Below are 70,638 nucleotides of genomic sequence, written 5' to 3'. Positions count from 1 at the left end.
TAACCTCTGCTTATGAAAAGAACATCGCTATAACGTTGAAAGCTGTGCTCTGCAGTTTCGACGTAAATAACTTCAGTCATGCACACGACGCATCTACAAGTAAGTTCTTTCCCTCCAAGTGTCTGACCCACATAGTACATCTTATCTTAGTTATCATGCAATGTAAGATAGAACCTGTTCATAGCTTCTAACCTATGTCTCATGCAAATGCACTGCATGTGCATGCGATATGTACGTTAATGTCAGTGGTCATCACATGAAGTCTCGCACAATGTGGTCAGGAAGTTTGCTAAGTCACAAAAATATGTACGATACCATGTGAGGCAACCAACTACTCTAAAAGACAAATTTTTTGAAGAGGGGGAGAACAATGAATATACGGAAAAAATTGAACCCATGACCAATACAAACCTTGCACTCTGATACGATGTTAACCAACCAACTACTCTAAAAGACTGATCTTTTGGAGAGGAGGGAGAACTATGAACATAAGAGGGTCACGGGGCTTAACTGGGGTATGACACACCGAGGGGGGAGGCTAATACACACTCAACAGATATTCATTTTTAAGATATTTTTTTCATTCCCCTCTCTTGATGTTTTCCTCTGTTAATCACAAATATTTTTTCTGACACTGAAGTTGACACGGCAAATTTTGAGCAATGGGGCACGAGCTGGTGGTGGCAGTTTAAGGTGCTACTGAGGAGAGGACTGAAGGAGCGCAGATACGAAACCTTCAATAGGCTAAGAATCTTCCAAGTCATAAGCGTCGCTGTTCTTGCTGGTTTCCTATGGTGGAAGACCCCAGAATCCCATATCCAAGACCGTGTAAGTATATCTTCACTTTTGAAAGACTCGATTTAGAAAACAAGCATTATAATTTAATGGAATATTTTGATGAAGTTCTTTCATATATTGCTTTGCAGATCGCTCTGATCTTCTTCTTCTCCGTGTTTTGGGGTTTCTTCCCACTTTACAACGCCGTCTTCACATTTCCCCAAGAACGACGTATGCTCATCAAGGAACGCTCTTCTGGCATGTACCGTCTCTCCTCATACTTCCTAGCGAGGACCGCTGGAGACCTCCCAATGGAGCTTGTACTCCCCACCATGTTCATTCTCATCATATACTGGATGGGTGGACTCAAACCCGATCCCACCACCTTCATACTCTCTCTTCTTGTCGTCCTCTACAGTGTTCTTGTATCTCAAAGCCTAGGTCTTGCTTTTGGTGCGATCCTCATGGATGTCAAACAAGCTACCACATTGGCTTCTGTCACCACCCTTGTTTTTCTGATTGCCGGGGGCTACTACGTACAAAAAATACCTTCTTTCATAGTCTGGTTAAAGTACTTGAGCTACAGCTTCTATTGTTACAAGCTTCTTCTCGGGGTCCAATACACGGAGAACGACCACTACGAGTGTTCCCCGGGTGTTTTGTGTCGGGTGGTCGATTTTCCTGCCATTAAGTCTGTGGGTTTGAACCATTTGTGGGTCGATGTGAGCATCATGGCATTGATGTTGGTCGGTTATCGGCTAATTGCTTACCTGGCCTTGCACCAGATGCGTGTGAGGTAGTCGTGCATCCTCACCAAATCGGACTCTTTGGGTCTAGAAGAGATGGTTGAAGACCAATTTGCCTCCAATTGGGAATAAAATTAGCTAGAGAATAAGGTTATCTGACATTTGATTGATCAAATTAAATGTACAACATTGAGAAAGACAATGAAAGAACATTTACATTTCTATTGCTTGAAAAATAAAAAACAAATTCTAGATTTCTGTGGGGGGCCTATAATGAAACCAAATATTGCTGTAAAATTTTGGTTCTTTTCTTATTCTTCAGCTTCCGAAAGGCACACGTCTCTATCTGTCGGATTCTCTCTCTGCTCACACCCATTAACTCTCCAATCTCTTGTAGTGTCCTCATCCTTCCATCTTTCAACCCAAACCTCCATCGAATCACTTGGTTTTCCCTTGAATTGAGACTGTCCAATACCCTCTCGAGATCTTGCTGCATGAATTGCTTATTCAGCAGATCTTCAGTTGTTTCTGCGCCTGGATATGTGATTACTTCCTGGGAAAAAAAAATGGCTAAGATAGAGAGCATTTGAGAAGTAATAAATGTTACAAAAATGGGACCAAAAATAACAGACCAAAGGTTTTAGATTCTGATTGATCCCAATCTTTTGGTCAAGAGATCTTGGAGGTCTTGGGGTAAGTAGTACAGCCGTGAGCCTCTTCATTGACAGTCCTGTCGCCTCAGCTATTTCTTCGTTATTAGGATGTCTTCCATTCTCACAGTATAGTTGCTTCCTAGCTTCCCTTACTCGATAAGTCGCCTCAACCATGTGACTCTGTTTATTATCCAAGGATTTGAAAATGGCCAATAAGAGGGGGCAGAAATTAATAAAAGTAGGAACATAAGTCTATAACAGCATTAATAGTTTAATTCATTTAGTAGACTTGAGTTTGTGTGATTTCCTTACTAAGGGTCTGTATGATGGCAGAAGAAATTTGACCAGAAAATGGTTTTCCTAGGAAAATGTAATTTTTCGAGGAAAATCATTTTATCGGGGTAAAAAATTTTCCCATTAAGATGGAAAAATATTCACTGACCCAACAACTAGAGCATTTTTTTTTTAACTCTGTTTTTCACACAGATGCCAAAAAAAAAAAACCTCATATTTTTAACACTTATGTGTATCAAACACCGACAATCATTTTCTAGGGAAATGAGTGATTTTTTTTTTTCTTCTAAAAATTGATTTTCTGCAGATTTCAATTGATTGCTAATTAATTAGTCCCGGATAAAGGTGTTGAGATCAATTAAGGGTATCATCAATATTGTATTTGAACCAATCCAAATGTTATCAAATCAATTTGAATCAATCCATTGACGACCCTAGCATATAAGATTCTCAATGAATCGGGTTAACTTGGAGTGAGGAGTCAAATTCCAATATGAACCTCATTCCTTATATTATCTAAAGTGTCTTACAAGTTGACCCATTTCAACATTAAATTGAATTCTCCACATTTTTAAGTACTTTTGCATAAGATTTATAAAGGATTTCTATTTTATAAGAAATATCCCAATGGAGAGATCATTCTCACAAAACCAGATTTTGACTCATCTTAATGTGCGACTGATGTGTAAATCAATTTGCATGTCAACCTATCCAAACCCATTTACATTATATGTTGAGAGCAAGGTTCAGGGTGCCTACATAGCTACATTGATAAGGCATGTGTAGAGTTGATGCCACGGCCTAGGTTTTTGAACTTGTTGAACCCACCACATTCACATTGACCACTAACTCTTGCTTGCTTAGCCCCCAAAAAAAAAAAAAAAACTGCAGAGTTGGTCCCAGATCAATTGGATTCGACTCCAACCCTGAACATTAACAGTCCTTAAATAAAATTTTAAAATCTCTAAACTATAAAAGACACAATATATTAAGAGATGACAACTCATGCCTTTTATTTCAATTCAAACTCATTAATAATTTCTCAAGAATTTTTCATCTCAGCAATCACACTCTTAAAGTCAAGTTGATTAAAAAAAAAAAGAATATTTATAATTTGTAACATGAAGAAGAATACAACTGGTTTAGAATCAATTTTGCTTCAGTTTTTTCTTCTAGGCTTTGGTAATATCAATTAAAGAAACCCAATTCCACAAACTAAGCTCTATGATTCCGAAAGAAAAAATTATCCATGGTAGTCAGAAAAAAAAATGCATGTATTATAAACAACATCAGGCAAACTGATATGTGACCCACGCAGAAAAATGAAACTCAACATTCGTTCTGTTTTGTAAAATAAAAGAAAGACCAAGGAAGTTGTATACAATTTAAAAGAAAGTACCACACACATATTTTTGCGTACGTGCACCTATGTATGTGAAAGGGAAGGAGCTTTATTATATTGACATTAATGCAGCATAATGGATTGAAATATTGAAGGAAAACTGACCGGTAAGCGAATTGTTCTGGATTGCTCTGAAAGAGATTTTTGAACTGCCTGTTTAATCCACCAATGTGCATAGGTTGAGAACCTGAACCCCTTTGAAGCATCAAACTTCTCTGCACCTTTTACAAGGCCTCGACATCCTTCCTAAAAATGAACAAGATTCCGTATCATAAAAGGGTAAAAATCAATTGTATTCCTGAATGGTTAGAACCATAGAAACTAGGGGTGCAACTTGGTTCAGTTTGGGGCCAAATTGGAACCGAATCGACATAGGTTGGATCTACTAAATAAGAACCAGAACCAGAACCAAACTGAACTTAGGTAGGTTTGGTCGGTTTTTGCATGGGTTGCCAATATTCTATAAACCTGCTTGGAAATAATATATTTTTAATTGAAAAAAAAAACCAAATATATAATAAACATAAAATTTCATATAATAAATCATTAATATATCAAAAAAATGTCATTAATCTATGTCCTAACTCCTAAAATAATTCATAATATAGATTACACGAGAGTTCGGTTCTCAGTTTGGTTCAGTTCTATACAAGCCTTGAACCAAGACTGAACCAAATTGATTGGTTCTCCATTTTCCTATCCCTGAACCAAACTGTAACTTGTTCCAAACCAAACCAGTCTAAAGCTATCGGTTTGGTTCAGTTCTCGGTTTGAACCAGACCAAGTTGCACCCCAAATTGAAACCACAATCACACAGCAGCAACATTATAAGGGAAACAAACCTGAACAAGATCCTGGAGATTCATCCCAGCCCCTTGATAATTTTTTGCAATTGAAATAACAAGGCGTATATTGCTTTTGACCATTTTTTCTTTGCAAAGCACGCCATAGTTTATACGTTTCCTCAAAGTTTTCTGATCAACTCCAGCTGCTTCTGCCCATTGAACAAAAGTGGGTTGAACCCCACAACGTTCAGCTAGCTCCCGATGGAGATTTTCCAGCTTCAACAGCTTCTGCATGATGTCCACCACATTAGAGAAGACATAAATTCACACATGAAGTATGTGGTGAAAAACTCCAATTACACTCCAAGTAATAGAAAGAACATTATCTCATCACAATGAGTGTCAACCAACCAATTACCACTCCAAAAGACCGATCTGTTGGAGAGGGGAGAACTATGAATATAAGAGGGTCACGGGGGGCTTAACTGGTATCTGACACACCCGAGAGTGGAGAAAAATATACACTCAACACTCCCTCTCAGCCATAAGGGTGGAAATAATCGAACCCGTGGCCTATACTGACCTATACTCTGGTACCATGTTAACCAACCAACTAATCCAAAAGACCGATCTGTTGGAGAGGGGGAGAACTATGAATATAAGAGGGTAACGGGGCTTAAGTGGGGTATGACACACCCAAGAGTGGAGGAAAATATATACTCAACAATATGCACTTCACAATCAGTAATCTATTCAGGTTACACTTTATTTGAAAAGACTATCAAAATCAGGAATGAGCCTATCTGAGGAAGCACAGGAGTAGCCCCAATAGGTACTTAAATAAAAGAGATTGAGTTTATTTGGTTGCATGCAATGAAGACCATCGAAGAAAATGGTGAGAAGGAACACATTCGTTTAGGTCGAAGTCTCTAAAGGAGGAAGGGAAGGCCAAAAATTTCATGGCCTGAGGTATAGAGGAAGACATCAAATGCCAATACATTAAGGAGGGATGTGGACATGAATTAAATGGAAAGGAAAAACAGGTTTTTTGAGGTCATGAGTTCAGTTCCATCTTACCCACCAAAAGAAAAAGATGATGATGAACATGAAAACTATTGATTCTTGTCTTTATAACCAAAACAAGATGCCGGACTTTCCCCTTTTTTTCTTTTTTTAAAGTTCGGATGAAATCAAAGTTAAAAGTTGCACAAACCAGTACTAGTCACATTCAACGTGACAGTATGCACACAAAACCAAGGTAAACCCATGGTAATACCTCTTTATCAAAGAAAAATAGGCAGTACTTTGACTAGAAGAACAATTCACCAACATCATACAAGTTCATGCGTATAATTGGGCAGCTAAGGAATTGTTGATATGGTTAGACAAATAGAATTTATGCAGGCAAAGAGACACCAATTTCCCCTAAACCAAGCTAATGGTGGTTTGGTCCTTCTTGTCTTGTAAGAGATAAGAGGATAGATCACACTAGAAAAAAAGTGAGACAGGAGAAATGTAGATGGAGTGATAGCACTATAGAGGTGATATATGCGAGTGAGCTTGAGCTTAGGTCCATCCCCTTTAACATGCTTGGAACCCTTTTTTTTGCTAGGTAACATGCTTGGAACCCTTATTTATAGGCATATTCAATGTATAGGGATAGAAATTCCCTTCAAAGAAACTTTGTTGTGGGGTCAAGAAGTGATGCAGTTACAGGAGATGGCGGATACCTATCTCGAAGCATGGGAGAGAAAATGGGCCAAAACCCAACTTCGTTAGAATGGCTCGGAAAGACCCTAGTTCAATGGGAAACGGCCCAATGGTCAATACCAATCGCACGATTGCCTACGTTGGATTTTGGCCAAATTCCATCGTTTAGGCCCTCAAATAACTATATTTGCTATTTTAGGAAAGCTTTTTTTTTCATTATAACTTTCTTTAGGAAAGTCCGTTTTTAATTTGTAGTTTCCAAATTCGTGGTTAACACGAAATTTTCCATTTTTTGTAATTCTTCTTACTTCCATTAATTAGCAATCCTTGCTTTATAAAAGGATTAGCTTTCTATGTAATATGGGATTTTTGAGAATTAATAAAATTTCATATTTTATCTTTGTGTTGAGTTTTTTTTTTTTGAGCTTTTCTTATTTTAACACCCTGCATCAGGAAGTGCATGTTGTGAACGGACAGAAATGCCCCACTTTGAACCAAGGTATGAGACCGTTGCTCTGTAATTTAACAGAACGGTTAATTTGTTATATGTGATGTCTATCAGGTTCACCATTCACAGCCTTGGTTCTTTCCTTGCTGTAAGACCATTCTGCAAGGAAGATCTGAAGAGGGCTTCTCTTCTCTCCATAATGGATGGTTATAGTCAACATAAGAAAGAAGCAATTTTGGAGAGCTTTGCTTTTTTGTAATTTTGTTCAAGTCATGAATATGTGAAATTGCACCTGTATTCCTTCTGAAAACTCTAGCTCTTCAGTAGCAGTGAGAAGCCTAGAAGTGCTCGTAGTCCCCCTCAAGTAACGTAAGGGATCAGAATAGTCTACTTCATGTAAAGCAACACGCTTTTTCCGTCTAGAAGTTCTAGGGTTTCCAAAGACAACATTGGCAGCAGACTTCTTAGCTGCCCTTGCTCTTCTGGCTCTTCTTTCCGTTTGACGCCCAGACCTCACATCTATGCTCGTGTAAAGCTGCATCTCTTGAAGTTTAAGTTCATCATCTGTGGGAATCAAGTTCTCAGAATCTTTTTGTGAAAACTGTATGGAATGTTCTTCATCTTGTTTGGTTTTGGTTCCCACAGGATGATGGTGTATTGTGCGCACTTGCTCCATTAAGGTCAGATCTTGGGCAGCCTCAAATGCTGCTTTTGCTAGAGCAACAGCCTCAGCAGCAGCAGCAGCAGTAGATATTACAGCCTCTTCACTTGGCAGAAGTGCTTCGGTTGCCAACGTTGCTTCAAAATTTGGCTGCACATAGAAATCAAATAAAACAAGGACTGCATGGTTCATAATATGCCCAAAACATAATCAGGTGAGAAAATGTATGATTTAGTAATGTTATAGTTCCATATGGGCAGTTCAATAGGCATGTTGGTCGTAAACCACACCAACCCAATGATCATATTCATCCAAATAAATTCATTTGCAAACAATTGCCCATAGCTGAGGCTGCTGGGCTTCAATATGAAGAAACTGCTTAGATTGATGGAATCATATGATTGGTGTAATTTTGAGCCAGGCTTCCATCCAAGGTGGCCGTGTTAACCAACCAACTACTCCAAAAGACAGATCTGTTGGAGAGGGGGAGAACTATGAATATAAGAGGGTCACATGGCTTAACTGGGTTATGACACACCCGAGAGTGGAGGAAAATATACTCTCAACACTCCCCCTAACCCATAAGGTTGGAAAGAATCGAACCCATGACCTGTACAAACATAGTGCTCTGATACCATGTTAACCAACCAACTACTCCAAAAGACCGGTCTATTGGAGAGAAGGGGAGAACTATAAATATAAGGGGGTCACAGGGCTTAACTGGGGTATGACACCCAAGAGCGAAGGAAAATATATACTCAACAGGCGGTCCAATTAGGCCGCCTGTATTGACAATAATTTTATTTGTTTGATGAACAAAAGAAACCATGCTATTTCCTAAAGATATAAGATTTTAACCAACACAAGGATTAACTACGGATTTCAGTGTGCAACTTGGATGACAGCATACCAGAAATTAGACTCTCAAATTGCCTGAAACTTGGTAGTAACTGTATAGTTAGCATGTATATGTTGAGTGTATATTTTCCTCCACTCTTGGGGTATGTCATACCCCAATTAAGCCCCCATGACCCTCTTATATTCCTAGTTTTCCCCCTCCAGATCTTTGGAGTAGTTGGTAGGTTAACATGGTATCAGAGCACTAGGTTCTTATTGATCACGGGTTCGATTCTTTCCACCCTTATGGATGAGGGGGAGTGTAAAGTGTATATTTTCCTCCATTTTCGGGTGTTTCATTACCCCAATTAAGTCATGTGACCCTCTTATATTCATAGTTATCCCCCTCTCAAAGTCATCAGTATTTTGGAGTAGTTGGTTGGTTAACAGTATGTTGATGTGACCCGTACCAGTTTCTTACACAATGGAGTTGTATTTGTACACAAACACCAACAAGAGTCAGCTGAGTCATCTTGGGTTCAAATGTAATTTAGAAAACTATGCATTGGTATTTATCATGCACACACACACAAAAACTATAAACTGTACTTCATAATGGAATGTAAGAACCATTGATAAGGATGACTTTAGCAAGATAAAATCATAAGATCCGTCGTTGTGCAAGTACATTCTGACTTCTTTCTAAACACAAGGGGACGTCGACATCCTACATAAATTAGTTCTAACCTTTGTCGGTGAACCTATAGGTCCTATATAACTCAACGGTCTGTCAGCTGTGACTGAATTTGTATGGGCTTCCAAAGAAGGTAAACCCAGCTTCTCCACATCAACCACAGTAGTTGTAGTTTCCATTGTCGTTGTCATTGTTGTTGGCATTGTAAGAATACATCGTGCCCGTGAACAAACAGGCTCTCTAACTTTCACTGCACATTTCAACCAATCAAATTGCTAAAACTAATGCCAATGTGATGTATTAAAATTTATTAATTAAAGGTTACCCCAAAATTAGGTGAGGTATACACAAAATTTTCTACCTCTTAAATTTCACCAATAACAGCCCTATTCTGAATTAATAAGGAACAAATGCAAAACAAATAAAAATAAAATAAAGAAAAAAAATCAAAGATACGAGACAAGCATGAACTATGCCAATGAGATACACCAAACAATTGCCCAAAAGAAAATATAAAAATGGGAATCCATAAAAATAAATTAAGGCAAAAAAAAAAAAACCTAGCAGTTTACAAGAAATTCTAAACTGTAACAATGTTTGGGTAGAGTAAACTAAAGCTAAACTAATAGTAAATTTGAATTGTGGTGGCAAGAGAGAATAGCAGTGTGAATTAGTATGAGCGAAGAAGAGTAACTGACATGAGTTGGTGTGGGTTCTGTAATGTGTGGAGAGGGTGTCTGGTGAGCACTTGAATTGTGGCAGCAGACACACCATCCTTTTCTCTCTCACTCTCTATTTCTATTTCTTCATGGACGGTTACACAGAGAGAGAGAGGTTTTTTTGTGAAACGTGAATTGTGATAATTATTAAAAAAAATAATAATAATAAGATAAGGTCATGACTCATGACTTATGAGGAAGAGGAAGAGAGGTGCTATTGGCACCCCAAATTTTACGTATTACATTCATATTAGAAATAAATAAAATGGATTTGTCCCAAAAAAGTGTGTAACTCAATGTCAAAATTCTGATTCTGATACACTGTTCATTTTAATTCTCAAAACATGTTTTTTCAATGACTTCATCACTTTTCTAATCAACGAATTTGACTAGCGAGATCGTTATTATCACAAAATTCGTAGTATTTATCAACGAATTTGTTGATAACAAATGTGAACATTTTCGATGATTTTTTTTATATTGTGAATACAAATGAAGAATTTAGATGTATTTTTTTTAGTTATTATTTCGATAATTTATTAAAATAAAATGAAAAATAAACTTGTGATTCTAATTTTTTTTAATGATTATGTCGTAACTTTTGAATCAAGTGTCTATTTCGTAATTATGATAATTCCATCTTGGATTTTTCAAGAGGATTTACACAATATCAAATTTAAAAAAAAAATTAAGAAATGAAAAGAAAAAAATATGGATCACATTTATAGTGTCAAGTTCAACATTTTTATTATCGAACTCACCACTTAGTGTTTTAGTTCAACATTTTTATTATTGAACTCACTACTTTTTGTTGTCGAGTTTGACTTCTTTTTTTTATAATGAAAATGTTGTCAAATTGGACAATAATTAAAAGCGACGGGTTCATCAATAATGTAACTTATATCATCGACTTCGATAATATTAATATTTTGAGTATAACGATAATTATTTTTGAATATTTTTAAGTCATGTTTAATTACTATCAAGTTCGACAATATTTTATGAAAATATTGTCAAACTCAACAATACAATGTTCGACAATTAAAGTATTGAGCTAGACAATAAAAAGTGGTGAACTCGACATTACAAGTGTGGTCTAAATTTTTCATTTTTCGACTTCTATACTTGGTAAATCTCCTTGAAATACTCAAAATGCATATGTCATAGGTGTGAATTAAAAGTTGTGACATAATTATAAAAATGGTAGAATCTCAAGGTTGTTTTTCATTTAATTTAATAAATCTTCATTTTACATCTAAGTATTCAAAATTAAGAGAATATCATTCTCCATTCGTCATTCACGATAAAAAAAATTTTATTGGAAAATGATTGCAATCGTTGTTGAAAAACCTAATTATGTGAATTATTTTTAATCATTTTGCAAATAAAATATGTTAAAATCAAATTTATCTTTATGGTTTGCATAAATTTTATTTTTTCAAAATTCCTAGTATGTTTGGTAAGTCATGACTGAACACATTTTTTTCACATGAGATCCTTATGGAAAGAACTGTTTAGTATGTACCTACCGTATGATGACATATATTTTCAATATGTTTCTACCAAATTTATCTTTCTTAGGTCGATAATTACATATCCAACAGTTCCTTGCATGGGATCCCATGTAAAAAACGTTGGATATGTTATTATCAAATCTTATTGAAAATATTCATCATGTATCTATCAAAAAATATTGCTACATGCACCCCACAAGAACAATGGGTTAAAGCAGCGATTGGGTGTACCAAGTAAAAAAAACAAAAGGTGGGTGTCAATAGCGTTCCCCAAAGGCAGCTTGAGGTACGCATAAACTGGATTTTTCTTGTATATCGCTTACAACAACTGTTCTCTGCTGTTTCAGAGATCCGATTAATCTGAACCGTCAAACAGGTAGGCTAATGTACTTGACGTTGGACTATTAATAGCGTTCATCACTATTTTTTTTTTAATATATTGATTTAAAAACAAGGAAGGTGGTGTTTGTTTGCGCTATTTTTCAGTGCTTATTGCTGAAAAAAATTAAATTCAGCACTTTTGTCAAAATAGCACGTTTGTTTACTCGTGCTTATTGCTGAAAATAAGTGAAAAAAATTCAGCACTATTTTGATGCTGAAAAAAAGTGCTGAAGCGGTAAGCTCTTCGTTTTTTTCAACACGGACAAGTATGCCCTTTGTTTTTTTTAACATGGACAAGTATGCCCTTATTCTTAAAAGGATATTACCTCTTATATCCCATGGATAAGTATATAAATACCCCACAAATTAATAAACCCACACCATAACTAAATTATTTTGTCTTATATGGGTTAAAAGTTTTAGAATGAGTTGATTTTTGGTGAGGATGATCTCTACAATGAGGAGATCATCTTCACAAAAAATCAACACATCTTGAAACTTCTAACTCTATCAAAATAAGTTCAAGAACCGTAAATTGTCCCTTTAAAAAAAAAAAACTATTTTTAACGAGTTAGAAGTTTTAAAATAGATTGATTTTTGGTGAGGATGATCTTTAGACCATATAGACCATCCTCACCAAAAATTTGCTCATTCCAAAAACTTTAACCCATATAAAACAAAACAAAAAATGGCTATAATGTGGGTTGTCCTTATTAATTCATAGGGTGCTTTTATAATTACACATCTTTCATTTCCATCGAAAATTATTCATCCAAAATTAAGTTCTTTTAAAGTTGATTTCAAATTTTAGTGACTTGTATGACATTATTATTTTTAATTTGAAATTTGTGGGTTTTTATAAATAGAAATTATTATTTATAAATTGAAGATTATTTGAGTATTATTTATTATTTAAAAATAAATTATATTTTAATTTTATAAGAAATAATATATTTTATTGTGTTTGATAATAAATAAGCATTGAAACATGTAAACAATGTATAATATGATTGTAAGGGTAACAAAGACAATTTATCAATTTCAGCAATGTGTAACAAACATGATTCAACATCTAAACAAACAACTTTTTCAGCACTTAAATTTAGCGCTTAATGCTATTCAACACTTATTTTTTTCAGTTTAACAAACAGCACCGAAGTCTTCCCGACTTATTTGGGTAGGACATGTGGTGCCAAGCGCTTGAAGTTGGACGTTTTAAGTGTCCAAAACAGTTGGACACTAAAAATGTCCCAACCTGAACCCTTCTCACAGACAGGGGCACAGGCGCCTAAAGTCTCTCTCTCTCTCTCTCTCTCTCTAACGTACTAAACAAAAACCAAAAGACAAGAAGTAGAGTAGACGCAGAAGAAGAGAAACGAAAATGTCTTCTTTTAGGGTTTTCAAAGGTTGCAGAGCTCTAATGGCGGCCACCACTAAGGGAGGTGGCAGTACTAGTGGGGCAAAAGTCTCTGTCCCGACCAAGCAGCCTCGGCCAGCGGCTAGGACAGGTGGCATCCTGAGGATGACGCCTGTGTCTCCAGCCTTGCGCAAGTTCCTTGGCGTTAATGAGGCTTCTCGCGCTGATGCTGTCAAGAAGATCTGGGAACACATCAAGAAAAACAATCTCCAGGTATTTTTTTAAAATCTCTCCTTCTGAACCTGAAGAATAGTTGTTTTAAGTAGTTCTAACTTCTATGAATGAATGAATATGCGGTGTTCTGTTTGCTTATTTCCTGAACATCTAGGGTTTTAGGTTTCTTTTCTTCTGAGGTTGATTATCTGCATCTTTTAGGGTTTTTTTTTTTTGGATTGTTGGTAATGTTGATCGTCTCATCAGTTTCATTTAAGTATAAATGCAATAATATTTCTGGATCTACGAGAGTTTGTATTCTTAAGTAAAGTTTTTAGCACCATTTTTTCACTAAAAAAGGTGAAGATTGAGGTCAGCTGCTCCAATTCTATTTAAATTATTGTCATCCATTGATTCAGGTGTGTTCATGCCTGTTCTCACTATCTCAATACATGTCTTTTTATCGGTACCTACCAACTCTTTTAACCATCTCAATACATGTCTTAATTGAGACTTTAATCTGTCTTTGTTGGACATGAGCAAATCATTTGAATCAACTTTCCCTTAGGTTATCACCTAGTGGGTTTGTAGATGGTGCAAAGATACAATGCTGAGCACAAGCACCTCATTTTGGGCTGCCATGGCCTTTGATGGCAAGATCATTTGTCTTTGCAAGACTCATTTTGTGCCAAGTACAACATGCTACAAGGCACCTTTGATGGCTCATGGACAAGTAGAGCCTATTTGAGTGGTACAAATAGGGGGTGACAATGGGTTGGGTCTGGTCGTGCTCATGTCGTGTTGAGGTAAGGGTATAAAGAAAATTTACCGAACTCAAAACGAACCCATTTAATAATTGTGTCAAAAACTTAAATCCAAACCCAACCCATTTATAAATAGCTATACCTGACCCAACCCATATATAACCTATTTAATACAATTCTAATCTTTCTTGAAAAAAATAAGTTCCATTTCCACCACCAGAAATAAAATATCATTATTAAAATTAAAGTAACACAACCATAAACTAAGTTAAATGGTGAAAAGTAACTTTCTTTCGAATTTTTTTTTCAAAGTTCGTAGAATTTTGTCTTTTACAACCATGTGTCATCATATCATGTTTTTGGATACCAAAAGGTGATGTGGTCAGAAAACTTTCCTTACTAACTTAGTAAGGAAATTGTCTTTCAATATTATTATTATTATTATTATTGGCTAAGCAAATTGTATTTCATTATCACATGATACGTATTAGTCTTATTAGGTAAGATTTTAAATCTTACTAAGGGTCCTTTTTCAAATATTAGGAATCAAATACTACATACCTCTAGATTTTAATGAAAAAAATAGAGTAAAAAAAAATATAAACATAAATAAATAACTTATTAAGAAAAGTATTTTTTCTTTCCCAGAGTAAAGCTTAACCATTTATTAATTTAAAATATCTTAAAACACCCTTTATATTCTATAGAATTTGATAATAAAAATTGTATTATGAAAAAGTTCTAGGAAATTCTAAAAAAATGAGTAATTTAAAAAATTGTTAAATAATTTTTGATATATTTAAACGTGTCTAAACAGAATAACTAAACGTGTCTAAACGGGTTGATGCCCAGAACCCAAACCTGACCCATTTAATAATCGTGTTAGATGGGTTGACACTATTATGACCCAAACCCACTTAACTTTGTGTTGTTTTCGGGTCGTGTTCGCGGGTTGTATTGAGATTACCACCCCTAGGTACAAACGAAGAGACAAGGTATGTACCTTCCCAAATAGGCCTCCCTAGCTTGGTGCATGTCTCATTTGGCATCTAACGGCTAGGTGATGATAGCCATTACTTGTATTACTTGTCTCAACTTAAAGATCAACCCCTTCGGATTTTCTTCCATTACATCCAGTTAGATGATGATTTTGCATATAGGAATTCTTACTTTTATTAGGTTTGTTATGGAGATTTCTGCAGTTTTTATTTTTATTTTTATAATTCCATGATATATTATTCGGTAAAGATAAATTTATTGATAAGAAAAAGGGAAAAAACAGGGCGGTTGAGGGGACCAACCCAAAACAACAAGGAAAACAAACAATAAGAAGAAAATAACAAAATGTAATCCTTGGATCAATTATGGTCACCAGTAACCAGGGATATATATTGGTTAAATCTATTTTGTTTTGATATCCAGTGCAGTAACCTTGTTTTCAGGATTCACAATCTATTAGCTGTGTCAAATTGGGTTTTTGGTTTTGCCTACCAATATTTTTTTCTCACAAAGTTTGGGCTGATTAATATTGGACTTGTAGCTACTTAAGTCATACCAAGTTATAGAACTACTTTAAAAGAAAAAAAAAAGTAGATAAGTTGGGTAGATGTAAAATCTTTCTATAGATGAAAACAATGACACAAAGATTGTGAAAGTCCATGTACTACTCTATGAATACAGTTTGATTCTGTATATTCTTAGAATCAGAGGGCAGTTAGTAGCCCTCTTACATATGCCATACATTTGCAAGAAAATGGTATGGATTATTCATTTCTAGCCAAAGATGGTTTCGGTTGTCTTTTTGTTCCATGTTCTATTTGTTGTCATAATTCACGAACTAAAAGATTTGAAAATGGTCGTGACGTGTGGCTGGTGCGTATGTGCATGCATGCATGTGTGTGTGCGTCTTCTAGTGTTTTCAGTATGTTGTAGGTTTAGTCCCCACATTGTCTACGTGTTATTTTTGTATTTATTTGCTCCTCTATATAAAGGAGCTTAGGTCTCTTTGTAATACATCTAATTCAATAACACTACTTTTTACCATGGTATCCTCTGTTGCAGATGTTAAAGTTGATTTTATTGTCCCCTTTTCAAGCAACAGATACGAGCTTAGTTGATGGAAACAAAGAGTAATGATATACAGATTTAATGCAAATGATCTATCAACAACATAAAATTGCAGGAGATTCATAGGACCCATCAATGAATGGAATCAATCGCAAACAAATATAATGTTGTGTGAGTTTCTAGATCAGATAAATGATTAGAAGGATCAATAAAGAGCCCCAACAGTTTTTTGTTTTTGATGGGTACGCTTGAACTTGAACCCATGTCCGCAGAGTTGCATTACAATTTGTCAACCAAAATATGGGTCCAAATCCAGTAGTCCCGACAGGTGATAAAACCAAATTGTCAATTGAGATGGTTTCATCATATATAACAAAGATTGGCAACATCACTGTTGTGAAGGATCTTGCTGATTGAAGAGTTCTAAAGCTTTAAGAAGGCACAGAGGGGCACGTAGTGAGGTACTAAGAAAATATTTGAAGGCTCAACTCAATGGAAGCCATGGCTCTTTGAAGGATCAGGATTCATTTTGCTGACCTTGTATAGTTAGATTAAGGCATAGGACGATGGCAGTTTAGGCAAATCGACATAACAGCTTAAGATCGTTTTTAATTTCCCTAGGTGTGGTAAATTGATGGAACCACTAACAGTCTAACTTATCAGTCTAGTATTGTTTCTGTATTTGAGCTTATGTTATGTGAATTGATGTTCACTATCTATTGGGGAAAATTTGTAGAGCAACTTTTGGTATTTAATACTTTTTAAAGTCATAATTTAGTTGAAATCACTATTTCAAAAGTCTCTGATGGCATGATATATTGGTGCTTTGCAGAACCCTGCAGATAAGAGGGAGATTTATTGTGATGAGAAGCTGAAGACCATATTTGATGGCAAAGAAAAAGTCGGCTTCCTTGAGATTGGTGGATTGCTGAGCCCCCATTTCGTGAAGACTGGATGATGTCGCTTCGACGTGATTGCACATCTCAAAACTTTACTTTTCTGAATTAGAAGGCATTTGCTTTGTTAGAGACGGTGAACTTAAAAATTAGTTTCCAGACTTTGTGTACAAATTTGGTAGGTCAAGTGATCATCCTTTTTTTTGTTGGGTTGCTATTCCTCCCCTCTAATTGGCTATCGTGAGCCATTACTTTCACTGAAAGAGATGACCGATGTTCATGCGCACAGAGTATGAGCCATCTCAAATTTACAGATTTGTAGGAGCTTTTGCTCGTCCATAGAGTGGGGATCTGACCTGAAACAACCCAAATTATATTTTGGGTTGTATCTGCATTAACAGCTTAATCCTCAGTATCCAAACCATGTCTAGAAGCTTGATTTGAGCGTTTGTAACTCCTATATTTTGTTGCAGGTCAAGTTGATGGATCCATGTTTGTTTTTCAGTCATCTCGTGAAAGAGATAATGTTTGATGATGTTTTTTTTTTTTTTTTCTTCCTAACAAGTGATGATGTATTACTTCCAAATTTCATTGCTTATTATGTGGGTAGGGAAATTGAAATGAAGGATTTAGGGCCTCTTCAGAGATCTTTTACCCAAATTTTCTCCTTCAAGCAGGTTCACACTCCACTCCTAACTTGTTAAAGGCTGCTTAATACAAGGTTGCCAAAGCAGTGCTAGAAGATGGTGGGCCTGTGTCATTAAGTGGTGATAGATTGGTCAGTTTCTTGTATCGGTGGAGTGGAATCCAAGTTTTAAAACTAGTATACAAGGGATCATGCATGTAGCTAATAAAGATGATTGTTTTGTTGGGATTTGTTGATCAGATTGACAATCTAGTTTTTACTCTTAAAAGTACAAGGGCGACAAGAGACCCTTATCAAGCCCCAAGGGAATGCAGTGAAAGTCTTATGCAGAAGCAATCAGAGGAAATTTGGGGAGAGTCCGACTAGCCTTACTAACATAGTGAGGAAAAATTCCTTATTAAACCTCATCCACCATCAAAAACACCCTGAGATGTGCAAAATAAGACCTCCAAGAAGGGGTTTTTTTTCAAATCTCGAGATCTTTTTGATGATGAATGAGGCTTAGTAAGGCTTTTTTCCTCACCATCTTAATAAGGAATGGTTAATTGGTCGTAACTGAAATGAACTTTCTTTCCAAATAAAAATGTCTGTGGTCCATAATTTTGGGATAAATTGTATGGTTAAAATTGTACCAAGCACTACTTGAAGCATATTTATTCCTGATAAAAAGGATGGTTGGTAATGGTGTGATTACGATATACCCTCCTAAAGTGATGAATATTTGAGAAGCGGCTTTTGGGTTTCCAAATTGACGACATGCCCCTCTTGACCTTGGTTTCTCTTGTAGATTAATTAAAATGATCTAAATACCCTCATCTTCAATCTTGTCCAAAACTTTTGTTTCTTCTGTCTAAACTTGTTGTCTTCAACCTCTTGATGATTGAGGATTGAAGTAGAAAGAATTAAGGTTAGAGATGAAGGTTTTTTCTTTTTTTTTTTTTGCTCGATTTTCCCACTTAAACACTATTTCTAATAAATAAAGAAATTACTCATCACACCCAATTGAAAAAAAAAAAGACTTTTTTTTTAAATTTACATTGTGAATTGATAGGATCTTACTGAATCCACTTGGAAGGATTCTGTAGGAAAATACTGAACAAGGGGTTAAAAATTATTAGTTTTGGAAGCTCCAAGACAGGTCCCATTTAAGTCATTTTTCAATAGTCTAAAAGAGTAGGCAGAGGTCAATGGGCATGTCATTAATTTTAAAACATAGAGGATACATTCAAAAATTATAGAAATTTTCAATAATAATTTTAAAAACATAGAAGGTATTATAGAAGATATTTTTATATGTGGTGGATCCTCTTAGCACTTTAAGAATTGAGTATTGTTACAGTGCTCCCCTTTCCCAACGTTCAAATTAGAGGTTTTCTTTCATCTGATGCTTTAGGAGGAAATGGGACCAGAGAAAATGCAACGTGGCATAAAAACGGTTACGTAGTTGATTAACATTATTCAACTACCGAGTATAGCAATTCCCATCTGCATCAGCCACCCACAAGATGCCTTACGCAACCATCTGGCTTAACTCCACGGCGGACGTTGAGATGAGTTCCGCTTCCACATAGAGGAAGGTCGTCCGTCCGGCCGGCCACCGACTTGTACTACTCTTCCAACAATTCTCACTTTTTTGTTTTCTCTGCAACTTCATATTTCTAGGGTTAGGGTTAGGGTTAGGGTTTCTAACATGACAGCTTCGGACGACGAAGACGAGTCCTTGGCTCACTTTCTCGAAGATGAGGTCCTCTCTGAGGTCTCTGATCAGGTCTTTATCTCTCTATCTCTCTTTTTCTCTCGTCGGTGCTTATAGTAATTCTTTGGTTGGGGGTAACAATAAACAATACAGGAAGAGACGAAAGAGTGTCCACCTCCACCATCGAAGAAATTGAGGTTGGATATAGAGAACACCAAGAACCAAGATGAGTGCAGCAGTTCATCTCAATTTGGAATATTCAGCAAGATTCCTACGGAACTTTTCCATCACATCCTCAAATTCCTCTCATCCGAGGTCAGTCAGTTAGTCAGATTTCAATTGTAGTTTGTAGGATTCTTTCTCACTTGAGAGATCTTCTTCTTGTTTATTTATGGCTGGCAGGATCTTATCTCTTGCTCGCTGGTTTGTAGATTTCTCAATTTCGCCGCATCCGATGAATGCCTCTGGCGCCGATTGTAAGTCTCTCTATCTGTATCTCTTTTTTTTTTTCCCCCATTATTTATCCCAATTTTGTTTCAATTACCTTTTGTTTTTGTTCTATTCATGATGTGAAACATTTTACAACTTGTTCTCATTTTAATTATCAATAATATAGAATTGTAGTACAATCTGATCTTGAATTAGTCTATACTTGTGGGGACCTGTAGATGCAATTTCTTTCACTACCTCGAGATCTTCAACTTATGCCTTGAATCTGTAATTCCTGTGCTCCTTGGCGTGCTTACAACACAACCCGTCGGATGCCCTAGTCAGATTGAGTACAAAAATTAGCAGAGCTTCTGTATGGGAAAAAAACATACCTTTTTGTGTTTTCTCCCCCCTCTATTTATAGAGATCCCATCCTGATCTTTTCGTGTCCTCTGTTGATGTCATCTTTCTTTCAATTCGGAGTTTGAATTGGAATGTATTTCCTTTTGAATTATGTATAGATTCACTGAACTAATTTTAGCATCGGATTCCACGTATCTAGGATAGTCTTTGATTTTTTGTCGATTAGGTTCCTTATATTTCGGAGCTCGAATATCACAAAGGTTTCTCTGATTCCGAGATCCAACTCTGAGTTAGGTGATGAATTTATCTCTCGTCTTATGTTTCTTTCGGACTCAGATGGGCTTGACGTTACCTCATGACCTTGGGGCTCAGTTGCATACACTGCCACGTGTCATCATCTAATGTCATCACGAAAATAATCATCCACAGGGCCCTTATGGATATTGTTCGGATCAGAAGATCAATGTAGGTCCACAATGGGGTGTTATGAATAAGGAATAAGTAATCATAGACTCTTTGAGATTTTATTATCAAAATCTGGTTCTGATACATGGATTGCTAATTTTAGTCTCGATGAGTCCATTATGTAGTATCACTAGTTGAGTTGATCACCCAATTTTTGTATTAGCTTTTGTTCAGTTTTAGGGGTTCAAAACAGAAGCTAGTAAGCACATAACAACTCATGTACTCGAAGGAATTTTGTTACTATTACTAAGTCACTTAACACTATTTTTACACGTCGATAGATATCTTAACATGTAGTGTTACCCATTTTTTTAATGATTTTCAATAAAAATAAATAAACTTGTGAGAGAGGGATTGTGTAATCCATCCTCCAAACATTAATTTGTTAAGCTGTTTAGCATATTCAGGGTTATATTTGAAATCTCACTCTACTGGAATTTTGTTGTCCGTTGGGATTGTGTTTGTAATCTCTCGGAGCCTTAGGTTCTGTTGGAGTAGTTTTTCTATCTTGGTTTGATTGTTTTCTCGTTTTCTTGTTTTTCTTTGTAGGTCATCTTGATCTGTATTTATTTTTCCCCTTTATCTATAAAAAAAGAAAAAAGAAATGGTGTATAAATATATCATTTTCCTTCCTTAGTTTTATTTAAAGAACTCTATGAACTTAATATTGTTAAAATACTATATTACGATACATATGTATGGACTTCTCTAGCCTAAAAAAGGCACCATGTCAAACACCGGATAGTTGTCAAACATCGAGATGCATGTCTATTTGGGTACCTAATTCTTTTTTGTACTTCTTATATAGATAGATTTTTTATATTTGAAATTAGATCTGTTTATTTTTTAGTTTTTCATGTCAGATAATAAGATATTATTGCTTCAAGATTTAAATCTTTTAAAAAACTTTAGTTGTCCTTAATCTGAATGTCCTGTATAAGCTTTTGGAAGTTGTTTATGATGAATTACATGCAGTATTTCTTTCTAAGAAAATGTATCTGTTTCATGTGGACCCTAGCATATGACCTTCTGAGATGTATGAGTAGTGAAAAGTTGCTCTAAACCTATGTAACAGAGACATGGATTGTGTTTAGGTGTTCAAAATGGGTACAAAGTGTCAAGCACATTGACTAGTATAATTTATTTCCCAAGTAGAGGGACATTTTATTTGAATTCCTTATAAATCCTAAGTACGTAACATTGAAAGAATGTTTTTAGATAAGCTGGTAGACATTAAAATGGTATAAATATTATGTAACTAGTAAGCTAATTTCCCGTGTCCATCTTCTTGAGGGTGGATATCTGGTTTGGAATGCGTCCAGCAATGGAATTTTCAATGTGAAATCTTATTACAATTCTCTTTTGCCCCACCCTCCTTCCTCTTTCCCTGAAAAGTCAATTTTGGACTCAAAGGTTCCGTCCAAAGTGTTTTCTTCATTAGAGCTGTTTCTCTTAACAAAATCCTTACAATGGATTAGGAAATAGCCCGGGGCATTACCTTGGTCGCTTACTGTTGTATGTGTAAAGGAGTGGGGAGTCGGTTAACCATCTGTTTACTTTGGTCATTTGGAGTCATTTACCTTCGTCCATGTTCCATGGTGTTTCCCTAATTCTTTACTCTACTTGTTCTAATGTTGGAAATTCAAATCAACTAGGCCTAAAGAGAGGATGTTATGGTCTATTACCCCTTTTGTCGTGTGTTGGGGCATTTGGAAGGAAAGGAATTCTAAAGCTTTTGAAGGGAAGCTTCACTCATTGTAAGAGATCATTTTCAGTATCGTGGGTTTTATCTTTTACTGGTCAAAATTGTGTGCTGATTTTAGAGGCGTTTTCTTTGAAGATTTCCTCTTTACATGGGAGTCGCTTTGTAAGTCTTAAGGTTTGGTTTGTGGTTGTTGATTTTGTCTTCAAGGTAGGTGTCTCATCCCCCTCCTTTCTTTTTTTCTAATAAAATTCCTTTGACCTATAAAAAAAAGTGTCTAACACATATGCACGAGAAGGATTGTGGCCCAGATAAAAATGTTTCATTCTTGTCACATAGCCATTAACATAATGACATGGTATGTTATCATGTTTATTCTATTTGGAAAATTAAGAATTTTGCATCATTTATATATCAGTTGATTTATAAGGTAACACATCAGCATGCCTCTAACAGCTTGTAGGTCATTTTGATATGATATTTTCATTGAAGTTTGATTCTAGTGTCAAATTTTCATCTATTTCGTGGATTTTATTTCCCTTGATAGACCTAATGGGACTTCTCAGTGCTACTTTTGGGCCTGTGTATCTAGATGTGTGTATTTAATGTATATGTGATGCATGCCTTCATAATGCCATGAGTGTTTTGGCTTGGACCATAGACACCTTCTAATACACGCAAGCATCCAAGGCTTGGTTATGAAAATGGTTTCTGTTAAAAGTTAAAACATGAACAGATGGTATTGTTCACCATAACATTGAGGATTTTGGGTTCCACCTTAGCTATCTTTCAAAATGTGTTAAGACACTTCGTAATTAATACATGAGAACATCTGGCAAAATGGTAAACTTGACTTGGGGAATCACTGCTTCATATTATATTCCTTATATATACATTTACATATATTCACTGTGTAATTTTAAATTCTAATATTGGCAGGTACTGTATGCGCTGGGGTTTGGTGTCTCCTACCAAGAAGTTACGTGAATCCGCCTGGAAAAAACTTTATATCCAGGTATTTTTCCAGTTCACAGTTTCCTGGAATGAGAAAAAAGAAAGTAAAAGTTACTGTTCTAGGAATAGGAACCAATCTTTTTTCTGAAATCAATAATGTTTCTAATTACAATCATAAGTTTGTAAGTTAACCATTGTATTAGTGCAATGTTCCGAGTTAGGTTCAATCGATATTTCAAGCACCTGTCACCATCTTGATCTATTTTAGCTGGTCTTTATTTTGTTTGATGCATTTCTTATATTTACATTTGTATGCCTAAATTGATGCCACACGCACACTGACTAGTAGTTCTCCTTGCAGCGTGACAAAGAGGACATGGTTCAATTTGTGAGGAACACACCCTCTGAGTTCAAAGAGTACTATATCCAAATGCAAGTCGCCAAGAGAAGCCAGGCACCTCTTCCTTCACAAGTAAAAAAAAGACTACCTGTTTTCCATTTTTATAACATGACTAGAGTTTGCCCGTGCCTACAACATGGGCAAAGGGGTAAAAGAGGAAAGATGGTCAAGTTAGAGGGGTATTATTGAAAAAGAGGGGGTAAAAGAGGAAGATACTAAAATTGGAGGGATATTATTATAAGGGGGGTGGGGGGGGGGGGGGAACAATAAAGTTGAAAGGGGGTGAAGAGGAAAGGTAATAAAGTGGGGGTAGTGTGGACCCCACTCCATTATAGCTTTTGTGGGACATTTATACCCTCACAAAACTGTAGTTGGAGTTGGACCCACCGTTGTGTTTTATTATATAGATAAATACTCACATGTAGCCCAACTCTTAAATTGATTCCACTAATGAGAGTGTGCATATGTGTGATTTTGTGTCAGAGGGAGTCAAGATGGTTTCTTCCTTACCTCCCATCCTTATTGCCCAACCCCCACCCCACCACCACCACGACCCACACCCCACAATAAATAAATAAAGAACATAGAATATGCAAGATGCCATTTTAATCATTGTTTCTACATGTGAAGGTGAACGATGATCACGTAATTCTTGACAGAACAGTGGCTGATCAAGTGTCTCTGTGGAAAAGCAGCAAAGGCTTGACTAATGTGGCAGTTGTCGATCATGCTTGCTCTGGGGAAACATGTTCTTACTACCAAATTGGGGATGTTTTTCTATGTGAGAAGACTGGACGTGTTCATGGTAGGAATATTTGGCCCTCTTAACCCTTCTTTTTCTCCCTTTCTTTCTTTGTATTGTGTCTTGTAGATGAAATTGGGCTTACATGTTTTATATATTTGTTTGGTCTACTATTTCTCTGCAGTATGTGATGATACATGCAGGGAAGTTGTTTTGGATGTGTCCACTGGTACTTTGGTTTGTACAATTTCTGGGCACTGTTTTGATAGGTGGCTCTCAGAAATGGAAGCTGACACTGTGAGTAAAATCCTTTCTTTTTTGCATGCATGAGTGGCATACCAATTTGACCAATCATATAATTCTGCCTCTTAACTCACTGATTATGTTAAATCTTTTAAAGCTTGCCTTGGTTTTACTTGAGGGCTAGGATTTACTTCAATTTATTAGATTTGGCTGGTCGGGTTGTGTTTTTGAAACTTTCTATTCTCCTTTCCTCTGAATCGTCATCAAATCCTTATACCAACTTAATTATCAAAATAATTAATTTGAATTGTGAAATTTATTCCATCACATTGTTCTAGAAAATGGACTAAAAATTTGACAAATTGTTAATGACTTAATGAATTATACCCCTATTGTATAGCTTAAGAGTCAAGACCAAGTGTTTAACTTCACCTATTGTTGAAAAACAGTTGTCTGAATTCTGATCTACTTGAGGGTGTCTATGGATACCCATTTAGTCGCAACTGAAATTGAAAACCCCAGTTCCGGTTCCCTTTTCATTGGAACCGAACCAATAGGAATCAGAACTGTTAGGTTCTATCTGATGGGTACTCGCAGGTACCCGGAACCCATTTATTTGTCATTTATTTTTACATTATACATGACTTAAGGTTTTCCTATATTTTAAAATTAATAAATATTTGATATAAATTTCTTCCATTTTCATATAAACCATGCATAGGAGCTTAGAGCGGGTAAAGTCTATTACTTGTAAAGAAGAATTTTAATCTTTGAAAAAAGTCCAAGCCTAATCATGATTGAGATTTGAAAATTTTAGGAGCAACAAGCTGGTGTGACGGATGAAGCAGAGCCATTCATGGGATCTGGCTTATTTGGTGAACACTTTTAAGCCGCTAATTTATCACTTCATTTCTTCTAATATCTTCATTTCAGTGTATATTCATTTTTTATGTTGTTGGTTATTTGACAGCACGGGCATATCTGCTGGGGTATAACTGTGCTGATGAGAAGGAGCTGGAAGCGGCATTGAGGTTCTGCTGATTACATTGGAGATTATTGGAGCCTTTTAATTTAAAGGTGGGTATTTGATGCATGGATTTTATTTGACAGCCCGGGAGTGGCATCCAATATCTTACTTATTTTAGTAATTATTGTAAGATTGTTGCCTTATTCATCTTGAAACCTTTTTTTTGGGGGGGGGTTTACTTGGGTAGATCACCTTCTTTCAAACTCGATATTATCTAGCTTTTCGGTATGACTTGTGCCCTAAAATTACATTGCTCACAATGCACGAGATTTCGGTAGCAGTCCTAATTCTTGAACGATACCGATGGAAATTTAAAGGTTTGTTGTTTTGGGAGGGATAGAGGCAGCTGATGAACTGCTGCTTTCTATGTTTTGTTATGCTTCTCCAGACTGAAGATGATCACAGCGTTGCCATAACATCATGTGTTTCTGTTGTTTCCATATCAAACTGGTGATTGATCTTTCTTTTTCACTCATCTGGATAACAAAAGTTGTGTCTAATTAATAAAAAGTAATGAAGGGACAACTTATATTGTAATAATAAAATCATTTGCCACTGAATTAATTTTAAATTACAACAGCACTAACAGTGAAAGAGTTTTACTCTTATACCTTTTTACAAGCTATATACGATTGGAATGATTTTGGTCAGACCTTTCTAAAGCATTCCATTTTATTATCTTATGATCGCAACCTCAGTAGATTTCTTTGCTTTTTAAGGGTAGTTTGATCTCTCATCTTTCTGTTTCTCACAAGTCACACGCTTAGGTTTGAAATGCTCATAATCTGGATGTATTTATATAATAAAATGTAATGGTGGGGTAACAAATGTTCCATTCCAAGTATAGTGGATTAGGGTCCGTACCATCCCACTTGGTCCCCGTCCCCCCAGCCATCCAATTTTATTATCTTGTTTCCTCACCTTTTTCAATAATATCGTTTATTTTTACTATTTTTTTTCTTTTTTACCCTTTTTTTTTTTTTTTAATAATCTCTCTCCAATTTTACCGTATCCATATTAAAAGAGGATGTTTATGCTTATTGTCTCTCTCAATCCAAAATCTTTCCACTTTTACACTTTTTTTTTCCGAAGATAATATCCTTGTAACTTCACTACAAATGGCAGTTGGTGCACTTTTTAAACTCGTTAAATGAGAATGATGCTCAACCACCCTTAGATGGATCTATGCCTATGCAAGTCTAATTAATGATGCTTAGTTATCAATTTTAGGCATTTTTTTTATAAGCAAGCTGAAAAAAGAAGAGATGGCTTGTTTAGATTTTATGTGCAGATAGATGCTCCAAATTCCTAAGTGGGGCCCAAAGAATGTTCCAGATGATTTGTGTCTCGATTTTTTATTTTTAAGTTGAAGAGGCATGCGTGACATGGTTTTTGTAATTTTCGGAACGGAGATCATCACCACAAAAGTTGAAGAGGCATTTGAAATTTCTAATACCATAAAAAATGATTTATAAAAAACCAAACCGTTACATTGAATGTGGATGTTGTCACAACTCACAATTGATTTCCTATATCAACCGTCCCCATTAAATAACTCAGATTATAAAAAAAAAAAAAAATGCTAACCTGACTTCCTGGAAACTGAGCTGGGCACTACGCGGTGGTATTCAAAGAAAACGATCGTGTCAGCGCGGCGTAGGAAGTCAGTTTAGTGCGGCTAAAAAAATAATATAAATTAAAATATAGACCATGTAAGTAATTAAGGTAGTTTTAAAAATGATTTTGATACATCAAACACGTTTCTCTGAACTAATCTTCTAACCAACTATCTATTGTTTCAATCATCAATGAATAAAGGTCGTATATGGTATTATGACCCTTTTGGTAACAAAGACCTTTTCGGAGCAATGACACGTAAGCGCATTAACTTAACGCGTTTCTTACGCGGCCAAGCAAACCATATTCGATAGAACACCCTATATAAAATCTGCAATCTCTCTCCCCATCTTCAAAACTTCCTAATCAACTTCTCTCTCTCTCTGAAATAAGAGGGTCTCTTCTCTTCTCTTCTATCTTTCTCGGTAAGTAACTTAACATGCCTTTCTTTTTTCTTGATTTTCTAATAATAATTCTAGATGAATTTTAGCCATCGTTTGACCATTTCTATTGTTAAATTTCTCTTTTAAAAATAAGAAAAAACCCCTATTTCACATTCTTTCCCATAAGCTTACAACTTATTTTTCTTTTCTTTTCTATTCTTCTTTTTAATTTTTATTTTATTTTTTAATTTTTATTATTTCCATCTTTTTTAATCTGTCAAATCTTGACAACCAATTGGATCTGAGTTTCCCATTAGGGAATTAAAAAAATTGGGTTGAAACATCAGATCTGTTGCAGGATGTTAATTAATTAATTTCTAAATTTAATCCACTGAGGGTTAGTGGTGGTTTCTCTGCTAGTTGTAGACAAACCAAGATTAATGGATGGCGTTGTATGTGATTCATGCCTGGTTTTGTTTAATTGGAAAAAACTAAGATTTTAAATTTAAAATACCCTATTTGGCTTGGAGCTTGAATTATACTATAAATTATGCGAAAAAAGGATAAATCTTGATCACAACATCAAAAGTGTTTTTTACGTAACAAAAGTAACATCTATTGATAGAATTGTTCATTCATTGGGCATGGAAATTGATTGGAGAACATCCTAATGTACGTTTTAATCCCATCTGCTTCTGTTGATCCAATTATTGCTTAATCAAATTTTACATGGAATTGATAGTATCATGGTTTTAAAAATCGTCCGAGATTGGGATTACTTGGGAAAATCGATGATTAATGTTTGATTGAGATGACTTGTCCAAGACAAGACGAGACGTCAAACTGAATTTTGAAACCATGGATAGTATGTATACCCTCAAGTCCACATAGTTGGATGCTCCGAGAGATTTGTGTAATGTGAATCTCAAGGACCATGTGGGGTCTTTATGTACGTGTCGGTAACACTACTCAATTTCATATACTTTGTAACGATTAACGATTCTAATGGACTCCTTATCAATTTCATAGTGAGGACAAATGGGTGGTGGAAAGGACAAGCATGATGAGGAGTCCAGTGACAAAGGGCTTTTCTCAAACCTCGCTCAAGGACTTGGAGGATATCCCCATGGACACTATCCCCAACAACATGGGGGATATCCTCCGCAGGGTTACCCTCCACAAGGTTACCCTCAACAAGGATACCCTCCACAACAAGGTTACCCTCCACAAGGGTACCCTCCGCAAGGGTATCCCCCTCAAGGATATCCACCAGCAGGATATCCTCCTCCTCCTTCTGGATACCCACCAGCTGGTTATCCCGGCTCATCTGCTCCGCCACATGGAGGTATGTTGCCAAAATGTTTTACTTGTAATTGTTTGAGAAAGCAAATCACTCGTTTTTGTAATTAGCTAACAGTTCTCATTCTCATTCTTTCTTGTAATTACTTCTTTTATTTATTTTGTTTTTCTCTCCAAAAATGAAAAGTTTCCCTTTGCGACGAAATTGAAAAACAGATTTAAATTCTCAAAAGATATTGTACACTTTGGCATGAGAGGCATTTCTTATTGGCAGAAACAACTAGGAAAGTCACAACCACTTCACGATTAAATCACGAATTTTGGGATTAAATCTAAAACAATAAAAGGTGACCTTGATTCACTATTAAGAAAGATGACCTTGACAGATGATGGTGATCATTTTACCAATGAAGTGTTAGATAATGAAAAGGACATTGATTTTGATTGGTTAATAATGAATCTTAACTTGCTCCCATGATTGCAATCATTTTTTACATTTTGAACAATATAAACCTTAATTGTGTTGTGGTTACTCATTGTAATTTAATATGGGATTTGGTGATTTATTATTGTAATTTAACACGGTACTTGATTATATAATATGAGAACACCTAGTAGGAAGAATTACACTGTCCGCTCGATTTTGTCTAGTTGTTTTCTAATTTTACTGTATTTTTCAAAATTTTCCCTTGCTGACTTATCTCAAACCCCAACTTGGTGACTATGGTTAATTGTACACCTACCTTCGTTTCTGTTGGTCACAATTAAGCTGAGTTGACTCTGCTTGTGAAGTATACATTATTTGATTTTGTTCACAGTTGCTGAATTCTGACCCTAAAATGCAGGACATGGACATGGCGGCATGGGGTTGCTAGCTGGTGGTGCGGCTGCAGCCGCTGCTGCTTATGGCGTCCACCAGCTTTCACATGGTTCTCATCATGCCGGACCTGGTGCCTATTATGGGCATGGTTCACACATGCACGGAGGAAAGTTCAAACACCATGGAAAGTTCAAACATGGGAAGTTCGGCAAGCACGGGAAGCATGGGAAGCATGGGATGTTTGGAATGCATGGAGGAAAGTTCAAGAAGTGGAAGTGATTCTTGGGTTTCGCTACTGAATCCGCTACTGTTTTGTTTTTACCATTGCTTGGCTTTTTTACTTTTTTTTTCTTTTTTGGGTGTTGGGGGGGTGGGGGGGATATTTTACCTGACTTGGCTTGACTTTCTAAGAAGGATCTTCTAGTCCTTATTGACCTCCTATGTTGGTATTATGGCTTTACATAGTAGTTTTCTATGATGTACATAATTGAATGCATGGTTGATTCTATTAAACGCTGCTTTTGTTCATTTGTCTCAACACCAAGGGACTTCGGAAGCATTTATTTGCAATGTTCTCAGGGATGGCTCCAACATCGTAGCTCATTTAGTTGGTCGATTAAGATACCTGTTGTTTTCGTTGACAAGATTAGAAAGAGTAGTATTGTTTGTCGCTTGGGTTGCAACTTGGGCAAGTTAGTTTTGTTGGGGGCATGTCACATACTTCTCCAAAATTTTGAAAAATTCTCTGAATAAGAACACAAGTTGATTAAATTTGTGAATCAGGGGACGTCTATTTATCTCCCTCTTTTCTCTTCAACCTCCCTCTTTGAAGAATAAGATGGGGTTTAAAAGAAGGTTGAAATTGATGGGATCTTGGGAAGAAACCCAAAAACATTATTACTAAATGAAGTTTATGAGGTTCTGTTAGTGCAAATTAGAAGTGAGCATACTTAAATAGTTTAACCAAGCCTAGTATACTCAAACATGGCTACAACAAGCATGTAAAATCATTTTTTTATATTTATTTATGGGTATTATCATACCATAGATTTGGTCTTTTGATGAAGTAGATTTTACTAAAGTTATCAAACTGTATGCATAATTCTTGGATACTGCTTTGCTAGCATGTGGATAGGAATAAATTGCATATGGTGAATAATTTTGTGACTATGCAAGCAACCACATTAAATGGATTACCCAAAATCCAGGTTCACATCATGAGTACTTGGGAATTCTACATTGTTGGAATCATTTAAATAGTGGCTTTCAATCTACTTGATCAAGCATGCATCTATGATTGTCTATTAGTGGACCCTCTTGTGGGTCACTGCCAATATTTTCATTAATCCATCAAAAACTACATGCCTTTTATTACAAGAGGAAGAATCATCTATCACCAGACTCAGTTTGTCTATGGTGCTTGGGGAATGAAACATGAAGACTCCTTTCCTATAATAATATAAGCAAAATACTTAGCTTGTTACTTAAGTTATAAAGCTTACATTTGCAACTATCACTATCACTACTACTTCAAAAGCCAAACCTCCATTAAATTCTTCAAAACCAAGCTATCCAATAGAGAGCACTAAAATGACCAAGAACCATAGCAAAACCCATTTAAACACCCATCACACCTGTAACCTATGCAATGATAAATAAATGAAGAATATCTTGAGAAGAGGGATATCAACACCAACAAGCATAGAACTGGAAATAAGTGAAATTATATACATTTTCACTTAGAATAAAACTAGAAATAAGTAATGATTATATATATTTCATGAACATTCCATGTATCAATACATAAAATTTAAAGCTCAGACTGACATTTATATTACATTCCAATTCAAAAGCCTCAAGAATCTCAAAATCTGAAGTTCAAATAATTGTTTACACGTCAACTAAAAAACAAAGTACATTCATTCCCATGCATCCCCCAACCTACTTCTAAACAAGAGAAAAAAAAGACCACATACTCTGAACTCCAATGCTGAAAATTTTCATCAAGATTAGCTAATAATTTTTTTCTCCCCGCAAACCAAGTGGAGCTACTGGTGGATTAGTTTGCAAAGTTGCCAAATCAACATCTTCCCCCATTGATGCTTTTGAACACCAATTCGTACATTATTGTGCTAAGAAAATGGATCGATCACCACTATCACAATCACATGCTGCTGTTGTAACTTAATTCTCATTTCACAAATTGTAAAGTAACAGATCACCACACCCTTGGCAATATACATTGCAAACGATATTCAAACCAATAGAATCCACAATATACATTGCAAAGATATTCAAACCAATAGAATCCATAAAGTTTATATCTGCATTAGCTTTACAAATAATTTTAGGACCAAAATTAAGAATGCTCTTCAAAAGCATCCTCATCTTGAACAGTTACTGAACACACATGAAGATTTCTCATCCTATGGATCATGGCTAACCGAACCATCATCATCGTCTTCTACACAAGTCTCTCCACTAGTATGTCTAGAAAAATTGTCTTCTTTAGTTGAATTGTTTCTGCACTATCAATGGTATCAATGGTATCGCCGCTCTCCACAAGCAAGATGATTGTTTCTGCGATTATCTGAAACCATAGAGAAAAAAAAATGATCTTAAAAGGGCTCAGTTAGGTAAATTTAAACTTAATTTCGAAAGTTCTATAACCAAAACAACATGATCATCAAAATAGGTAAATTTAAACTTAATTTATTACAAGAACATTCATAACAAAGAAGAATTGGAGACCACAATTGAGGGAAAACAGTCATCAAAAGACAGCATTCATTGGTTCATCAAAGGTGGCAATTTCCATGTTTTCTGTTTTTTGAATACTAATAACTTCCCTACGCTTGCCAACGCAAGAAGGGATTCCGAGATACATGCCTGGGCTAAATTCACATATCATGTCTATTGATGGCCTTTATGCAGCTACACCACCCTGCTTAAACACACCAAGATTGATGCTTTTATTGCTCCATATGGTAGATCATTTTCGCAATAGGACGACCATACAAAACCAACAGCAGAGGTCCTCATACTCATCCCAAAGATTTGGGGTCAACTAACCAACAACAGAGGTAGTAACCAAAAGTACAATCCTTAAGAAAATTAAAACCAAGATCCGTAAGACTCATTTTAAAATGCAAAACAAAACAAAACAAAACTCACCTAGCTTTGTGAACAAGAGCTAAACACATTACCTCAACAAAACACTAGTGTATGAGCCAAATGTTTCAGAAAATTTACTAACCTGACGAAGGCTAAACGAACAGTTGTTCGTGTTCGTGAGATGGAGTTGCAGGGAGGAATAGGGACCCGTTCGTGTTCATGTTCGTGCGAGAGATGGAGTTTCACACACAATGATAGAGTGAGAGAGGTAGTCGCAGCAAGGAATAGAGCAAGAGCGAGAGAGAATGAAAGAGCGAGAGAGAGGGTTTCAGTGAGAGAGAGAGGGTTCGATCAGGTTTAAGCGAGAGAGGCAGCGTGAGTGAGTGAGAGAGTGAGAGAGGCAGCGTGAGTGAGTGAAAGAGTAAGAGAGAAAGCGAGCGAGAGAGTGAGAACGAGAGCGAGAGCGAGTGAGAAGAGAGAGAGCGAGAGAGAGTTCGAAACTTGAGGGTTTGGAGTTCTGTTCGAACAAAACAGAGAGTGTGTTTTAAAGAGAAGATGGCTTCAAAATAAAATGAATATAACTTGAGGGACGGCACTGCAAATAAATGTATAAGTTTTTATTTCGCTGAGATTAAATCTCGTCCGTCAGATCGTGTTATATCGAATGACCCATATAAGTTTGCCAAACTGTTAGCCAGCGAACGGGACCCTATATATATAGGGAAATGTTCAGCACCCTAAGTTTTACCACACACTTTAACAAACGTTTTTTGTCCTACATGGGTTAGAAGTTTTGGAATGGGCTGATTTTTGGTGAGGATGATCTCTATGATTAGAAGATCATCCTCCCCAAAAATCAGCCCATTCCGAAATGTTTAGCCCCATGTTTACACATTGAAAAATCGTGGACCGTCCATTTTTTGTAAACCATTTTTTATGGGGTTAGAAGTTTTGGAATGAGCTGATTTTTGGTGAGGATGATCTCCTCACCATAGAGATCATCCTCACCAAAAATCAACCCATTCCAAAACTTCTAACCCATGTAGGACAAAACACGTTTGTTAAAATGTGTGGTAAAGCTTAGGGTGCTGAACGGGACCCATATATATATGGGAAATGTTCAGCACCCTAAGTTTTACCACACACTTTAACAAACGTTTTTTGTCTTACATGGGTTAGAAGTTTTGGAATGGGCTGATTTTTGGTGAGGATGATCTCTATGATTAGAAGATCATCCTCCCCAAAAATCAGCCCATTCCGAAATATTTAGCCCCATGTTTACAAGTTGAAAAATCGTGGACCGTCCATTTTTTGTAAATCATTTTTGATGGGGTTAGAAGTTTTGGAATGAGCTGATTTTTGGTGAGGATGATCTCCTCACCATAGAGATCATCCTCACCAAAAATCAGCCCATTCTGAAACTTCTAACCCATGTAGGACAAAACGCGTTTGTTAAAGTGTGTGGTAAAACTTAGGGTGCCGAACGGGACCCTATATATATATATATATATATATATATATATATATATATATATATATATATATATATATATTATATATATATATTGGATCCCATTCAGCAACAAACATTTTGGCAAAACATTTTTCAAAATATGGGTTACAGGTTTTGGAATGGGTTGATTTTTGGTGAGAATGATCTCTACGGTGAGGAGATCATCCTCACCAAAAATCAGCCCATTCCAAAACTTCTAGCCCCAGTTTACAAGTTAAAAAATCGTGGACCGTCCATTTTTTGTAAACCATTTTTGATGGGGTTAGAAGTTTTGGAATGGGTTGATTTTTGGTGAGGATGATCTCTTTACCGTAGAGATCACCCTCACCGACAATCAACCCATTCCAAAACCTCTAACCCATGTTTTGAAAAATGTTTGCCAAAATGTTTGTTGCTGAACATTTCCCTATATATATATATATATATGGAAATGTTCAATACCCTAAGCTTTACCCTACACTTTAACAAACGTGTTTTGTCCTACATGGGTTAAAAGTTTTGGAATGGACTGATTTTTGGTGAGGATGATCTTATGATTAGAAGATCATCCTCACCAAAAATCAGCCCATTCTGAAATTTTTAGCCCCATGTTTACAAGTTGAAAAATCATAGACCGTCCATTTTTTGTAAACCATTTTTAATGGGGTTAGAAGTTTTGGAATAAGCTGATTTTTTGTGAGGATGATCTCCTCATTAGAAGTTTTGGAATAGGCTGATTTTTGGTGAAGATGATCTCCTCACCATAGAGATCATCCTCACCAAAAATCAGCCTATTCCAAAACTTATAACCCATGTAGGACAAAACACGTTTGTTAAAGTGTAGGGTAAAGCTTAGGGTGGGGAACGGGACCCATATATATATATATATATATGGGACATATGTAAAAACAATGATTTTTCAAAATATGGGTTAGAGATTTTGGATTGAGCTGATTTTTTGCAAGGATGGTCACTATGATGAGAAGATCATCCTTACAAAAAATCAGCTCAATCTGGAACTTTTAAATCCATCAAAAGTGATTTATAAATTATTGACAAAAATTGAAAAAAAATCAGCGGTCCACATTCTAAGTCACTTTTAATAGGGTCAGAAGTTTCATATTGGACTGATTTTTTTTATTTTTTATTTTGGATGATCTTCCCATCATAGAGATCATCCTTACAAAAAATCAGCTCAGTCTGAAACTTCTAACCCATATTTTGAAATTTTATTAATGTTACATTGTGTTTACATATGTTTTTCATATGTCCCTTGATCCGTTTTCCATATATACATATTTATAATAGGGTGTTTGGACCTACGCTTGACTAGGGGGACTGGATGAGCCAAGGCATATGGGTCCCTTTTCCGGGCACGTGAAATGCCCGCACATCACACACACCAGATAACGAACACACAACTTATGGACTCTCATCGTTTATTGGATCCGAAATTGCCATGGAGCCACTCCCTCGGAGTTAAAAAGGCCTATATTTCATTTCTTGGATGAGTAGGATCAATTGGCTGGATCCAAAAACCCAAAAAAAAAAATAAATAAATAAAAAAGAAAATCAAGTACTAAATAAGAGAGGGTCAAGAGGAAGTAGATTATAATAACGGGGTGACCAAGATGAGCAGAAGAATAGCAAGTAATTAATAAAGGAAAGAAAGAAGATAATCATCCTCATTTCAAAATGAATTTTCAATCATTTCTTTTATTAGAGCATTTGAGAATAACTGGAAAATACTAATATTTTTGTAAACAGTTTTATAGAAGAACTTCAACAATCTACACCACCTATACAAAAACTATGAAGATGTAACTTATCACGTTTAAAACGACGGAGGGGAGATATCAAGTCATCAAGTTGGATGGTCGTCCTCTGGAGTTCATGAAGGGACTGGTTTCCAGCCAGGTTTGTCATCCCAGTACATGTCATAGTACATATGATGACCAGTTGGAGGGATGTGATCATCCACAGAGCACCAATTGCCCACGTACCGCTTCACACGATTCCTGAACTTCTTCTCCCTCACCTGATATCACATAACTTGCATAAATTTATCATCACCAATCATATATATGAGATAAATAAACAAAGATAATATATTTATAATTATGCATGATGAGAGAAGGAATGATAGAAATTTTGCCTTGTTAGTAAAACCTCGGAAGGCATCTAGCATGGATGAGAACTGTATGACTTTGACATTCTTGAAGATGAGAACACTCTTCTGAACTGTTACAAGTAAAATTATTATATAGTCAGGCTAGTCTTTATCTGTGATGATTATTTAATATAAAAACCAGCCTGATATTTTTGGAATTTCTTTAAAATGCAAATTAGAGTACCCATTCTTCACTGCTGTTCTTAGGTAATCTGAGAATTCTTCGTTGATTTGTTTCGTTAAATAAATGGCAATCTTGGGATCCCTCTTGACATAGTTGAACATCAAGCCAAGACTCCTTTACCTGAAAAAAAGAACAAAGAAAAACACATACACATATTAGCCTGGAGGAACGATATTCCCATTAAATAAAGTAGACCTCTTTGTTATGGTTTGGGGACCTAAAGGTACCGGTCAGCAAGGACTACTTTTCACCATTTTTTGTAATTTTACTAGTATTATGTAAAATTCTAGTTATGCTTTCCTGATGTATATATTTATTTTTTTGTTGAAAATGTGTAATTTGTAACAGTGAATTCTCTACAGAGTGGCATATGACGTACCTCAATTTTGAGGGAACCACATAAAATCTATGTGGTTGCATCTTGTTTCTTGTTTTCTATTTTTTGATCACAACATCAAAAGTGTTTTTACGTAACAAAAGTAACATCTATTTGATAGAATTGTTCATTCATTGGGCATGGAAATTGATTGGAGAACATCCTAATGTACGCTTTAATCCCATCTGCTTCTGTTGATCCAATTATTGCTTAATCAAATTTTCATGGAATTTATAGTATCATGGTTTTAAAAATCGTCCGAGATTGAGATGACTTGGGAAAATAGATGATTAATGTTTGATTGAGATGATTTGTCCGAGACAAGACGAGACGTCAAACTGAGTTTTGAAACCAGGGATAGTATGCATACCCTCAAGTCCACATAGTTGGATACTTTGTGAGATTTGTGTTATGTGAATCTCAAGGACCGTGTGGGGTCTGTGTGTACTTGTCGGTAACACTACTCAACTTCATATACTTCATAACGATTAATGATTCTAATGGGCTCCTTATCAATTTCACAGTGAGGACAAATGCGTGGTGGAAAGGACAAGCATGATGATGAGTCCAGTGACAAAGGGCTTTTCTCAAACCTCGCTCAAGGACTTGGAGGATATCCTCATGGACACTATCCCCAACAACATGGCGGATATCCTCCGCAGGGTTACCCTCCACAAGGTTACCCTCCGCAAGAGTATCCCCCTCAAGGATATCCTCCTCCTCCTTCTGGATACCCACCAGCTGGTTATCCCGGTTCATCTGATGCTCCGCCACATGGAGGTATGTTGCCAAAATGTTTTACTTCTAATTGTTTGAGAAAGCAAATCACTCGTTTTTGTAATTAGCTAACAGTTCTCATTCTCATTCTGTCTTGTAATTACTTCTTTCATTTATTTTGTTTTTCTATCCAAAAATGAGTAGTTTTCCTTTGCAACGAAAGAAAAGCAGATTTAAATTCTCAAAAGATATTGTACACTTTGGTATGAGAGGCATTTCTTATTGGCAGAAACAACTAGGAAAGTACTAGCATTTCATTTATTTTTTACTGTCATGTAATTAGTAGTTAACTGCATAGTCACCCAAATCTGCGACTTATTGAAGAAGTCGCAACCACTTGATGATTAAATCATGAATTTTGGGATTAAATCTAGAAAAATAAAAGGTGACCTTGATTCACTATTAAGAAAGATGACCTTGACAGATGATGGTGATCATTTTACCAATGAAGTATTATATAATGAAAAGGACATTGATTTTGATTGGTTAATAATGAATCTTAAGTTGCTCCCATGATTGCAATCATTTTTTACATTTTGAACAATATAAACCTTAATTGTGTTGTTGACATGTGGTTACTCATTATAATTTAATATGGAGTGGTGATTTATTATTGTAATTTAACAAGGTACTTGATTATATAATATGAGAACAACACCTAATAGGAATAATTACACAGTCCTAACCCTAACTCGATTTTATTTGATTGTTTTCTAATTTTACTGTATTTTTCAAAATTTTCCCTTGCTGACTTATCTCAAACCCTGACTTGGTGACTATGGTTAGTTGTACACCTGAGTTGACTCTGCTTGTGAAGTATACATTTATTTGATTTTGTTCAGAGTTGCTGAATCCTGACCCTAAAATGCAGGACATGGACATGGCGGCATGGGGTTGCTAGCTGGCGGTGCAGCTGCTGCTTATGGTGTTCACCAGCTTTCACATGGATCTCATCATGTCGGACCCGGTGCCTATTATGGGCATGGTTCACACAAGCACGGAGGAAAGTTCAAACATGGGAAGTTCGGCAAACATGGGAAGCATGGGATGTTTGGAATGCACGGAGGAGGAAAGTTCAAGAAGTGGAAGTGATTCTTGGGTTTTGCTACTGTTTTGTTTCTACCATTGCTTGGCTTTTTTGGGGGGGATATTTACCTGACTTGGCTTGACTTTCTAAGAAGGATCTTCTAGTCCTTATTGACCTTCTATGTTGGTATTATGGCTTCACATAGTAGTTTTTTATGTACATAATTGAATGCATGGTTGATTCTATTAAACGCTGCTTCTGTTCATTTGACTAACACTGAGGGACTTCAGAGGCATTTTATCGCAATGTTCTCAGGAATGGCTCCAACATCATAGCTCATTTAGTTGGTCGATTAAGATACCTGTTGTTTTCGTTGACAAGATTAGAAGATTAGTATTGATTGTCGCTAGGATTGCAGCTTGGGCAAGTTAGTTTTGTTGGGGGCATGTCACAAAATTCTCCAAATTTTGAAAAATTCTCTGAATTAAGAACACAAGTTGATTAAATTTGTGAATTAGAGGATATGTATATTTATGCATGAACAACAGAGAGATGGTTGTCCCATGCCAAACCTTATAGGAAACTAGGTATTGTCGGTTAAAAGGATCTCCTTCCACTATTCAAATCTTAGCTAGGAAATTTTTTTGTTTTTGCAATTTTCAATCAACCTTTCTGCCAACAAATTTCAGCAAAAGATCCGTTCTTGTTTACAATGACAACCATTATATCACATGAACACTTCTGCAAATAGAATCAAACCTACTCTATTTGTTTACAAACCTACCATGTTATTCTCCCTTTCTTCTTCTTCTTCTTCTTCTTCTTCTTCTTTTCTTCACAGGTTTTGAGTAAGAGAAACAGGAACGGGAAGATAACCAAAGGTCTAAAATCCGAAGCACGGAGCTAAGCTAGATTCCGGAAACCAATATAATAAAGAAGGCGCTTATGAAGAACAACAGTAACCATCTCAACCATTTAAGAAACCTACTTTTCAACTCAAAAACATATAATTAAACCAGCATCGTACAAAAACTAACCAAAATTCTCTATAAAATCAATGCATTCGTCAATATCTCCTGACTTACAAACAATCATCGAATAAAACATAATTTCCTCCAAAAACTAAGACAAACAAAATAAAAACTCAACAAAAATTAAATCACCGTTAAAAGTTCATCCAAAAATTTTAATTATGGAAGCTATAAACCATAATAAAGAAAAAAGACAGTCGGCTGTAGAGCATGTACTCACAAACAACCGTGTGTGAGAAAATGGTAATCCTATCTGTCCAAATGCCAACGAAGTCGTATGTTCTTCTCCAAAAAAATAAAAATAAAAAGCATGTAATTTTTACCAAAAGACTAGCAAAACTATAGAAACTAAACTAAATCAAAGGGCAAGACTGTTTAGAATATAGAAGTAGATTTCATCTGAGGAATAAAAAAATTATCAAAACAATAGTCAACTATACCAGCAAAACCCAAACTAGTAAAGGCAAGAGTTTAGAATGTAGAACTAGAACTCATCTAAGATATACGCCAGAATCATACATCTCGATGAACTTAACTATCAAAATCTCATATTTAGCCCACATAAACTACAGACGCAACCAAGAAATGAAAAAACAAGTACGGAACTTCATAAGATCTAATTCAAAATGAAAGCCTAGGGTCTTGGGTAAAATTGATGTACCTTGTCTAAATCCCAAACGTCTCAAAACCTCAACCGATCCAATTGCTTGGGGAAAGAGTTCCACCAAAACTCCCTGACCTCTCCAATTATGAAACATAACTAAAAATCTAGTATTGCGAAGCATAAGAGGCATAACACGAACCATAGCTCTCCAAATAGGAGAAGAATTCTGGGTAATTGCCAAAGCATAAACACACTCATTCAGACCAAAATGATTTCTTAGTATGCATTTTCCTACAGAGCTTCAACACAATTTGTTAAGTAAAATAACTTGATAAAGTTCTTTCAATTAAATATACCCATGAATTTGAAAATGAAAAACACAAAACATAATTGATACCAATCTTTTGTGGATTTTCATTCTATTATATAAAGGAAAGAGGGATCAATGTTTTTTATTTATTTATTTATTATTATTATATTTTTTTTAAGAAAAAAAAATGGATATTTTCTAATTCGGGGAAATCATAAGTGTACCAAAATAGATTATATTCTAATTAATAACTTCCTTATTATATATATATTACAATGGAACCCATTATAACTAATGGGATACAAGATTAGTAGTGATGGGACTTGAAAGATTTAGCACAAAATCACACACAATTTAAGTAGTTGAGCAAAGATCTTGCAACTTCTTGATGTAACCATCAATGTATGAAGACTCAAATCCCTCACGCAACAAAATCTCCCTCAACTTAGCAAGATTGGCTCTAACTTCCCTACCAAATTGGCTTTCTTCATCCATCACCAACTTAATTGCCTTGCACACACTCTCCCTCGTAAATAATCCATTTTCTTCTTCCCTCTCAATCTCTACTGCAACCTTGAGATACCCACTCATTACCTTTGCGTGAAAAAATTGATCAATTGAATTTGGCAACAACACCATCTGACACTTACTCATGAAGGCCTCATTTATAGATCCAGCCCCACAATGGCTCACAAAACACCCCACTGATGGGTGTTGTAATATCAACTGCTGCTGCATCCATTCATCGCAAACCATTCCTCTTCCTTTCACCCTTTCTTCAAACCCCTCTGGCAAAGCGGCTTCAATAGTCTCAGCTCCTTCTGGTGGTTTTAAAGCCACCAAGAATGGCAAACCCATTAACTCAATACCAAACAACAGCTCTTGGAACTGATTTTTCTTCATCACACACTCACTCCCAAATGAACAATAAACCACCGAACCTTGTTGGAATTGGCCAAGCCACTTATCCCATCGTTCTTCTAGTAGAGAATTAGGTGGCTCTGGTAAGACCGGTCCTGCTACAAACACTGGACTCTTGTACTGAGTCGAGATAAAATCACAGAAAGGGCCCTCCATCTCTCTACATGATCTGAAGGAAAGCGCGTTGCATTCCGTTAAAGCTATCATTATTCGCTTTGTGTGATCAATCCTAGGACCTAACTGTGATTCATGACCCAAAGCCATTAAGGCAAGGCATTCATGGCATCGCATCTTTGCAGTGGAAGGTGGAAAACCAATAGGTTGTTGTGTGCCATCGAAATCATGTTGAATGCGAGTAGGAGTTAGATAATAAGCGAAAAATACTACATGCATAATGTTATAATAAACGCTCTTGATGCCAACAATACTGAAGAACACAAGGTAATATGCAAACACGTTGTTTCTAGCACGTTAAATACTTAGTGCGCTATTTTGGGCCACCAATCACAAATCACTTTCTAAATTATCTTTTTTTTTTTTTTTTTTTCCATCATCCGATCATCTCAAGCTCAATTAAGGGGGTAAAGGTGTTTTAACCTTTGTCTTCAACCTTAAATTCTTCTATCTTTCAAGTCCTTCAAACCTTAATAAGAAGATTGGATTTTGGGGGAACTACGTGAAAAAATGGATAAATTTCAACCATTAGATCTCACATGTAAGCTTACAAGATTATGTGTGAACATATGAGTTTACTTTTCATGAGTCTAGAAACCTAACCCATATGTATCTATAATTAGAGTAATGCTGGGGGTGACATTGGGATTTACTGTAATTCTCACATTTCTGATCTGGATGATTTTTACTTGTATCTCAAGGAAACACATCAACGCAACGCGGTAAAACCAAAGTCCCCCCAGGATTGTCCATATAATTAAAGTAAATTAAACCGATTGGAAATATAAGTCCATGATAGCTCCACTCATTTCCAGCTTCCAAGAGACACAGAAGAGCATTTGAGAAGAGAGAATCGATTATATGTATCAAGATTTTTAAGTGCTCCCATAGACCACAGCTTATGACTGTTGATGCTAAACAACAATAATGCAAAACACCAATATCATTGGATAATCGAGTGTCGTGGAACATGTGAGACTCTTTAATATGGTGAGTTTTATCATGTGCAAGTTTTCTCTTAATTAACGTGGGGAGCTCTTACGATAAAAAATCAAAATCAAAATATGAGCGTGGGGAACTCTTACAAGAAAAAAAGAAAAAATAATAGTAAAGTGCGGGGGGAATGCTTGAAAAAAAAAAGTGTGGGAATGAGAACGAGTTTAATGCCAATATTAGGATATCTGATATTATCAGATTCAGATTTGATATATAATATATTATGTATATAATTATTCTATAATAATGTATAATTATTATATTTAATCACATTTGAATCAGATATTATTGAAGTCGATATTTTGATATCCAAATTCCAAATATGTCTAATAAGAATACAAATATAAAATTTTATCCGAATTCAAATTTGAATAATATTTGATTATTTGAATGTGGATTCAAAGCTTATTATAATAATCAACTATCCATAGACGGGCCTAGCGAGCATCTCTTTTCAATGCCAACAATACTGAACAATAAGCTGGGTGCATGTTCGATTGGTCTAAATCAAGAATCAAACTGAGCCGAACCAGTTAGGGGCAGTTTTGTTCGGCTTTATATAAAGTCGGTTTGATCTAGGTTAAAGTTTTAAAAAACCGATTAATTTGGTTTGATTCTCGATTTAGGGGTGTCCTAAAACCAAACCAAATCGATAACCGAATCAAAATACATGTAGGAAGCAATGTATAAAATATAATAAATAAATTTATTTTATTCTAACGAGTACTACTTTAAAGTAGTAAGCGGCTTAAAAATTATGAAATAACCTCTTTTATTAAATGACACGTGATGTCTTAAATTTATTCCACCCGCTTAGATTTTTGTTAAAAGTGTAGTACCTCCTTTAAAATGCCACGTGTAATCCAATGAAAAATGTTTCATAAACATTTTGATGCGATAAATTGGTTTAAAGTTTTTTCTTCACTCAGTCAATGACGCAGCTGTATTCAAATTAATTGAGACAATTTTATGTCAAATCAAAAATTAAATTGATCAAAAATCTCACTACCCTTACTAACTTAGTGAGAAAACAATACCTTACCAAGTTTCATCCATAATCAACATGGCCTCGAGATGTACTCTCTATTATTAAGGCTAGTCAAACTCTCTAAGACTAAATTAAAAATAAATAATTTTATTCAATTGACTGGCACTCTTTCTCCTTTATTCACTCCTCCCTCCATTGAAGATCTATTGCAAACTTGAAGAACTCAAAGTCGAAGAAATCGATTAGATTTTGGATCGATCGAATGATTCCATTGAAGTTGTATATCCTCGATTAAAGTTTTTCTCCCATTAAAACTGTTACAGACGAGACGATTGAAATTCTTCTTTCGTACAAACTAAACCCTAACTCTCATTGGTTTAAGAGAACCATGAACTGAACTAAACTAAGGTCAGTTTGGGTTGAGTCGGTTCAAGGGTTAGTCAATTCGATTTTGATTCCGAATTTGTAGAACCAACCTATGTCGATTTAGTTCCAATTTGACCTCAAACCGAACCTAGTTGCACCCCTACCGAAGAATACAAGGTAATGTGTAAACACGTTATTTTTAGCACTTTAAATGCTTAGTGCTACAACTACGCTACTTTGGTCCACCAATCATAAACCACTTTCTAAATTATCTTTTTCTTTTTTCCATCAACCGATCATCTCAAGCTCAAGTATAGGGGTAAAAGTGTTTTCACCCTTGTCTTCAACCTTAACTCTTCTCTCTTTCAAGTCCTTCAAACGTTAATAAAAAAATTGGATTTTTGGGGAACTACGAGAAAAAAAAAGAGTAAATTTTACGGACCTTAGTGTTGAATTTATCCATTTTTCCTGGTTGGTAGAAGGATAGATGTTTTGGTAGAATCTACAAGATATTGAAGCAAGATTGAATGTGGTAAATGATTTAAGGTAGAGGTAATCATCTTGAAGATGTGATAAATTAATTTTTTATCATAAGATTTCAATACCAAGTTTAAATTAATCCACCAGTTTTAAATCATAATGTATCAATCTTATCCAAATCAGATACTTAAATCAAAGATTCAATCAGAAAATTAATCCAAATAATACATCAACCCCAATTCATTTTAAGTCTTAAAAATAACATTTCAATACCAATAAAACCATGTCAAATTATCTATGGAAGCAGTATACATTAATAGAAACTTCAAACCATATTGAGTAACTCAAAGGCCCAAAATACATTGTTAAATGTTAAAAAAAATCATATGATGTCTGAAAAACTGTTAATGGATAAAGCAAATTCTTGTGCAAGTTGAACCGATATCACACATAACAAACCACATCTTCCTTATGTAAGCCATACTAATTTCTCATAATTTTTAATTTCTTTCTTAAATCATGGTTTTAAATCTCGTCCGAGACCGAGACGACTCATCCGATGAGACGGATAGACAAGTCAAACATATCGGATGAGATTTAAAATCATAGTTCATTTTTTTCATTGTTAAACAAGACAACTCAAACTTATCGGAAAACTTATCCGAGACGACTTGGTCTCTTCATGGACGAGTTTTAAAACCATGTCTTGAATTGACCCACAATAATAACAAGACTAAACTATTACACTATAAAAGCAAAGAAGAAGAATCGAAACCCCATTAAAGCAAAACACACTCACTCATTCAATAATCTATATTTAATACTCATTTATCTTATTCACACAAACGACATATATAATAAGGGTGGCATTCGGAGGTCCTAAAGAGAGCCAAACATTTTTTTCAATGTATGGGTTTTTAGAATGGGTTAGTTTTTTGTAAGTATGGTCTCTATGATGAGGAGATCATCCTCACCAAAAATCAGCCAATTTCGAAACTTCTAACCTCGTCAAAAGTGGTTTATAAAAATTTGATGATCCACGATTCTTCAACTTGAAAACTACAGTTAGATGTTTCGAAATGAGCTGATTTTTGATGAGGATGATCTCTGGTGTTGATGAGGATGATCTCTTCACCAGAGATCATCCTCACAAAAAATCAGCCTATTCTAAAACTTCTAACCCCTATTTTAGAAAATGTTTGGCTCTCTTTAGAGCCTCGGAACGCTTCCCATATGATAAATTCTATAAACCAAGCCCAACTTACTAATTTGCAAATAATTCATGAAACCCCAAAATTTTACCAACATTCATTTCAGACAACATTGAATCTATCAACAACCCCCTTACACTGTCTCTACTCATCAACAACCCTGAACCCTTCATCATTTGAACATCCCCCACTTGCTCTTAGCAACTCATTTCACGCCCCCAAAAACAAACACACTCCATCAAATCAATAATTGCGCTCATGCAACGCCAACACCACTCTACTCTGCTTATTACTTCATATTCAGACATCTATATATATAATAAAACATGACAATGGACTCCTTTTGGCCCCCCCAACATAAAGATGGGTTCGGATTTAATCTCGTGGAAATTATTTTTAATTTTATTGTCTTCCCCAATGTTTATCCCCATAAAGAGCTGTTCAGATTAGATCTTGTACGCATCTCGAATTTTTCTTTTTAATTTTATGGTCTTCCCCAGTGCTTATCCCCCATAAATAGCTGGTCAAATTCAATCTCATACATATCTCAAGGAATGTTTTCAACTCTATTCTCTTTCCTTTCCTCCCTCCAACTTTATTCATTTTTACTCTTTTTCCCTTTTTTCAATAATATCCCTCCAATTTTATTACATTTATCTTTTTCAATAATACCCTTACAACTTCATTGTCTTTCTTACTCCTTTTCTCCAAAGAGGATGATCTTGCCAGGCAAACTCTAGTTATACCCTAACATCCGCCTTTCTTAACTGTTAACCCTACAACTAATTGAATCAACAATCTCCATATCCTAACCTACCATTTATATATCATTCTATTTATAAAAATAAAATAAAATAAAAAATGGTGTGCCTTATCGTGATTGTCTCAGGTTCTCCCATGGGGACTGCTTCACTGGTTTTGCTATTAGTGGGTTTCTTGAGCTCCAATTTAATCTTCTTTCACCCACAACAAAATTTGATTTCATTCATTAAAAAAAAATCCATATATTTCATTTGTTAGATGACAAGGATCAATTGATTGGATAAAAAAAATTCCCTACACAAGTTCATAATAACATGGTGACCAAGAGGAGCAGGACAATAAGAAATTCAAAAAGGAAAGAAGAAAATAATCCTCACTTCAAAATGAATTTTCATTTCTTTTATTAGCATTTTAGAATAACTGAAATGTACCAAAAATTTTGTAAACTGTTTTACAGAAGGAACTTCACCCACCTACACCTACAAATATGAAGATGGACACACCTCAAGATTGAACAATGAGGGTTAGGGATTGGAGCAGCTCCAAATATTTCTTCCCTTCCTACCCTTCTTTGAGAACTTATCATGTTTATGACAAATGGGTGATATCGAGTCACCATGCTGGATGGTCCTCCTCTGGAGTTTGCGGAGGGACGGGTTTCCAGCCAGGCTTCTCGTCCCAGTACATGTCATAATATATATGACCAGGGTCGTGATCCCCACAGCACCAAATGCCCACATACCGCTTCACACGATGCCTGAACTTCTCCTCCCTCACCTGATATCATATATAACCGACATACATTTAGCATCACCAGACAGAATAACCAAAGAAAATATATTTTGTAATTATGAGATAAGGAATGAGAGAAACTTGCCTTGTCAGTAAAACCTTGGAAGGCATCTTGCATGGACGAGAACTGTATGACTTTGACATTCTTGAATGAAGAGAACACTGTTCTTAACTGTTACAAGTAAAATTATATGGTCAGGTATGTTTTATTTTACTCTTTTGAAAAAGAAAACCTTAATGACATGCAATTAGTGTCATTGATGGGTCAAGTGCAGAGAAACACCCTCCATGATCCTAAATCAGATTAATTATTTTTGAAAGTTCTTAAAATGCAATAGATTAATTATTTCAAAATCTTGCTTCAATGTACGTAGCTCACCAACAATAATATTGGGTCAGTAACTAACTTCAATATAGTTTAAAATTATGTGATCTTGTTCTTGTTTACAGGAATGAGTTTATGAGCAAAACATAAAAAGAATGGGCCCACCTCGATGATCTAGACCAAGAAGCAAAATTCTGTTGGATGTGATCTAAGTATCTAACAGATCACATAATTCTAGAAGAAAAAAATAGTAAAGAATCTGTAAGGTGAACCATATGAAACAATTATGTTCATGAAACCCATGGTGCAATAATTCAGAACAGCCAATTAATATTATACAAAGCTAGGGTGAATTTGCACAGAAATTTTAAAGAGGAATGCATCAAAAGTTGCGACGCAAAATAGACTACCATTTTTTCACTACTATGCTTAGGTAATCTGAGAATTCCTGGTTGATTTGTTTCGTTAAATAAATGGCAATCTTGGGATCCCTCTTGACAAAGTTGAACATCAAGCCAAGACTCCTTTACCTGAAAAAAAAAAAAAACATCAGTATGGAAGAACATTCCAGTTATATCAAAGAAGATCCCTTTAGGTCTTATTGTCGCATTGTAGCTAAAGATGGCATTACCAATTTGGGAAGTAATGGATTGTCCAAGAAAGAGTACTCTCTAAAATCAATCCTTGGGCCAAATTCTTCTACCGAAAGTTCTTTCAACATAACATTCACCTGCATTACAACATTCTTAATCAACTGTAACTTAATCATGCAGCACATTGAAATAGGAACACTGCATTTAGCATTGAAAAATAGAAACAATGGGAGCATATAATTTTAAAAGAAATGGTAATTAAGTGTATTAAGAAAAGAAAGAGGAGTGTAAAGGGGGGACTGAATAAAATTGCCCTTACTATACAAAATGTGCTTAGAATCAGCCTACTTGGCCAAGACGCCACTCTTTTGTAGTCTACAAGGTACATTTTACTTTACTCAATAGTAGGCTTCCCAAGGAGTATATGCAAATTGAATTGGTGGAAACTCAATATTTGGATCTTCGTTAATGAGAATTCACTAGACCTTAAAAAGAATACCATACAGTGTACAGTTGGTATGGAATATTGCTTTCAACAGAAATGTATTCATATGGACTTTGTCGACAGAGCCAAGTTGACAATCTAGTATGGCATGAACAGGTAAAAGGGCATTAAATTCATTCTCTAAGAAGACCATGCATCAATATGATTGAGAGAGGTTGTCAATGCCTCAGAAAATAAATAATCAAACTTCACAAACAAGTTTAATTTGTGAAATGAACGATGATTTCCATCAAATTATTTACAAAAATAAATATTTTTGTTGAATTGGCTATAAATTCCTATGGAATGGATATATTTTGCTATATTTCATGGAAATATGTTGAAAGTTAATACCATATATTTTGCACATGCTTTAATTTCAAGAAATTTGTAAGAAAACGGGTCCAAGCATCATTAGAAACTTAACCTTGTATGGATTTTTCCCTGCATGGGTGCTAGAAACACTATATTAATAATTTGTTTACAAATACCTCGAATACATGATCCAAAGGGCAGAGAAAAGGTTGTCTTGTCATTGTCCCATCCAAAACTCCAGGATGTGGAAACCATAGTCTATCCAACCTGCACCATAGTGGAGGCATCACCTACAAATTAGTTAAAAAGAAAAGTTAGAATATGGACTTCAGTATTCAGAGCCATCACAAGTAAAACTGCAATGTCATAATCTGGTTCACAAATCTTATGGTAAACTAGATCCAGTGAAACTGATTTTTATCTGCTTTAGTTTTTTGGTAATATGCATACACCAAAAAAAGAACAAACAAATTTGCTACATTTAGGTAACCCATTTACAAAACAGTTCTGAGCTTCTTATTTTAGATTAACTTGGGGACCAACTAGTCACACACCACTAGTGACTGGTTGCACACCAACCTTGAAAAATAACCTTTTTTTTATAACCTCCATTTTAACCTACTAATTGCACTTCATTATCAATAACATTAAGATTTAGGGTTATTCACCTTCTCGTGACTTCATCTTCTCTGCTCGTGTAAATTGTAAGATCAAGTGTTTCAATAACATTAAGATTTAGCGCAATATTTTTATTTTGAGTGCAATGATCCCAATGGAGTGCAAAGGAAAATTTTAAGTGATGGAGTGCAATTGGTAGTGGGTGGTGTGCAACTAGTCGGTCCCTTGACTTATTATGTTAAGGAAATATAAGATATAAGTCATATCATACAAATACAGCATTATCTTAATACACATGATGTTGAATAAGTACAAGCCAAGACTCAAGAACTTTTCTATGCTGCACTCAGCAAGACTTAGCTAAATTGACCAACTTCGGCTTGTTTCCCCATAAAACATCCTATTTGGATGATTTAAGTCACTCAAATTTCAATTTTGCAAGTTGACTTACATAGCCAGGTTGTTCCAAGCTGAGTATTTTAAACTTCTATGATGCAGGATGGAGAGGAAAGAAAGAGTAATACAAGATTGGGAATCTGATTTGGGATTGGATTAAGGATTTGGGCTATGATAGGGTTATCATAAAAGTTAAAGGTAAATCCAAAAAGGCTAGAGTTGCAGTATTCAATTAAGATGTTTTGCAATTAGGGTTAGGGGTTTAGGTTTATAAGGTAAAGGGTTAAGGGTTGAGGTTTGTAGGTTAAGAGTTCAAGACAATCAATAACCAAGGAGAGGACTTAAGTTCAAGCCCCCTCTTTGGCCACCCACAAGGATTTATCCTGGCTTATCTAGTATGTGTAGTTTGTGGGGTATTGCATGTTACCCCAAGGATAAAAGAAAGAGAAAGAATACAAGGATGAAACCTTGGGATCACACTCAGGGGCGGAGCCAGGCTTTTCTTGTAGTGGGGGCAAACTATTGTTAGTTGTATAGTTGAAGAACTTGAATGGTGGGAAAATTATTTGTGTTGGAAAATACGATTGGAGGGAGGTGAGGGTGTGGGGGCAAAAATTGGAGGGAGATGTGGGTGTGGGGGCAAATGGGGAGAGAGGTGAGGGAGTGGGGACAAATGGGGCATGTAATTAGTTGAAAATATAGGAGTGTCTCAAAGTTCTGTGGGGGCAATTGCCCCCACCAGCTCCTTACTAGCTCCACCCCTGATCACACTAAGGCATTTCTTCAAATCGTACCAAGAAACTCCATAGAGAGAATTCACCCACAAAACTCATAAAGAAACCCATCTTTATTCATAAAAAAACTCTGTAAAATAAATCTTAAATCTATATGTAAAGAAAACCTATCTAAGAGTGTCTACAAAATTCTAACTCTTAAAATAGTAAAAAGAAACTTCCTAAAGTAAACTAGGACTCTTTGTTCCATCGTACTAACCCAAAATAATTAAGTTTCCTAAGTAAAAACATTCCTGAAATATAATCTTTGCAAAAATAGTAACTTCCCAAACATAGAAAATTTCCTAATTCGAGGTGGAAAAAAACTCTCATGCTAATTTAAAATACCTAATAATAAACCTCTAAAAACAAATAGGACTATAAATACATAAAATATGCCCATAACTAAAATAAAATAGAACATGAAAACTAAACCATGATGCAAATAGGATATGCCCATGATCTCTGATGTCCCCATCACTCTACCTATAGCAGTTTACCAAGGTTATCAAAGAACAGGTGAAGCTCTTCATTCCATAGCCAAGGCTAAAGAAAAGTAGGGAACATAACTGACTATTGGAAACACTCTTTTGTAGAATGTTCTTTGTTATTCTTCACTGTCAATCGGCTTCTACTTTCAAATTATAAAATTGAGATTAAGGAAGATATCTTCTGGCCTTTATGGATGGTTTGGAAGCACTCTTTTGTAGAATGTTCTTTTGTTTTTTCCCCTGTCAATCGGCTTCTGCTTTCAATTGATAAAATTGGGATTGAGGAAGATATCTTACGGCCTTTATGGATGGTTCTTTAAAAGCTAAAATCATGAAATGGGACATTTTGACTTCCATAAGACAACTGAAGGAGAGGGATATAGCAGTGCATGCTTCTCATCTACAGTGGGAAAAAAAAAACACATAATTCTAAGAGAGATGAAAAAATGGTGAGAAACCATTCGAAAAAATAATATATACATATATAAGATCTTCCAGATAAGTTTATAATGGTACAAACAGATCAATTTCATAAAAGTCAAGCAAATTATATGCCACTAGCCCTTTAAAGATCTAAATTGCACGAACAATGATATATTAATCAAACGAATTACAACCAAACTCCCAAAAACAGAAATTGAATAAATAATGAAACATAAAAGGAGGCACAAGAAAGTGGATTGTGTGCTAAAAATGGCGATGTTTGGCTTTTTTATATAATGGCAGCAACCACCGCTACTGATCAGAAAAGAAGAAGACAATGCATGGCACTGCAGTAAACCACGCAAATTGGTAATAACTGGAAAAAGGGTTTCTTCAGGTTTGTGGGTGTCAATCGTCGGATTCCAAATGACTTCCAAACTACAAGGTGACATCGTGCTCCTCAGAAGACCCCAATTAACCTTAATGGAGGAGACATAGACAGAACAATTAAGAGCACGACTGCTCTGTAAGTAGGCACAAACTGGTCAATGTACACAGCTTGAGCTGCAAGCATGAAACTTTTGAACCTTGGGTTAGAGGACTTAAGCTTTTGCGTCCCTTACTGGACTTTCAGCTTTAATCTTTTTTTTTTTGTCCAAGTCATGACTACATAACTAACAAAAGTATTTATTAATAAGCTATGTAATCCACATTCAAATCTTGGTGGAATCTTTAAAAATTAAACCATCAGAGATTTCGAAAGTGCCAGCTTGCTAAGTTGGCTAAAGTCTGCGAGTGTTGATACCATGACCTGGTTAAAAACCCGTCTTCACCTACTAAATACTAACCACTAACCCACGTGCTTATAATGCATAGGAAATTCAAAATCCATCGACTAGGTACTCAGTTCAGCGTATAAAAAAAAAAAGAGTTAAAAACCCAAAACCCCAAACCATGTTTTACCTATTGCCTCATGGGACTTTCTTTAGAATGCATAGCGAAAGTGTATTTACCTATAACAATTTTTCTGAAGAGGAACTAACTTAGCTGATAAACATTAAGGGAAAGTTCTGTAAACTCTTATTAATCTTGAGAATGGGGGGCGGGGGGGGGGGGGGGGGGGGGGGGGGGGTTCTTTGACATGATATGAAGCTCCATCACTATGTACCTTCATCACTACCTTCTTCTTTTGGGTAAGGTATCCAGCTTTATTTTAGCAAAAAATAGTTTAAAAGTAATGCTTCTATTTTTTATCAGCAAAATCAATTCATTCAGGGCCTAGGCCTTTCATTGCTTTTATATCATTTCTTTAAGGACATCTCATTAATGTAAGATTCAAAAAATTAATTGTCCTTTAACCTTTTGACTTCGTCAAATTCTAATCATAAAAAATGAAATTAATATTCAAGTGACAAAATTTTGAGAGAAGGGTTTGAAATGCAAATAAAAATAAATAAAGATAGTGTTAGATTTTCATTTGTTGTCAAAGTGATTAGGTCAAGGACAGAACGTCTAATTTTTTTAATCCAGTTGAGGCATGTCTATAGCATGCCACAATAATGAGGAACATAAATAAACCTATCTTCAATTCCTCAAGGAAAACCAACATCTTTAGATTCTCATTAGCTTTCTAAGAAATATATGGTACTCTTACATCATGGAGGGGTGGGTTATGAAGTTCATAATTATAAGGTCATATATATAGATAATCGCCAAAAAAGAGTGGAGGGAAACCAGGTTTGAAATTCGTTTGCTCTCATATATAAATACTATAATTTGCTTCTAATAAATACTATACTATAAGCAGTTTCCAGTCACACTAATCAAATTGAGCAAAAATGGACATGGTATGAAGCACAACAGAACCATCATGACTGTCATATGAATGAATATTTCATTTTGGAACTATAAATGTAAATAGAAGGACATTTCAAATAACTTTTTTTATATAAGTAAAAAAATTTTATTGAACATTCCTGAAGATATGTTCATTTAAAAATGACCCAGATTTGTATACATCATTATATCTTATACCAGATATTGGAGTCAGAAAATGAGTCCTATTTTTCCATGAAACACTATCTTGAGGCTTCCATACAGTGCTGAAAAACAACTACCAGAATCGATGTTAGGGGAACACACATTCTACCAACTGGGTTTGAAAGCTAAGCAGCTCTTGATTTCAGCTAAAGAACAAGGAACGAAATCGATGGACTTTCCATAAGACCTATTAAAATGAAAGATCTCCAAATATGTTGACCAACAAAGTCAAGAATACACCGAGTTTTTATAGAATAGAACTAAAAGCAAATGTAACAGACTAATCGGAAAAACACAAATGCAATATAAATAATTACACTCACCAGTGTACGGTTCAACAATGAAGCAATAGCCAGTGCAGTCCTTATTTGCTTCATCTGAAGAAACCATTTTTTATGTAATTAACAAGTCGCAACAGAGATTAGTATTAAAACAAGTCCATGTTATACAAGATAGAAGATTAGGCTGACATATGCATACTTGGTAATTTATGAGAGAAAAGTGTGATTCAACATTATGCTCCCCATCTAACATGAGGCTCTTTGGGATAGACGGCTTAAATGACAAGAAACCTCCTGCATAAGTTCCCTGAAAATATAAATTTTCTCATCTTGGCATGCAAGAGATTGATGCTAATGACAACTAAGGCAGAATCCATTACAAACTTCTATAAGGTAAAGATTCCAAATTCCTGAGTATTATAAAAACATAGAGAAAATTTTGCATGTTATCAAGCAACAAGGATATATGGAACTCATTTCCAAACAACAACGTGGAGTTTAAATTAGGGTCAACAGTCAATAAATGAGCAAGTATAAGAGAAAAAATGAGAGATCAGGTGGCATGATCTCCTTATTTTATACAATTGATTGGCTTGATGACAATGACCAAGAGTGGCTTTGAGTGAATAAGTTAATATCTTTCTCCCACCCCACCCTAACCCAAGCCCATCTCCACTCCTTAGAATGGTCCTTATTTGTATTTGTTGACAAAATAAGTTAGTTGTCAGAAGTCAGGGAAATAATGAATACCACAACAGGTAACGAGAAAATTGTGTAGTATAATTATCCATGAAGTATGTGGAGTGATATTGGAAGGCTAGGCATGTTGAAGAATCTGTGCAAAACAGCCAACATCACCTCAGAAAGATCGATAAGATGTATGACAAGTTGCACAGAGAAGATCTAACCTGGTGAATCATAATATTCTGGTTCATCGTAGAAAAGCATAGCTTCACGTAATCGATGACGCTTTCCATCAGTACCTGCAAACTGAAAGGTGGTATGCACAGCAAATGGTTCCAATCTGAGTTGTTGATGCATGGCCTGCAAATGTAGCTTAAGCATTAATAGCGAACGAAAGTGAACAAGGTATAGCAAAAGAAACTTCTATGGAAGTCGGGTATTCATTTAGAGAATACCTAAGAACAAAACAATGACTGAATACCTGAACAAAGTAAGTATGTCCACTGCAAAATATACTAGCTGGCAGAAATCCCAACTTAAGGTTTCCATCAAAAGCATATACTAGTCCGCTTTCCTCGTCAACAGATGGTCCTAATTGCTTGTGCACAAGCTCATTGAATGCATTCTGGTCCCATATCTTTTCATCAGCTAGAACCATCTCTTTCCATTCTTTTGCCAGTTTTTTTGCAGACTCTGTTGGCCGCCAGTGGAAAATTCCAATATTAGAGGCACCATTTACTGCAGAAGGAAAAAAAATGGCTTTGATCAGAAGAAATTCTATAGAACGGTATGTCAACGTTTTAAGGGGAAAAAATAATGAATTGCAAAATGCATTTCATGGGAAAGAATTACTTGAAAAAGAAACATGCAATGCAAGAAACAGTTTAATTTAACTCAGTCTTTTGGTATCAATAAGTTAAAATTTGTAGGATTTTATCACGATAGATTTAGGTTGCCAGCAACTCATGAAGAAGTATCTTTCTATGGGAGAAGTAGCAGAAGAAAATGAAGGATCGTAAAATTAAAAAATAATCCAGATTCAAAACATGAAACAGGGAGAGAAACTAATGAGTAACGGGTTAATGGCAATATTTAACAACAGCATACCTAAATGTTACCCAGACACTTGGAAATTTTGGTTTTCAATGTGCTAACAGTTAGGCACACTTGGACACCTCCATATAATATGGCTTTAGTAGGCATTTACAAACAAAGTTACATGGTAATGTTATAGAAAAAGCATTTTGAGGGGGTACAATAAATGTAGTTGACCTTATTTGAGAACTTTGCTTTGTAGACTGACACTTGAAATCAGATTTTTTCTATAACACCCTGATATCGAGTGGAAGTATTTTAGACCTATCGTTTGAACTGTGGTTAAATATTTCAGCACATTAGTAAGCTGAAAACCAATACCTGCAATATGTAGTAGCTAATTACACAGTATGGTACACTAGAAAAATCACGATATGCTTCAACATGCAAAGAAATGCATCTATATACTCTAAATTGCGTTTGATGTATAAATTTGAATTTGAGTTCATATCTCTTTTTCTCTAATTATAAATGAAGTAATTACTGGTTGGGGTATCTGGTTGGAGTGGAATAGCAAAATCTTTAAAGGGAACGTCCTTTGCATGAAGTTCTCACATCCACCATGATCTGATTTTCTATTAAAGCGGGATCTACAATGAATTCAGAGAGAACTTTTCTCAGGGATTTTTTGTTTAAATGGGATAAATTATGTGGCTCATGATCCTTTTAGTTTTCTTGTTGTTGTTATTGTTTTTTTTTTTTTTTTTTTCTGTCTACTCAGTGAGTGGCCTCCTTTGCCACTCCCCTCTTTTATTTTCCTTTAAATTGCCTATCAGAGAAAAAAAAAAGAGCAGGCCCCTTGGTGTTATTTGCAGATGACGTAACGTTAGTTGATGAGTTTATAAAGGGCATCGATGCTAAACAAGAACTTCAGAGTGTCGCTTTGGCAACTAAGGGCTCTAGAGTAAGTAGATTCAAGACAGGGAATCCGATGTGTAATTTTAGTAGTGATACCTATAGAGAAGAAATGATATTAAAAATTGATGGAAAGAAAATACCCCAAAGAGATCATGCCAACCCCAAGGTAGCAAAAGTCGTGGCTTGAGGCAAAATTGAATGAAGCGACAAGATTCAATTCAGCCGACCCCAAATTTTTGGATGATGATGATGATGATATCCTACAAAATCTGTCCAGGATAAAACCTCCACCAAAACATTCTAGAGGAACTACCAAGGCATCTTAAAAATCTTGGGACTATTGAAGCATTTTAACCGAACTACAATCATAAAAATCTTTGGATGGATTATATCTGTGTTTAGTTTGATGAGCTTCTTGATAAGCAAAAATACATTTTGGTAGGTTATGACAATGACTCCAAACTCTCTCATGCATATGAACTAAAAATGGGAAGTTCATCAAAAGATATGTGATATTTGACGAAAGAATACCAACCTAAGAAGCAACTAGAGAATTTTTACTGCAGGGAGTAAGGTATTAAGTGTATATTTTGTGATTCCATGAACAATACAAGCAGAAATGCTTATCTTGAACAAAAAAACAAGGAACTAGGAAAAACTTTTTTGTACGTAACATTTTGGAAATATTATGAAAAACATTGCCCAATTTCGAGCGGGGAGGAAATGATGTTTTTCATTGTTGTAATTTAAATATTATGTAAGGATTACAGGAGGAAAAGGAAGTAAAATGAGCTTTTAATTAGAGAAGAACCATCAGCATATGCTTGGGAGGCATTCATCTTAGACATGGGAAACTTAAAAAGCATGAGACAGAATGCCTTTTTGAAGCCTCAGTTGATCAGGTTTACAGGTTCAAAGTGCTTTTGTAACACATTGTCTAAAGATTTATGCAACAAATTCCTTTGAAGTCATTGGATTAGATGGATAGAACATGACAAATCAATATGGAAGATTTTGTTTTTTGTATTTTTTTTTAATATATGATAACCAACATTTTCACCTAGATTATCAAATTCCCTCCTCTATATATCAAACCAAATGTAGATGAAAATAATTTTCTAGGCTTGTTGGAGTAGAGTTGGGAGAGTTTCTGAAAAAAGGTGGCTGAATTGACCAAAACTCAACCAAGTCGCATACAGATCGAGTTTCTTGTCAAGTTGATGTTTTTATCGGTTTCTTCAAGCTAACTTGAAATCCGGACGATTGAGTTAATGCATCTGAGTTTAGAGGCCATTTAGAACAATGGTTAATGTCTCCCAGATCACAAATATCTTATACAAATATAAACAAAACAAATTTGTGTCATTATCCAAATTCAACCCAACCTTGATTACCATTTTACAAGACTTGCTTGAACACTTGGTCATCCTTAGCAAGCTATTATCAAAGAATATGCATTTTTGGAATGCATATCTTCTTTTTCCTTCATCTTCCCCAACCAACTTTCCCTTGGTTTATCACCTACTAGGGGAATACAAGTACAATTTTCACAAAGTTGTTCGTTTTTATTTTATCTTTCTTAGTCTTTCCACTCGTCCATCTCAACATCCTCACCTCTGCTACCCTCCTTTTGTGAACGCATTGGTTCTTGATTGAATTGAGGGGCGAAATTCATTCAGTCAACCCACACATATTTTGGGATAAGAATTTGATGATAAAATCTTAAATGGTCACTTGAACATATAACAACTTCAACAGGAAATAAAGCATTTTGCATGGGGAACAAAATGGTGTTTATGAACCACAAAGCCAAAAAAAAAAAAACAGAAATTGAAAAGGCAAACATCAAACTTTTTTGGTAACATGTTCACCTTGTTGCCAGATTTCCAAACTGTCATCGACAACTGTTGGTACCACTTGATCAGTTGATGTTAAGACATCTGCTCCAGGGAAACGAGCAACATATGGAAGTGGGTTCTGTTCAAAAAACAGGAAACTATGACTTACACACAAAAAACATGAAAATAAGGTAATGGTAGAACAAGATAATGAAAAATATTGGCAAAACCCCATCAATAACTGCTTGTAAATAAGTATGTGTAGCAACCCAATCAACTGTGTGGAGAAAATAATTGAACAGTAAAAATCATTGGAGAAAGACAAGTGCACAAACAATAACATGGAGGCCAGGCCTTGTTTTCAGTGTAAGCGGAAGCAACAAAAAATTCATCGAGAACAGACCAACATACGAGTGTTAGCATTTTGTGATAATAATGGAGTGATAAGATCAATAATAACAACCAGGTGAGGTGAAGGGTATACCTTTAACCAAACCATATCTGTGTCACACATCAGTATCTCATAGCCAAAAGGCAGCAATGCATCTAGCAAGATAACCTTTTGTCTTCCCATTTTGTGAAATGCTGGTGAACCCCAACCAACATCTTCCGTGCTCAAATAACTACCCATATCAAAAACTGGAACACCTTTCCAATACAAATTTTCTAAAAGTTTGGTATCCATTGCACCTAGAAGATCAATTTCAAACATCTTCACGCAAAGATACAGAATCTTAAGCAGGATTTGATTGTTTAACAAAATACAAGTTTTCTTAAAAAGAAACAAAAGAGAGATTCTATTGCCATACCAACTTTTGCTAAGAGCACCCCAATTCATATGTAAATCACCAAAGACTTAGCACACATCTTGGGGTGCTCTTAGTAAAAGTTGGTGTGGTGATAAAAGCTCTCAAATAAAAATCCTAGAGAAAAACAAGCTCAGATTGCCAGGGTTACATAGTTAAAGCTACAGAGAAGTACCGACAAGAAGATTGGAGAGGCCAAGATCAGTAGTGTGTTTAACCCAATTAAGGATAAAATCCATGAACGCATTGTTCCCAAACGTTACAATGATTACGTTATCTTTAACCCTGTGCTTCACCAGAGCCTTGGTCAACCGAAAGGATTTCAAAGGTGGCATCTTTGTACCAAGAGGGACCTCCCATATAGGACTTGTCCTTACACTTGGAAGCAGTGATGAAGGTGCTGGTCCTCCACCCTCTATGGCTGGTCGAGAAAAATTGAGACCATGATCCAAGTTAGGAGAATCTACATCTGCGAAGGCAACCACAATGATGTTAGCAAAACTAAGGAAAGAAACACATATCAGGAAAAGTGATAGAAAGAAATTACTGATAAATGAAGATGCAAATTCTAGCAAAAATCATTCGTGATTGTCTCATGAAGTATTCATTTTAGAAACATAAGTTTTTTGTGTGGATGCTATATGGGTTTGCACATGTGCTGCATAAATATCCACATACAAGGAGAGAGGAGTTGGCCACTACTGCGTGTACTATGTGTTACCCAAATATTTCCATGTCAGACATACTATGCATACAAAGTATGTGCAATTGATCTGCTTTACTTTTGTGTACTCTAGTTCTTTTTTGTCTTTGCCCCAAGATATAACAGGGTTTCTAACAAGGGAAAAGAGTCATTGTCTCAAAAATAGAATGATGAAACCAACATCCTGTTCAGGAAGCCCTTGTTTCTTTTATTTAGGCTATTCTGTCATAACTAATGGGATGTGGCATAACAAACCCAAAAATATTTGCCCACCCCCTAAACCTCTACACCAAATATCATCCTACAATGATTTCTAGCCATTGGATTTTAGTATTTTTTTTTGTCATCACGGATTAGGAACCCAATGTGTTTTTTTCCACCCATGGACCTATACATGAAGACCATAATGGGGAAAAAAGGCTCATCATTAGCTCTAAACCTTCAATCATTGTCTTGGAGATATTCTATCACTACTTGGTGTCCATCCGATGCATCAATCATGGTTTATGAATCTCCCATCTTATAGTACTATTATGCTCTATTTCATATCATGTTGTTGTGGGCTTGTCGCATTATAGACAATATTGTTACTTTCCCATCGGGAGAAATCTGACCCCTTCCCAGGTGGGGTCACTAAAGAAACTCATTCGGCTATTCTATCTAGGGTAGAATCCAAAATCCAAGGATGGAAATCTCGTTAGATATCCTATGCCAAGAGACTTCATACTCTTGTGTGTATCCTTTGGCCACCAATCTAGCCTTCAACTTTTCAACTGCTCCATCAGCTTTTTGTTGACTTTATGGACCCACTTGTAGCCAACTATTGATTTTCCTAAAGGAATAGAAACTCGATCCCAAGTAGAAAACCATTCTAGTGCTACAATTACTGAATTAGCAACTTCTCTTCCTGTGCCATTGAGCGTATTCTGTACCTTTTTATCTGGTTCGGATATAGATATTGAAGCTCCCGCACACACGAATAGCAATACTTTTCTTAACACATTCATTATATTCTACACGACACCACGATGTGTGAACTCTCATCTCTTCTCTGACCTCACATCAACTGAATTATCTTCAGAGATTGTTGAACTGACTCCCCTAGGCAAAACTCATGGCCAAGGACGCACCCATTCACTTCTTAGATTATAGATACTGGTGCGATTGACCATATGATCGATAAGTCTCGTATTTTGTCCTTCTTTCTTAGGCTCAGAGATGGTTAGACTCGCAGATAGTTCACTCACCCCTATCTTTGGTCTTGTAGCAGTTGTAGTCTCCCCTTCTCTATCCTTGTCCTCTATGCTTCTTGTTCCAAGCTTTCCTTCAAATCTTTTTTGTTAGTTCCCTCACCAAAGGCATCACATTGATCGATGTCTCACGTTAAAACATGATATTCAAGACCTCGCAAATCAAGGTAAAATGGTAATTTCGAATTTAAGTACATAACTTTTATCCAACATCCTCTGTAACACCCTTCTCATCACTCTTTCCTATCCTTGGCCTTAAGCCTTGAAAACATAATTCGGATTGCTTGGAGTGAAGGACAAAGCACAAAAAGCTTTTTCCTGCAGATGGAGAGAAAAAGTAAGTGATATGCTTCATTTCTTCCCTCTCAGTCTCCCCTCAAAGGCCCTCATCATAACCTTCTCAAAGCCTCTGCCGTGACGATGAAAAGAAATTTTAAAAAAATAAAAAAAAGCATGAGAAGGTCACTCTAACTCAAGCCTCTTGAACTCCTAAGATGCCCAATTGGATAAACGTTTATGAGAATGGTGAAGGATGCTCATAAGATAATACCAGGATCCTCCACCTCTTTCTCCAAAGTTTCATATAAAGCCATATTCAGCCTAGTAATATCATCTTATCAAGAGTAGGATCTGAAAAAGTCTCTTCCTTCATTGGGTTAATGATATAGCTTTATTGGTGGAGAAATTTGGAGGCAATAAGATAATTGCAATCCATCACGCAATGCTCTACTATGTTTAGGAGGGGTGAAACTAAAGAATCTTCAATAACAAATTAAGGGATGTTTCTATGTCCTTAACTAGCTAAGGACTGAAATGGTGCTACTGGTAACTCCATGCAAGTTGGATTCGTCTAAATTCGTACGAGTTTTCAAAGAGAAGCATGTTTGTTATCGTGTTAAATCTGAAATGTTACTTATCAAAAAAAATTCTGAAATGTTGATGGTGCTCCCATTGTACCATTTGTAGGTCATCAAGGTGTGTGGCCAATGCCTCTTAATCCCCTCCACCTCTGTTAACCACTAATCCTTGCTTGTGTATGAAGCTCTCGGAGGTTTATGGAGATACTACAATGTTCGATGTGAAATTCCTAAATTTTGCCATTTTATTTCATTCACGAAGGTGTACAGATTCCACCAATGTTAGAGATATTAATTAAGAATCGCTTGTTTCCAGAATGCCACACGTCTTGCAATCAAGAGTTTGAAACAGACCAAATTTTGTTCTGTTTTGAAGATATTGGGGAGGTTTTTAGTTTTTTTTTTTTTTTTCCTTTTTTGATAAGTAAGCAAGTTAGTGGGTTAAAGCGGATGTTGAACCCAAGTTGTGGTATCAACACTCATAGACATTAACCAACTTAGCAAGTTGGCACCTTCAGAGAAACTGATTTTTAACTGATAAAAATAAAAAAGCAACTAATTTTCGTCTTCTTCTAGTAAGTTTTTATATCAAAAATTTTATTGCCCACTTCTTCTCCTAGCAATCAATCCAAGTTCATAGAGGGAGATTCTAATGGTTGAAGACATTACAGATTGCAATTCCCATATTTGCAAACACATTCTAATCAGGTCCACCTAACCCCTGCTTTCCCACTTACAAAAAAGAATGGGGGTTCTTCCTTTTCTAAGAGCAACTCCAACCGGACTTAAAAATGAAGATTTCGTCTCTATATCACTATTCACATCTTCTTATATAGAGCCGAGAGAGAATTTGTGGATCCCCTATCTCTATCGCTGTTTACCTTTTCTAAATATCTATTATATCCCCCTTCTTTTCATAAATGCCAATTTTGAAGATGAGGCTGGTTGGAGTTCAAAAGTGATTCAGAGTCATCAAAATGAAGAAGATGTCAATTTGAAGGCTTGGGTTGGAGTTGCTCCAACACAGCCTCTCAAAGCTATTTTTTCCCCTTCTTCAAGGAATTCTAATTAATTAGTTTTCCTTTTCTTTTTTTAAATCCAAGATCTTTCAGTAATTACATCCGTCCGAAATTCCATCAAGTCAATTGTGTGACAATCATTTTCGAAATTTGATCCTATTGAGTGTGAAACAAGTATAATCCAATTTTCAATTTAAAAATAATGTAAAAGCCATTGCAATAACATAATCAAAATGATGAAACAAATTTTAAAAAAAAAATGATTTTAATTACTCTAAGAAGCTTTAGGGGAAAGAAAGGATGATTTGAACTTACGTGGAACAATAGAGGAGGAGAAGGACGAGGTGGTGTTCCCTCCATAAATGGCGGAAAATACATAGAAGGAAGAGAAGACGATACCAATGATTACTGTGGCATAGATCGTCACGAATAGAGGCTTCGAATTCGCCATTTCTCTAAAAGATTGATTAATTGGGGAAGAAGAAGAAGCCATCGAAGCTCAATCGATGGATGAGAAACCCTAACCCTAAATAATCTTCACAACGTCAACTCTCTATTCTACGTTTTTGAAGGATTAAATTTATAAAATAAAACGCAAAGTCAACCACCATGACTGCTCCTCTACTCAGTTTCAGGCTTCCAGCTTCGATAGACGAGAGTTCGACGTAGTTTAGTAGAGAATCAATCATATAGATGAAGAGCTACTGAGTTTTAGTGCTCCCACGGATTTTATGACCGTTGATTGTAAATATCAATGTCAGACACAAATATCGAGGATAGTCAACAGTTGTAAAATCTGTGTGACCTTTTAATATGGTGGATCGTACCGTACGTGACTTTTCCTCTATAGCGACTATTTTAGGCTGTTTGCAGTACTTGAAGTCTCTTGAGAACGAGTTTGGTGCGAGCATGAGATCCCTAACGCCAGCAGACTAACGAACCCAAAATGCTCGAATCTGCAAATTCTACAGCTGAAAAGTGGTTAGAGACACTTACTTTTGGCCACCAATCATAAACCACTTTCTAAATTTTCTTTCATTCTTTCGGTGGATCTATTTATGAAAAGAAAAGGTTTAACAAATGCATATAAACGTTATCTGTGTCCTAAGGGCACACGTTAAAGTGCAATTAATACATTTCGAAAATTGGATTTTGTATAGAAAATGCCCTCAAAAAATTTATTGCCCTAAAGGCACAGGTTAACAAAATCCTTACATATTTAACCAATGAATATAACTTCAAAAAGAAATTTTATCAAAAGCAATGGAAGTTAATGTAGATAAAAGTGTGTTCTTCTTGGTTGGTAATGACAGGGGTTTGGGAGAGGACTTTGTCAATATCCTTGGGATTAGGAAGGGTTCTTTGCTAGTGAGGTACTTGGGCTTTCATTTTCTTTCATCCAAGCCTTTCTTTAGAAATTGCTTTTTTTCTTGTGGAAAAAATGTTTCAGAGGATCAACTATTGAAAATGTAGATTCTTATCTTATACGGGGAGGATGGAGTTGGTAAAGTCAATTCACCTGAGCATCAAAGTGTACTGGTGCAATTGTTTTATTATCCCAACTAAGACTGTGAAAGAAATGGAGAGGATGTGTGCTTGGTTTCTATGGTTTGGGCCTAATAGCAATAAAAAGAATTGTGCGGTCAGTTGGGAGGAGATTTGTAGGCCTTTTAAGGATGGAGGACTTAAAATGATTAGCATTTCGGCTTGGAACTTGGCTGTCATCTCTAGTTTGCATGGATGATTGCTTCTAATAAAGTTTCTCTTTAGACCAGTTGAGTAAAGCTCCACCTAATTAAGAAGGGAATTTTTGGTCTATCAAGGCCCCTAAAAAAACTTCATGGAGTTGGAAAAAGATCATCAAGGCGAGAAAGATTGCATTGGACAATACCTTGTACTTAATTAGGGATAGAAAATCGACCTCACTTTGGGATGATCATTTTCCCTAAGGTCTTCTCTCATGACACCAGACTTGGCCCTTTTGCCAAGGTATCAGACATTATTATAGAGGGTAGATGGGCCATTCCAACTAGGAGGGAAAAGTCCTTGCTTACTATTTTTGCGCTCCTCAGCCAAGTTCTCATTCTTCCTAATAGCTAAGACCGTGTGGTTTGGAAGGGCAATGTTGATGGCCTCTTCTTGGTCAGATCTGTTATAAAGACATTGGTTTCTCGAGTTGCTTCTCTTTCCTGGGTCCACCTTGTTTGGAGCAATAGTTGCATTCCCAAGCAAAGCTTCATCACCTGGCTGGCCATTAAGGGTGGATTGAAGACTCTCAAGAAGCTTAAGGACTGGGGCCTTTCAAGGGTTGCTATGTGTGTTATGTGTAGAGATTAAGATGAGGACACAAGCCACCTTTTTAGTGACTACCCCTATGATAATTGGGTGTGATATGAGATATTGAAGAGGTGTCTAGTGAGAAGAATAGCCAGGGAGTAGGCTAACGAAGTTGAGTGGACTGCTATCAATTTCAAGGGGGATAACCTATTCAAAGGATGAAGAAGGTGGCATTATATGCCTTTTGTCTACCACATGTGGATGGAAAGTGCAATAAAATATACCAAGGCAAGTTCAGTAGCCTGGACATGGTCACCAGAAGAATAATTGAGGATGTGTGGGTCAAATTTGAGGATGATATTGAGGGGGTGAAAGACTCAAACTACAATAGAGCCTTCATGCATGTTTGGAGGGCTATGGCCTCCTTTGTCCATAAGTCGAGACTCTACTGCTCTTAGTTGAAACCTGCTTTTGGTGCTTGTGTGCTTAATATTGATGGGTCATTTTCTTCTACCAAAGGAGGGTTTGGTGTTGTTATTAAGGACCATGAGGGAGAAGTCTTGGTTGCTCTAATGGGATGTGAGGAACTGAAGTCTGTAATATTCCATGAGTTTCAAGGTCTAAGTCTTGCTCATTCCAAAGGTTTTTCTAGGATCCATGTTCAATCTAATTCCTCTTTGACTATCAAGGTGTTGAATAACAAGTGTATCACCCCATGGCGTGTTCTTCACTTGGTTTTTGACATTCAAAATCTCATGGCTAACAACTTCATTGAAATGAAGTTCTTCCATGTCTTTAGGGAAGCCAACAAGGTGGTTGATTTCCTCACTTTTTCCATTTTGAGTTTGGGTTGTTTGGAGGTTGCTTGCGACTCCTCTCCTTCCATTGTTTCTCTACTTTCCTACGATAAAAGAGGTGTGCTCTTCCTGCATGTGTAGCTGGTATGGGTCTGCCTTAACCCTATATATATATATATATATAGCTTCAAGACCAAATGGGTTCACTTACACCCCTTCCATCTACTTGCTGTTAGTCAAACAATAAAAAAAATGAATTTTACATTTTTTAAAGGCCATTTTACCTTCTTTTTTTAAAATTAAATTTGTAAAGACAAATTTTATTTTGAAAAATTGGGTTTACAAGAAAACTTGTGTTTACTTGTGAATGTTTACACGGGTGCATTTTTTATAATTTCAAAATCTAATATTTTTTATATAAAAAAGATAAGATGAAAGGGTAAAATAGTAAAATAATCCATAAAAAGGGGGGGCGGGTAAGTGCAATTGTCAAAATATTAGGGGGTCAAAGTGGAATTATGTCAAACCATAGGGGGTTAAGGTGTAATTTACCCTAGTTTTTTTTTTTTTGTTTTACTTATAAAATTTTATGATTCACATCCTTATGATATCTGATCATGTTTTTAAAGTTGAAAATGCCTGATAATGGGAAGAAACCAAAAATAAAATACTTACTTAATATTTCACTTTTTGGTTTGATTGTTATCAACCATCGATCAAATCAAATTGGTCTGACCTAGTCAATATACGAATCAACGACCATCTGGTTTTTAAACATTGGTTTGAAATCAGTCGAGTCCAACTGACATGGACCGAACCTTCTTACCTTGACGATACTAAGACTTGAAACGGGTCGGATTTTGGTCGAATATGAGTATATTCATATCCATATTCATATTTCGATCTGAATCTAGCTCGGATCCTACTAGTTAAAACCATATCCAAATCGTTCATTTTTAATCGGATTTGACCCAATTTGACTTGATCAAATTAATTGATTTAGATCGATCAGATTGGATAATTTCGAACCGTTCAAAGTTATTTCAAAGAAAATTGTTAAAAGTGATTTAAACTCAAAATTTTTTTTTTTAAGATAAAGACCTTGACAATTATGCTTAACACTTATTGGTTGATGAAAGATATTTTAAAATATAAAAATATAACTTATAAAATAATATATTATTCGAATATAATTTAGGTGGATGTAGTGATGGATCTGAATCTGACTCAGTTTAAGAGACATCAACCCATATCCGAATCCTTTTTTATTTCAATTTCAGATTGAAGGAACAAAACTTGTTAAATTCGGATTCGGATCACTCAGATAAAATCCGACCCATTTAAGTCCTATGCGATGCTTTTTGGGACTAGTCAGGGTTTTGGGTTTTGTGGGAGATGGTGGAGGCGAAAGGGGAGTGGGAAGGTTGAAGAAACCATTAGAGAGCTCTGAAATAGTGAAGTAACAGAGAGGATTGAAGAAGACGAGTTGAATTTCGCAGATCGAGTTACGAACTCGGTGTTTCAATCAAGGGAGGAATCGGGTAGAGTTTTATCAACTGTGTGATTTTGCGGAGGCTCGTTGAAGGGTTGGTAGTCGAGAGAATCGGCTGATTTTGCCGATCGAATCGGCAACTAAAAAGAGTTCTTATCGATCCCAAACACTGAAGTTCCAAAAACTGAAGAATAGAGTGAAGGGCGATGGCATGTGGTACGGCAACATGCGGCTCTGGTGGTTGTTCAAAGGAGGAGGAAGAAGAAGAAAAAGAGAGGATAGTATCCTCCAGTAGTAAGGATGATCGTATTTGCTTCAAGTGCAAGGTACATGAAGTAGCCATGGCAGACGACCAAGGGAGGAACATCAATAGCAGCAGACTTTGTGTGGGATGTTTTCGAGCTTCGCTCTTTGGAAAGTTCAAGCAATCTGTTACCTCTCAAAACATGATTTCCCCAACTGATAATGTCCTCGTCGCCTTCTCTGGTGGTCCTGCTTCCAGGTTCTCCTCCTCTTTTTTCTTCTTGTCTTTTTTTTATTTTTTATTTTTTATTTTAAATTTAAATTTGATTGTATCTACTATCTAATCAAGGCACCACTGCTGATGGGCACAAGTCCAAATTTCAAAAAATTTGATCTTGATCTCTTAATTACAGTGAAAAGTTCTCACACACCAAGCATAAACCGCCAAAGAGGAAGATTTTTAGATAAAATAGTTCTACTAGTTTAATGTACTCAATTGCAAAAGGAAGTGCTCCCAATCTCACACAAGACATCTCATGCATCTTTTTGCGAAAGAATCAAATTTCATTTCAACCTGCTAGCTTAGGAAAGGGCTAGTTGAGATAACCAACAAAGACGACAAGAGTGAAAGATCTCCCCCTGACTTGCCAACACCGAAATATTACCACCCCTTCCTTTAAAATTGCACACCCTATCCCAATGCACCAAAAAGTCCTCAAAGAAGACCTCTTTTAGTTCTTTGAACATTGTACACCAAAAGAAAAGAATAGACACAAATGAAATAATAATTTCCAGAAGGGTGATTTCTTTCCCTTTAAAGATTCTTCTATTTTTTTTTGATAAGTATAAAAGTTTACTAGAAAAGAAGAACAAAGTTGAGCTAACTCCAATACAAGAAAACAAAAGAAGAAAAGGGAGTGCAAACAAAAACCAAACACCCAGCCCACATGTGGGCCAAGAATGACAAATTGTATCCTACTTAAAACACAAAATCCTCAAAGAACAACCCTTCAAACTCCTTGCTTAATTTACTCCAAAAATACAAACAACTCAAAATGTCCAAGATGACCTCTTGGAGAGCCTTTTCTTCTCCCTGGAAAATCCTTTTGTTCCTTTCTTTCCACATCCAAGAAGCATCAATCACTGTATTCCGCACAAGGTGGCCGTATTTATCGTGCATACGCTTATAAAGATCTTCCTCTCACCTTGCCACCTTCAAATCTAAACTTCAACAAATAATTCTGTTCCAGAGTCATTCACTTCCTCTTGCTGCTCAACTATATTGCCCCCATCATACATGGACATCGTGGCAATCAAATTCGCCAATGTAGTGATGATCCTTCCAGTAGCTTGTGACACCTCTTCTGGGGGGGGGGGGGGGATGGGGGAGTCACTATAGTCAAAGGAACCACGAGAGGAATCGTGACTAGTTTTAGCAATCTTATGATCAAATCCATTGTTCTTGATGCCTTCAAAAGGGATATTAGACGGATCTATAGTTTCATGGATTGAGTTCGAACCGGAGTTTTTTGAAAATCAACAAATGCATCGATCGAGCTTTTATTTCGTTGAAGATCACCCGAAACAACAATGAGAGATATGAGGATTTCAGGGTTTCAAGGTAATACAAAAGAAGTTATAAGAGAAAAATAGTAGTGAGATAACGTTTCAAGATAGTTTTCTCCTTGAATTGAGCGGAAAACCTTTCGGACAAAGTGTATGGGCTACACGTGCCTTGGACGTAGACATGATTTCAAATCTCGATTTGACGTCTCGTTTCGTTCATTGATATCAAATTGTCTCGGGCGAGTCAACCATCATGAACAAGATAAATCATAATCGTTGGATGATTTCTGTAGATTTCCTTCATTAATTTCAATTTTTTGATTAAATTGATGTTGAAGATAAAGAGAAGCAAAAGAGGGGTGAAAAAGAAAAAAAACAAAATTTTATTTTATTTTATTTTTTGTTTATTATTATAGATATCTCAAGTCTCAAATGTGATTTTTATTTAATATATCGGTTTAGATTTTAATTAGATCGGATAGGGGTTAATCCGCAATCGATCCGAAATTTTAATGAATCTATATAATTCAATCCGAACCTCAAAATTATTGATCCAAATCCTATTATTTCGGATCGGATCAGGTCGGATGTTTAGATAAAATTCAGATCATTGCCAGCCCTAGATTTTGAAGATTAAATATTTGAATTTTTGAAAACTAACTAACGTCATCTAAGGATTTGCGATTGCAATTTTCTAGGTTTTTGACCAAAATGAAATAATTTTCTAAGTCATTTTTCACCAAAATGATCCCAATTATATTAAGTTTAAATGTTGGCATTTTTGGAATATAAATTTTGGTGTCAAACTCAAACCACTTCTTACTCCACTATCTCTCATTATAATAATAAAGATGCACAAGGAAAAAGATTTATGGTTTTTTGCACATGCCACGTCGACCTCGTATAAAAAGCGCTTAGTAAAAAATATTCGTAAA

General features: G+C 35.8%; 8 protein-coding genes and 1 pseudogene across 12 annotated transcripts in view; 6 read left to right on the top strand and 3 right to left on the bottom strand.

The window, feature by feature from the left end:
• LOC147391756 (ABC transporter G family member 14-like) overlaps positions 1 to 1,747 on the top strand; it is a 3,054-nt gene extending 1,307 nt beyond the window's left edge. The window contains exons 3-5 of the mRNA XM_086458540.1: positions 1 to 99; positions 641 to 828; positions 927 to 1,747. The exon at positions 1 to 99 is cut by the window's left edge and continues 87 nt beyond it. Of these exons, the coding sequence (XP_086314666.1) occupies positions 1 to 99; positions 641 to 828; positions 927 to 1,577 (938 nt within the window). The 3' untranslated portion in view covers positions 1,578 to 1,747. The remainder of the gene's footprint in view (positions 100 to 640; positions 829 to 926) is intronic.
• Positions 1,663 to 9,879, bottom strand: LOC147391755 (RNA polymerase sigma factor sigB-like). Its single transcript, XM_086458542.1, has 7 exons — positions 9,706 to 9,879; positions 9,061 to 9,257; positions 7,108 to 7,626; positions 4,715 to 4,945; positions 3,978 to 4,118; positions 2,156 to 2,356; positions 1,663 to 2,076 (listed from the first exon to the last, which is right to left on the bottom strand). Exons 1-7 carry the CDS (start codon positions 9,779 to 9,781, stop codon positions 1,792 to 1,794), a joined length of 1,650 nt encoding a protein of 549 aa, XP_086314668.1. The 5' UTR covers positions 9,782 to 9,879; the 3' UTR covers positions 1,663 to 1,791.
• Positions 9,880 to 12,905: 3,026 nt separating this feature from the next.
• Positions 12,906 to 17,463, top strand: LOC147391754 (protein TRI1-like). The gene is made up of 2 exons (XM_086459963.1): positions 12,906 to 13,251; positions 16,855 to 17,463. Exons 1-2 carry the CDS (start codon positions 13,003 to 13,005, stop codon positions 16,978 to 16,980), a joined length of 375 nt encoding a protein of 124 aa, XP_086316089.1. The 5' UTR covers positions 12,906 to 13,002; the 3' UTR covers positions 16,981 to 17,463.
• Positions 17,464 to 18,932: 1,469 nt separating this feature from the next.
• LOC147391753 (F-box family protein) lies at positions 18,933 to 26,193 on the top strand. 2 transcript variants are annotated; one of them, XM_086459958.1, is made up of 10 exons: positions 18,935 to 19,332; positions 19,414 to 19,575; positions 19,663 to 19,736; positions 23,159 to 23,234; positions 23,535 to 23,645; positions 24,204 to 24,378; positions 24,500 to 24,612; positions 25,376 to 25,433; positions 25,529 to 25,635; positions 25,773 to 26,193. In XM_086459958.1, exons 1-9 carry the CDS (start codon positions 19,255 to 19,257, stop codon positions 25,597 to 25,599), a joined length of 918 nt encoding a protein of 305 aa, XP_086316084.1. In that variant the 5' UTR covers positions 18,935 to 19,254; the 3' UTR covers positions 25,600 to 25,635; positions 25,773 to 26,193. The 2 variants fall into 2 exon arrangements, with proteins under 2 accessions (XP_086316085.1, XP_086316084.1); XM_086459959.1 differs by lacking the exon at positions 25,773 to 26,193 and having other exon boundaries at positions 18,933 to 19,320; positions 25,529 to 25,730.
• Positions 26,194 to 27,474: 1,281 nt separating this feature from the next.
• LOC147391752 (uncharacterized) lies at positions 27,475 to 30,232 on the top strand. Its single transcript, XM_086459961.1, has 3 exons — positions 27,475 to 27,627; positions 28,615 to 28,930; positions 29,730 to 30,232. The coding sequence occupies exons 2-3, from the start codon at positions 28,624 to 28,626 to the stop codon at positions 29,981 to 29,983; spliced, it is 561 nt and encodes a 186-aa protein (XP_086316087.1). The 5' UTR covers positions 27,475 to 27,627; positions 28,615 to 28,623; the 3' UTR covers positions 29,984 to 30,232.
• A 7,296-nt stretch (positions 30,233 to 37,528) lies between these two features.
• LOC147391751 (uncharacterized) lies at positions 37,529 to 39,078 on the top strand. The gene is made up of 2 exons (XM_086459962.1): positions 37,529 to 37,820; positions 38,689 to 39,078. The coding sequence occupies exons 1-2, from the start codon at positions 37,574 to 37,576 to the stop codon at positions 38,907 to 38,909; spliced, it is 468 nt and encodes a 155-aa protein (XP_086316088.1). The 5' UTR covers positions 37,529 to 37,573; the 3' UTR covers positions 38,910 to 39,078.
• A 1,972-nt stretch (positions 39,079 to 41,050) lies between these two features.
• On the bottom strand, positions 41,051 to 42,165 carry LOC147391750 (cyanidin 3-O-galactoside 2''-O-xylosyltransferase FGGT1 pseudogene; annotated as a pseudogene).
• A 4,895-nt stretch (positions 42,166 to 47,060) lies between these two features.
• Positions 47,061 to 64,114, bottom strand: XEG113 (xyloglucanase 113). The gene is made up of 13 exons (XM_086458036.1): positions 63,644 to 64,114; positions 59,675 to 59,968; positions 59,178 to 59,383; positions 58,727 to 58,832; positions 55,384 to 55,640; positions 55,127 to 55,262; positions 54,418 to 54,512; positions 54,261 to 54,314; positions 49,373 to 49,486; positions 48,436 to 48,534; positions 48,215 to 48,334; positions 47,565 to 47,651; positions 47,061 to 47,464 (listed from the first exon to the last, which is right to left on the bottom strand). The coding sequence occupies exons 1-13, from the start codon at positions 63,819 to 63,821 to the stop codon at positions 47,300 to 47,302; spliced, it is 1,911 nt and encodes a 636-aa protein (XP_086314162.1). The 5' UTR covers positions 63,822 to 64,114; the 3' UTR covers positions 47,061 to 47,299.
• Positions 64,115 to 67,791: 3,677 nt separating this feature from the next.
• Positions 67,792 to 70,638, top strand: part of LOC147391748 (Adenine nucleotide alpha hydrolases-like superfamily protein) — a 17,416-nt gene continuing 14,569 nt past the window's right edge. For all 4 annotated transcript variants that reach the window (XM_086458089.1, XM_086458088.1, XM_086458087.1 and 1 more), the window contains exon 1: positions 67,792 to 68,396. In XM_086458089.1, the coding sequence (XP_086314215.1) occupies positions 68,101 to 68,396 (296 nt within the window). In that variant the 5' untranslated portion in view covers positions 67,792 to 68,100. The remainder of the gene's footprint in view (positions 68,397 to 70,638) is intronic.

This window comes from Akebia trifoliata, chromosome 11 (assembly GCF_017979445.1).
Source record: "Akebia trifoliata isolate Shusen 1 chromosome 11, ASM1797944v1, whole genome shotgun sequence".
Classification (NCBI taxonomy): Eukaryota; Viridiplantae; Streptophyta; class Magnoliopsida; order Ranunculales; family Lardizabalaceae; genus Akebia; species Akebia trifoliata.
The sequence above is the reverse complement of the archived record's forward strand: the minus strand, read 5'-3'. Positions and strand labels throughout refer to the sequence as shown.

Excerpts from the sequence above, each read along its gene's own strand:
- LOC147391755 (XM_086458542.1), bottom strand. The coding sequence starts at position 9,781 with ATGGTGTGTCTGCTGCCACAATTCAAGTGCTCACCAGACACCCTCTCC. Across the intron at positions 4,119-4,714 it reads ATCTCCAGGATCTTGTTCAG|GAAGGATGTCGAGGCCTTGT; the intron begins GTTTGTTTCCCT and ends GTTCATTTTTAG. Across the intron at positions 2,357-3,977 it reads CCAGAACAATTCGCTTACCG|AGTCACATGGTTGAGGCGAC; the intron begins GTCAGTTTTCCT and ends GATAATAAACAG.
- LOC147391754 (XM_086459963.1), top strand. The coding sequence starts at position 13,003 with ATGTCTTCTTTTAGGGTTTTCAAAGGTTGCAGAGCTCTAATGGCGGCC. Across the intron at positions 13,252-16,854 it reads TCAAGAAAAACAATCTCCAG|AACCCTGCAGATAAGAGGGA; the intron begins GTATTTTTTTAA and ends GGTGCTTTGCAG.
- LOC147391753 (XM_086459958.1), top strand. The coding sequence starts at position 19,255 with ATGACAGCTTCGGACGACGAAGACGAGTCCTTGGCTCACTTTCTCGAA. Across the intron at positions 19,576-19,662 it reads TCAAATTCCTCTCATCCGAG|GATCTTATCTCTTGCTCGCT; the intron begins GTCAGTCAGTTA and ends TATGGCTGGCAG. Across the intron at positions 24,613-25,375 it reads CAGAAATGGAAGCTGACACT|GAGCAACAAGCTGGTGTGAC; the intron begins GTGAGTAAAATC and ends TGAAAATTTTAG.
- LOC147391752 (XM_086459961.1), top strand. The coding sequence starts at position 28,624 with ATGGGTGGTGGAAAGGACAAGCATGATGAGGAGTCCAGTGACAAAGGG. Across the intron at positions 28,931-29,729 it reads ATCTGCTCCGCCACATGGAG|GACATGGACATGGCGGCATG; the intron begins GTATGTTGCCAA and ends CCTAAAATGCAG.
- LOC147391751 (XM_086459962.1), top strand. The coding sequence starts at position 37,574 with ATGCGTGGTGGAAAGGACAAGCATGATGATGAGTCCAGTGACAAAGGG. Across the intron at positions 37,821-38,688 it reads TGATGCTCCGCCACATGGAG|GACATGGACATGGCGGCATG; the intron begins GTATGTTGCCAA and ends CCTAAAATGCAG.
- XEG113 (XM_086458036.1), bottom strand. The coding sequence starts at position 63,821 with ATGGCTTCTTCTTCTTCCCCAATTAATCAATCTTTTAGAGAAATGGCG. Across the intron at positions 49,487-54,260 it reads CATTGTTGAACCGTACACTG|GTGATGCCTCCACTATGGTG; the intron begins GTGAGTGTAATT and ends ACTAATTTGTAG. Across the intron at positions 47,465-47,564 it reads TCCAAGGTTTTACTGACAAG|GTGAGGGAGGAGAAGTTCAG; the intron begins GCAAGTTTCTCT and ends ATATGATATCAG.